At 38.4% G+C, this 70,072-nt stretch overlaps 2 protein-coding genes, 1 long non-coding RNA gene and 2 pseudogenes across 3 annotated transcripts; 1 reads left to right on the top strand and 4 right to left on the bottom strand.

The window, feature by feature from the left end:
- Window positions 1–2,667: 2,667 nt before the first annotated feature.
- Window positions 2,668–4,020, top strand: LOC139784239 (uncharacterized protein F54H12.2-like). The gene is made up of 2 exons (XM_071723407.1): window positions 2,668–3,614; window positions 3,684–4,020. Exons 1-2 carry the CDS (start codon window positions 2,668–2,670, stop codon window positions 4,018–4,020), a joined length of 1,284 nt encoding a protein of 427 aa, XP_071579508.1.
- Window positions 4,021–19,919: 15,899 nt separating this feature from the next.
- Window positions 19,920–38,063, bottom strand: LOC139784242 (uncharacterized). Its single transcript, XR_011721508.1, has 5 exons — window positions 37,901–38,063; window positions 21,996–22,058; window positions 21,815–21,932; window positions 21,684–21,728; window positions 19,920–21,608 (listed from the first exon to the last, which is right to left on the bottom strand). It is a non-coding gene; the product is annotated as an uncharacterized lncRNA (long non-coding RNA).
- Window positions 29,727–30,576, bottom strand: LOC139784237 (uncharacterized). The gene is made up of 2 exons (XM_071723405.1): window positions 30,477–30,576; window positions 29,727–30,346 (listed from the first exon to the last, which is right to left on the bottom strand). Exons 1-2 carry the CDS (start codon window positions 30,574–30,576, stop codon window positions 29,727–29,729), a joined length of 720 nt encoding a protein of 239 aa, XP_071579506.1.
- A 775-nt stretch (window positions 38,064–38,838) lies between the features above and the next one.
- LOC139784243 (uncharacterized) lies at window positions 38,839–40,713 on the bottom strand (annotated as a pseudogene).
- An 11,167-nt stretch (window positions 40,714–51,880) lies between these two features.
- LOC139784238 (serine/threonine-protein phosphatase 6 catalytic subunit-like) lies at window positions 51,881–53,559 on the bottom strand (annotated as a pseudogene).
- Window positions 53,560–70,072: the final 16,513 nt, after the last annotated feature.

Here is a 70,072-nt window from a genome sequence, read left to right as displayed (position 1 = left end):
ACTGGCTATTCGGCAACGGATAATCTGACTCGCGCCGCTAAACCGAATTTCTCTCCCGTAACGAAGTCACGCGCTGGCTCGAAACGCAAGACGCTTACACGTTGCATCGTCCATCGCGCAGAAAATTTCCACGGTTGCAATACACCGTGACGAATATCGACGATCTGTGGGAGGCCGATTTGATCGAGCTCCGAAATCTCAAAAGTTACAACGACGGATATTCGTATCTTCTGGTGATTATAGACGTGCTTAGTAAATATGCCTGAGTAGAACCGCTACGAGACAAAACGAGTAATCACGTGACGACGGCTTTCCAGCGCGTGCTCTCGAAAAGTGACGGGCGCGTACCGGTATACCTACAAACGGACAAAGGTAAAGAATTTATCGGGCGTCCGTTGCAAAAGTTTCTGGAAGAAAACGACATTCGTTTTCGCGTAGCCCGTAATCCGGATATCAAAGCTGCCGTCGTCGAGCGCTTCAACAGAACGTTGAAGGAACGAATGTGGTGCTATTTTACGCATAAAAATACGCGGCGCTACATCGATGTTTTGCAGGATATCGTAAGCGCTTACAATCACACCCGTCATTCCTCCATTAGAATGCAGCCGGCTGTCGTTACGAGAGAAAACGCTCGTGTCGCGCGCGAAAATATAATTCGACGATGGAGGACGAGCGAAAAGATGAAACGCGCACGAAAAGCTAAATACAGTGTCGGAGACCTCGTTCGCGTCAGTAGAACAAAAGCTACCTTCGAGAAAGGATACGAAGCGAGGTGGAGTGAAGAGATATTTCGAATTCACCGCGTTCTCGAGTGGCGAAAACCACGCGTGTACGAATTGAGCGGATTTAGCGGATGAAGTCATAGACGGTATTTTTTACTAGCAGGAATTAGCTAGGGTAGAGAAAAACTTGCAGGAAGAAGAGTTTATCGTCGATCGCGTGATAAAGACCAGGGGACACGGCGCTAATAAACAGGTGTTAGTTAGCTGGCGCGGTTAACCCAGCAAGTTCGACTCTTGGATCCCCGCTTCGAATTTAACTTCTCTTCTTCAAGATGAGGGACGACCAATTTCTCATGGTTCTTCCGAGCAATAGCAGCATGCGCTATTTCCCAGAAAATAGAACCTCGTCATTCGTTACGGAATTACCTCAAACTGTACACTTACATCACGGTGAATGGGAAGTGGCGCTTAGCGAGATTCAATTTCCCAGTACTCTTTTACACTTGCGCTATAAGGAAAATGAAATCTTCTTCTACGATACTAAACCGGAAGAAGAAAAAGAGAAAGTACAGGTGGCGAAAAAAAGCACATTTTGGTTCGGACTTTACAAAAATACCAGAGAATTTATCTCGGCGATTAATGAAGCATGCAAACAAGCTGACTCGCACTTTTATTTAGATCAACAAGAGAAGACTGGAGGAAAAACCCACATCAGCATTACTTGTAACGCAAGTGAATGCAATCTAATACATCATATGTGCCTTTCCGATACTCTTCTACAAATACTCGGTTTAGGTCATGTTCTTCTCGATAATCCCGAATACTATGGCGAATTTTCTGTCAGACGCTACGCAATTTATCCTTTTTCCAACCAAGCGTTTACTGCAAAATATATTAAACTTGGCCATATTAGCGAAAATAGAGGTGCGCGCGAAACAGCTTTCTATAGTCGTGAACCTTGTAGTTTGCAGCGCGGTATTCCAGATAAAATGTTCGTTTATTGCGATATTTGCGAGCCTTATGTAACAGGTGACGCGCAAACACCTCTTCTCCGAATAGTGCCGGTCGAGACATACCGCTATAATCACGTGGACGCTTACGGAACAAATCAGGTGAAACATTTCTCCCCGCTGCATTATATTCCATTACGCAAAACAAATTTCCGCACGATTGAAATAGATATAAAAGATCAACTCGGAAAAAATATACCATTCGAATCCGGGACGCTGACGGTGACATTGCACTTTAGACGTTTCCAGTAACAACGCGGTGTGTTGTCGTCGAAAAAAAAATAAAAACTAAATTCAGAGCCATGGACTACGAATATTACGATTCACATCAGAGTGGACGAGGCAGAGGAATTCCACGAGTTTTCGTCGGAGCACCCTATCAACGAGGTCACGGAATCGGTAGTTTTCTCGGAGGATTATTCAGAAAGGTGCTGCCTTACCTAAGTAGAGGCGCGCGAGCGGTCGGTAAAGAAGCTTTACGCGCGGGTATCAATGTGATAGAAGATGTCGAAAATAATACACCGTTGAAGGAGGCGCTCAAAACTCGCTTCAAAGAATCAAGTGGAAATCTTAAAAGAAAAGCCTAGGAGAAGATAAGCGGCATGATGAAGGGATCGGGATATAAAGTATCCGCAAAAAATCATACGTTTCAGTTTCCCTTTGGCAACCACGTCAGTCGCGTCGCAGTTCGTAAGCGTCGTCGTCAAACAGACAAAAGAAAATCGTCAAAGAGCAAGCAGAGGAAGAGAATAACGATCAAAAAATCATCGAAGAAGAAGTAGAAGACTCGTGCTGTAAACAGAAAGTTATCTACCGCTACGAGACAACGTCGTCGTCGAGTCAGCGTCAAGAAACGCAGCGTATCCGACATATTCTCTTAATCGTCGCGCGCGCACACGAAGCAAGAATTCAAGGAGCGGAGGAGGAGGATAAGCATGTTTTTTTTTTACACGCACTCAAGCGAGTGTTTAAAAAGCGAACTCAATTTCTTCTCATTGCCGCCCACTCAAACTAGTATCAAGAGCTCGCAATGGATCTATTACAAGCCCATAACTTCCCTCGGGGACGACGCGCCTATAGAATTCGTCATACCCGGTCACGGAGAAGACTACCTGGACCTCACGCACACCATGTTGAGCCTTCGCATACGCGTAGAAACTTCTCCCCTAGCAGGCGGTGGTGGCGACGACCGAACACCCGCACCAGGCGGAATTGTGTCCAAAGTAGGCCCTGTAAATTATTTACTACACTCCATGTTCAATCAAATCGACGTATATTTCAATCAAAAGCTCGTCTTGCCCCCAAACAACGCCTACGCGTACCGCGCGTACATAGAGGCGTTGTTAAATTATTCTTCACCCGCAAAAACTTCCCATCTGACCTCTTGTCTGTGGGACATGGATACCCCCGGACTCATGGACGCACTCGTAGTTTCAGAAACACCAAATCCGGCTCTCGTGAGACGCGCTCGTTACATTCACGAGGGACACGCGCTAGATCTCATAGGTCATCTTCATTGCGACGTTTTCAATCAAGATAAGTTTTTAATTAACGGTGTGGAGGTTAGAATGAGACTTGTTCGTTCGAAAGATTCGTTTTGCCTTATGAAAAATACTTCGACGTCGAAAATACGCATTCTAGACGCCAGTCTGCTCGTGAGAAGGGCAAAAATAAGCCCAGGCGTTTTACTCGCGCATGCGAGAATGTTGAGCAAAACTACCGCCAAATATCCCCTTACGAGAGTCGAAGTTAAAACATTTACGATTCACGCTGGTCTCGTAGGAGAATCGATAGACAATGTAATACTCGGTCAACTGCCGAAACGAATAATAGTCGGTTTTGTCGATAACAGAGCGTTCAACGGAGATAGAAAATTAAACCCGTTTAATTTCAAAAACTACGGTATAAATTTCTTTTCGCTGTACGCTGATGGTATACAAATTCCCAGTAGACTGCTACAGCCGAGCTTCTCGAAAGACGAGCCACTCTACGTCGAAGCTTATCACTCTCTCTTTTCGGGAACCGGCATACACTTTTTGAACGAGGGTAATTCTATAAGCAGAGAAGATTACGCCGAAGGATTTACACTTTTTGCCTTTGATCTTACACCCGACTTATCCGCCAATTGCGCCGGCCATTGGAATCTTGTGAAACATGGCAGTTTACGATTAGAAGTGCGATTTGAAAAAGCACTTACCGCGACCGTTAATTGTATCGTTTACGCCGAGTTCGACAATGTTCTAGAAATTGACTCCTCTCGACAAATCATCGTCGACTTTGCCGGATAAATGACAAATGTCGACAAATAATATTTCACATACTTTATTTTTCACCCCCCCACCACTACATATTTTACCCATCGTCATTTTTTTGCGTAAAATCCTGCAAAAAGAGAGAGATTCAGTTTCACTCGAGCCACGAACGTCGACGCTTCGCTTGAAAAAATAGAGAGTACATTTTAAACTATGGATCTGGCCATCGATATACAAGGTTTCCGTGATGTCAACGGAAAGTTTATTCCGAAAGAAGTCGCAGTTGTCGCGATTAACGCGGCAATCACCGGACACTGGATTATGTCGCCGCCCTTTTCATTTGACGATCTACCCGAAAAGACAAAACGAGAGAATAACTGGCTTTCGCGAAATTATCATGGAATCGAGTGGTTCGATGGTGAAACCGATCTCAAATGTTTCACGCTACATCTGCGAGAAATTACGCGACAAGTGCGCTACATCTACTGCAGAGGCGTGGAAAAGGCTCGTTACTTGAGTCAACTACTTTCCAGAAACATATATAATCTGGAAGAAATTTCTCCACCGTTCAAAAGTTTACCGGAGGCCCGAGAGTACAGACAACGCTGCACACATCACGGATTTCGTGTTTCGACTACGGACAAAATTGCTTGTGCGTTACGTAACGCTTTTAAATTGAAACGCTGGATAGTCTTGCGAACCAACAGCGAATGCATCAGCAGCAGCAGCAGCAGCAGCAGCAGCAGCAGCAGCAGCAGCAGCAGCAGTAGTAGCAGCAACAGCATCGACTCGAGCTACGATACTAATCTCTCTTACGTAAATTTGGTCACAAGCGACGACGACGACGACGACGACGAAGGTGAAAAACCGACGGTGACATCGCTATAAAAATAAAACAGTGGCAAAAAAAAAATAACGAGACAGAAGAGAAAGAGAAGGAAGGAGAAGTAGCAAAAGCCTATTATTCAATAGAGGGCGTAAGAAAAGAATACAACTTCAATAACTTGCCGATACGCCCGTCACCAACCAAGAACACTAGTGCGACAACTCCAAAAGAGGTAAACTCCGAAATTATACAAATAATTCCTCTCGTGCGAACACCACCTCGCTGTGTAGAAAATGAACTCGCTAGAAATCTTACAAGCGTTGCATCATCTCAGTGTCAGATATGCGGGCGTCTATCCTGCCGACAGACTGCCGAGGATGTGGACGAGGTCGACAGCCATCGTCGCTAATACGGACGATCACGATCGGCCTGGCCAACATTGGGTCGCTTTTTACGTCGACGTGCAAGGAGCAGGAACGTATTTCGATAGCTACGGACTACCGCCTTTAGACTCCAGATTCCTCTTACGCCTTCGTCGGAATTCCACTACATATCGATGGAACACCGTAACACTACAAGGAACACTCTCTCAAACTTGCGGCCAATACTGCTGTGTATTTTTATATTTTATGTGTAGCGGTTATAATCTTTGTCAGTTTCTTAATCTGTTTAACGACAATAACGAGCGCAATGATCGTTTGATTGTAAAATTATTTCGTAAAATTTTTCTTCATAATAAAAGCGCATGCGTAAAACCTCACGTTGAATGTTGCCACCCTTATAGAAAAATACACTCAACCCATAGAAAAACCCTTAAAGTTGGGTGTAATTTCGGACCGCCAATAGAACGTTAACCATTTAAATGATGGTTAACCTTCTATTGGCGGTCCGAAATCACACCCAACTTTAAGGGTTTTTCTATGGGTTGAGTGTATTTTTCTATAAGGGCATGTTCAGGCATGTACTTTTAAGAATAATTAAAAATACTTATTCTCACGTATCAATGTATTATTTTATGTAATAAACATTGTTTGTATCTTCAACCCCTCCCGTCTATTTATTCATTCCCTTTTCTTTTGCGTTAAAATAGTTGCATCACTGGCATACATATAAAAAATATACAGAATTCTGGAAAAAGATTTGGACAAACCTTCCTGAACGTCACGTCGTCTTCGTAGACTCAAGTAACAGACAGAGAAGAATAGAAATATAAGTAATAAAGGCTCAAAAGATTAAAAATCAGTTGGAGTATATAGAGCACAGAGCCGTAACAAAGTGTTGACGTTAATAATTCTATATTTGAGTTAAAAATCTACAGACATTTTGGTCCATTATAGGACCACCTTCAGTGTCGAAATACAAAATTAATCAATCGATTAAAAAATTATCGCATAGTTGAAATCGCTGTATTGTGAGTGGACCACACTGTACAACTATAATAAAATTTTTTTTATTTTATGTTAACGATAGAAATATTAACTAAACTCGACCAAATAATGTGCTACATTATGGGCAATTTTTTTATCAGCGAGGGCAGGAAGGGCAATGTTATTAGAGTGCGCGCCAAGGGTCGCAAGTGCAATGTAGATATAACATTAATGCAAGACACAGACGTTTCCGGAGATATATCCGGAGCCCTTGAAAAGTACAAACCAAACATAAATAATTACATATTAAAAACCGAATAAAGAAGTAGTTTACTTGTTCAATTTAAATTGATGTCTTCCACGTACGTCTGTCTTCCACATAGTTAATTTATTCCACCGTTTCACACTATGCATATTTCAATAAAAACCAAATAAAAAAAGTTTTCTTGTTCCATTTAAATATATGTCTATCATAATAAATAATTATTTTTTTCAGCTAGTATACGCTAAAGCGATGTTTCCTTGCCAAGATACATTGTCCGTCAAATCTACATACACTGCTAATGCTAGAGCAATGTTTCCTTGCTAAGATACATTATCTGCGATGACATATTTTTATAATATATATGAAATCAATTTCGAAAAATGACATCTGATAAATTTTTATCACACGATATTTTATATGTATGGAATAAAACACAAAACTAATTAAATTATAATTATATCGAACTGGAACACTCGGATCGGATATTAGAGGAAAATCGACTTTGTAAAATTTAACAAAAGCATTCGCTGTAAAAGAGTTAGAGCCATATATGTGACATATGTAATTGTTGTTCATTAAACTAAATTTTAATTGGACTTGGTTAGTGGAGCGAGTGTGTTGTGCATGCGTGTGAGAGTTGCGGATAAATTAGGCGAAAGTTTAGAGGGAAACAGGAGTCGAGGTAGGCGTTAAACCGGTAGAAAGGTAGGAAGAAGATCTTAAATTTAGGATAGGATAATAGAAGTAGCAGGGAAATATTAATTAGTGAAGGAAAAGAGCGCTAAATGTTGTAGAGAGAGGGAGAGGTTAGGTGAGAGAAGGCGGGAAAATAACGCGGTGCGTTCCAAAAGGGAGTGAGATTTGCGTCACGCATAGAGTAGGTAGCGTCACTAGACGGAACAGTCTAGGCATAGAGGCAGCGGTTAAGGAGATCGACTAGAAGGTGAGCGTGAACGTGGGACGTACATACAGGATGGAGGGAGAAGCAGACGAGAGCGAGAAAGCAGCAACGAGTAAAGAAATTTTTGCCACACCAAAAGAAGAAAAAAGAGGAAAAGGAAGACTTACAAAGGATGAGTTAAGAATGAGAGAAAGATTGAGCTCGGTCAGCATACTGGAGTTTATGACGAGTGATAACAGCACGGCATGCGAGTTAGCGAAAGCTGAGAGGAAAAGAGAGGAAAACGAACAACGTGCGAAGGAAATTTTCAAGAGAGATAACAAGACTGTGAGAACGCCACCAGGAATGGGCAAATCGAAGGAAGGAGTCGGCGTTGTAGGTGAGAAGAGAGAAGAGGTAGTTCCGTCAGCAACAAAGAAGGATGAAGAGGACGGTACGCTAATAGCAATCTTGAGAGAGATTAGAGACGAGATGAGGGACATGAGGGACGAGATGAGAGAGATGAGAGAGAGGATGAACGTCTTAGAAGAGGGTTGGAGGAAAAAAGAAGAAAAGGTAGCGGAAAGGATGGATAAGATAGAAGAGAGACTATCGATGATCGAACGAAGGAGTGAAAACACAACGGATGAGGCGACCGGCGGCAAAATGGAGGCGATTGTGGAAAAGGTGGCGGAGATGGTTAGGAAGAGAGAAAGAAATATGAAGGAAAGGAAGGAAAAGAAAAATAATCTAGTGATCAAAGGATTACATAAAGAAAAAAACAAGAGCTTAATGGACACAGCGGAGACGTTTCTTGAGAGGGAGTTCGGTGCAAAAGCGGGAGTAAAGAAGATGCGGTCAACAGGCAGGGTAGGAAGAGAGATAGTAATAGTTGAAATGGACTGCTGGGAATCGAAGGACAACATCATGAAGGAGAAGAAGAAGCTGGGAAGTAAGAAAATTTTCATTGATCACGACCTGACCTTTGAGGACAGAGAAGTGCAAAGACGGATAAAAGAAAGGGCATGAAAAGAGAAAACAGAAGGAAAATTGGTGAAAATAGGTTATAGGAAGCTAGAGGTGCAAGGTAGGAAGTACGTATGAAGCGAGGTAGAAAATAAGCTAATAGAAAAGGAAAATTTTTAGATGGCTGCCAAGTTAGGAGAAGAGTACCAGCAAGTGGCATTCAAGAGGACAACAGGCGAACAACACGAAAGGAGGTCGGAAAAGCGAAGCAACAGAAGAATGAAAATAGGCGAAAGATAATTTTTTGGAATGTTGCGGGTATTGAGAGGCAGGACAAAGATTTCTGGAATTACATAGTAGGTTTCGATTTTATAGGGCTATGTGAAACATGGTTAGAGGAAAAGGGATGGGATAGAATTAAGGGTAGACTGCCGGAAACGCACAACTGGAAAAACATTAACGCGGTAAGGGAAAGGAAGAAGGGTAGGGCGAAGGGAGGTTTACTAATAGGTATTAGAAAAGACTGGGTGGTGGAAGTGGAGAATTATGAAAGTGTATTGATTACAGAAAGAATTGCGCGAACGAGAATAGTAAAAGAGGATAAAGGTCTAAATATTTTTACAGTATATAATGTAGGAGCAAAGAAAAATGTTGAAGAGATAATGGCGAAAATAATAGAGCAATGCGAAGGATGCGAAGGAGAGGATATTATTATAGGAGGCGATTTTAATATTAGAATAGGAAACTTAGGAGGTTGTAGGGACGAGGAGTGTGACTTTGAAAAGGAGAGTAAAGATAAAATCATAGGAGATGGGGGTAGAAGTTTTGTGGACATAATAAATGAAAAAGGATGGTATTTTTTGAATGGATGTACAGAGGGGGATTGGGATGGGGAATATACGTATGTGGGTGCGAGAGGGTGCTCGGTAATTGATTATGCAATTGTAAACGATAGTGCGCAAGAGCGAGTGTTGGAATTTAGAATAGGGGACAGGGTGGACTCGGATCATTTGCCTCTGACCTTGTTACTGGAGGAAGAGGAGAATACGAGACAAATGGAGGGGTGGACAGAAGAGGAAGAAGAGGAACAGAATATGTCAAAGAAGATCATATGTTGGAACGAAGAGGCAAGGAAATTATACAGGGAGAGGACGGAGGCATGGAATGTAAACGAGGACCAGGAAATAGAGTCGGTGGATAGGAAATGGGAGAAAATCAAAAACTGGATCCTTGGAGCCTTAGTTTATAAGGAAATCAAGATAAAGAAAAGAAGGAAAATAGGGCACAAAGATTGGTGGGATAGGAGTTGTACCAGAAAGAAGAGGGAGGTGAAAAGACAGTACAGAAGATGGAGAAGTGGAAAGGGAAGTAAGGAAGACTATCTGGAAGGTAAGAAAGGCCTGAAGGGGTGGTTAGAGAAGAAAAGGATGGAGAAGAGAGAGAGGGAAGAAGAGGAATTAAGAAAACTGAAGGATGAAAAGAAAATTTGGAATTACATAAACAGTCGAAGAAAGAAGAAAGAATGGAAAGAGAATAATATTCCGAAAGAGAACTGGAGAAGTTACTTCATGGAGTTGTTAGGTGGGTCCGAGATGGAGGGAAGGGATGAGGCGATGGAGGTGCGTGACATGGGAACAGAAGAAAGAAATGAGGAACAGGTTCAAGATATAGAAATGGAGTTGCAAGAAGAGGAGATAGTGAGGGCAGTCAGGAACATGAAGTTAGGCAAAGCTGCAGGTGTCGATGGAATCCCAATGGAAGCATGGCTGTATGGTGGCACAGCGGTGAGAAGGGCTCTAACTGATCTGTTGAAGCTCATTTGGAAGGAAGGTAAAATTCCGACCGAATGGCGAACAAGTATAGTTGTCCCCCTATATAAAAGGGGGGATAAGGAGAGAACAGACAACTATGGGGGGATCTCTCTGCTGTGCACTGCATACAAGGTATATGCGGAAATTCTAAGGAACAGATTGGAGGAAATAATGGAGATGAAAGGGATGATACCTGACAGCCAAGCCGGCTTTAGGAAAGGGAGGTCTACGATGGATAACATATTTATCTTGAACCATATAGTGCAAAGGGAAAAAAAGAAAGGTATGGCAATTGGGAAAGACAAGATTTTCGCAATATTTGTGGATCTAAGGGCAGCGTTCGACAACGTTGACAGAGGAATTTTATGGAAGATAATGGAAGAGAAAGGAGTAGATCGCAGTTTAATAAACAGGATAAAAGAAATTTACAAAGAGACGGAGGTGACAATACGAACGAGGGATGGGTTCACAAGGTGCTTCAAGACGAAGAAAGGTGTAAGGGGGGGGGGGGGCAGGGCTGTGTGATGAGTTCCGCCCTGTTCAATTTATACAATGCGGACATTGATAAAGTTTTAGAAAAGCGTGGTATAGGAGGAGTGGAGCTTGGAGGAGTGAGAGTGTGGTCATTAGCATACGCGGATGATATGGTTTTGGTAGCGAAAAATAGAGAGGCTTTACTAGATATGATGAGCATGTTAAAAAGATTTTTAAAAGAAAGGAAACTAGAATTAAATACAGAAAAAACTAAAGTGTTGGTATTTAATAGTAAAGGTAAAAGAGGCAGAATGACGTGGAAATGGGGCGAAAAAATAATAGAGGAAGTAGAAATGTTTAAATATCTGGGTTTCACGTTTAATAGGAAAGGTAATTATATCGATCATATAAAAGAGCTGAAAAGAAAAGGAAGGATCGCTGCAAATAGGGTCTGGGGTTTAGGAGAAAGATTATGTAAAGATGATTTTAGTAGGAGATGGACGCTTTTTAAGTACCTAGTGAAAAGTGTGATGGAATACGGAGCAGAGATATGGGGGTGGAGTGAAAAAAAGGAGTTGGAGAAAGTCATGTTGGATTATGTAAGATGGATATTTAGACTAGATTTTTGCACACCGAGGTATGTAATACTAAGGGAACTAGGATTAGAGAAACTTAAAATCTGTTGGGGTATAAGAGCCATGAGGTTCGAGAAAAGAAGCAGAGGGAAAAAAGATGGAAGTTTAGTAAAGGCATGTTGGGATGAAAAGGACACAAGGGATAAAAAGAAAAAGGATTTATATAATTTGGAACGAGAAAGGTTTTATAATAACAATGGTTGGAGCTCTGAAGTAATAAAAGAATTAAATTATGAAGGTAAAAATACTGAAGGCTTAGTAAGAATAAGGGAACAGGATATTCAAGGGCAAATAATAAACAGTAAAATAGTAGAGGCAAGGTATAATACAAGGTACAAAGTGATAGAGGCGAGCAACAAAACACCGAGTTATTTATTAAAAGCGAACTTGGATAAAGTAAAAACAGGAGACGAGATTAGAGCGATGGTAAAATTAAGGTGCGGCAATTTCGAGGACGCAGATAAATACTGGCTTGACGAAGAAGATACGAAGTGTAGATTCTGCAAGTCAGGTAGGGACAATTTAGAGCATTATATAAGCGAGTGCAACATCACAAGTATATGGTTTGAGAATTTAGGTAGGAATAACGAAGAACGATTAGAGAATATATGCGATGACAAATTTAGAATGGAAAAAGGAAAGGTGCTAAATAGATTATGGAAAAGGAGAGAGGAATACTACAAAAAAGATAACGGTTGTAAATAATAATAATGTAAATAATGTATTGCGGCTTGTTTGTAAAGAAGAATGTTGTTTGGTGTGTGGATGGATGTGTGAGTTAAGTGGAATTGTAAACCAAGTCCTTTCTTGGCGTATAGCTGAAATAAACACACATATAATAAAACTAAATTTTAATTAAATTCGATGAAAAAAGATACGCCGACTTCGGTACCAATTAAATTGAAATAACCTGCGAGACTTTTGAATTTCAAACTTTTTAATGGACGTGATAAACAACTGCGAATTTTATCCACACCCCCCAAGCCATTTTTTAATAAATGCTTGTTTTTATTAAATAATGTTTCAAAACAGAGTTTGCGTATACAAATACACGCAGATCTGTGTAGATCTATCAGATAGGTTTGCATGCGCGCTCGCGTAGTTGTTCGTAAATAATGTTAATCGCCATAATGCATATGGAATAGGAACTGTTATATTGTAAATAAACGCATAATTAACTGCTATATATTATTGTTAAATTATAGTATTCACTGTCGGACATGAAAGCTTTTGCGATTATTTGTGTAACGAATAAATTAATATAAATTATGAGTAAGATATCGCTTTATCAGATGTTATTTTACAAATAAAATTGTCTGTCCGTAATGTAAGTTACATATATTTCGTTATAATAATTCGTACAAGATTCTTGCCAAACACATAATAAAAGAGATATATTATAAGACAAAAACAATTATTAGTAATATTTTCTAAAATTTTTTATTTTTTTCACAGTCACGCAATCCCGACATTTATCAAAATCAGTATTAAATCACCAAATTGTCTTATTACAATTTTTAAACCGTTTAATCACGCAGATAAAGATATTATTGCATCGTTAAAATATTTATGCGACATTTTGTAGCGCGTTGTACATCGTCGTAATAATCATAGCATGAACAATGTCTGTCGCAATCGCATTCATAGTCACGTCATATTTATTTTTATTAAAATCTAATTCTAGATGTAAGTATTTTTTTCTGATTTCTATTGTCTATAAGAAAAAAAAGTTTCATTTTCATGTTATTTTAAATTTAAAAATTCGCTCATTTTTGTATATATTTTAGAATAATTTAATAATAATTTAACAACATTAGAACAAAATATTCAGGTTCTTATTTTAATTTTGTTAACAGTATATTTATAGTTAAATGACTGTTGAGCTGTATTTCGTATTCTCTCTCTCTCTCTCTCTCTCTCTCTCTCTCTCTCTCTCTCTCTCTCTGTATGTGTACTTGTGCGAGTGTAGCCTCGAGCACAATAGCACACTAAATTAACAAATAATGAATCTATGTACTTGCGCGAGTATAGCCTCAAGCACACTAGCATAGCAAATTAACAAATAATAAAAGACAAGTTCGAGATTAAATACTTGTTAAATTCCTTTATAGTTCATCCATTTTAGGGTAGCGGATTCACGAAGTTTTATATTCATTTTTAATATAATCATAATAATGTCGATACGATATATTTGATTTTTCTGACATTTTTCATAAATCCGTTACTTCATTGAGAATTTTTTAATCGCATTTTAATTAAATATCTATTAAAACTGTATACTATATATACATAATTATACATTTTTTAAATCTTTACATATACATATAAAAATAAACTTTTATAAAGTTTTAAATTAATTTTTTTCTCTAATTATTATTAAATTTAAATTTTCGGAATAAAACGATTTGAATAAACGAAAGGGGAGAAACGACTAATTTGACTCAAATATTAATACTTACCGGAGTTACTCCGCCCCCGCGCCAGTTAGTTATTACCTGATACCTCTTTTGCTTTCCTCCATTGCTCTCGGGTTTTTATAGTTTTTTCTTTGCCTCTGACAGAATATCCAAACTCCTTCACTTCACTTATACTCGCATCACGATGCGCAACAGCGGAATTGTAGTAGGACTGATCTGTTAAACATACAATATTCAAATAAAAATAATGTTCAAAATAAATATATCGAAAAATAATTTTTGCACGCAAATATCTTGTTCCTAACTTCGACAAATTTTTCAGAAAAGAATAACGTCTTGATAAAAATGTTTTCTCAGATATCAATTTATATAAAATTTGGTAAGAAAAAATCCAATAATATAATTTAAATTATTATAAATCTTAAATATTTAAAAATATTTCATAGGTATATTTGTTAATATTAAATATGTTGTAAAATATTTTACTAAATATTTTTAAAACATTAAAATACAATCTAAAATATTTTATATTTATTAAACAATATACTACGTGCAATACATTATTGTATTATACAGTGATCTAAAATGTACTATTGTGCAAATAAACAACTATTTTCATCAATAACAAATAATAAAATAAGTTACGAAATGTTATTTTCAGCGATTCGCTGTCACATCTGGCTATCTTTCTGGCCTTCTCCTCCGCTCTTCTCTTTCTATTGCTATTTCTTCGTGGCATTTAGGCAAAATTTGTTCGCAATAAATTGTCGCTCAAAATTAAGCGCGATTATAAATTACTGGACTACAACGATCGTGCGGCTATGTCATACTTCGTGTGACTCCCGATATTAATCACAACGCATACTTAATCGTGTCGCGATAGCAGAAAAATTATAGGTGCGTATGAAATTACGGCACGTTCGATATTTCACAAATAAAATGCAAATGCAAATGAAATGCATTTCTATGGGTGCATTCCGTTTCACGCATGATCCGCATGATGCATCATTTAGCCTTGTTTAACATTCGGCGAACAATAAACGGAATGCACCCATATTCTATTTGTACATTTCTATTTTATATCATAAAAAGGTAAAAATAGTGATTACAGACAAGTCGAGATAGTTTTTTTTCTTAAATGCGTTTTATTTTATAAGTAAAATTTATGAGTAAAAAATTGATATTATTATAAGATATTATTACATTAATAAAAAAGTTTTAAACATGTATTTTTATATAACAATGTTATAAAAATTAGTTTGTAATAAATTACAATAAAATAAATGTACAATTTAATAATTATTATAGACCTATTTTATTATTAATGCCTTAAAACACAATAAAAATGTGTTTTTTTTGCAAGATTAATGAAGTAGTTCCCCTCGCCCGACACAGTTCAAATTACCTGACAAAAATCTTATACTTTCGAAAATTTTGCTGTAACATTAAACTTACTATAAATAAACGAAATTGGTTAGGAACACGTTGTAATAAACATTTGGCATTATAACTCAGCGTAAACAAAGTTCAGCTATCTTTAAGGTAGTTCTCCGGTCCTTGTACTAGAGAAAATCGATTTTCTCTAGATTTTCTTGAAACTGTGAATATACGTTAATTTAGATGTGCTTTATGCGTGGTATAAACTTCAGTACCTCTTGCGGTATAAAAAGTCAAGATACTGAGCCTCCAAAGTTTCAATTTTTACCAAAATTTAGTAAAAGTTGAAACTTTGAGGCTCAGTATCTTGATTTTTTATACCGCAAGAGGTACTGAAGTTTATACCACGCATAAAGCACATCTAAATTAACGTATATTCACAGTTTCAAGAAAATCTAGAGAAAATCGATTTTCTCTAGTACAAGGACCGGAGAACTACCTTAAAGATAGCTGAACTTTGTTTACGCTGAGTTATAATGCCAAATGTTTATTACAACGTGTTCCTAACCAATTTCGTTTATTTATAGTAAGTTTAATGTCACAGCAAAATTTTCGAAGGTATAAGATTTTTGTCAGGTAATTTGAACTGTGTCGGGCGAGGGGAACTACTTCATTAATCTTGCAAAAAAAACACATTTTTATTGTGTTTTAAGGCATTAATAATAAAATAGTCTATAATAATTATTAAATTGTACATTTATTTTATTGTAATTTATTACAAACTAATTTTTATAACATTGTTATATAAAAATACATGTTTAAAACTTTTTTTATTAATGTAATAATATCTTATAACAATATAAATTTTTTACTCATAAATTTTACTTATAAAATAAAACGCATTTAAGAAAAAAAAACCATCTCGACTTGTCTGTAATCACTATTTTTACCTTTTTATGGCATAAAATAGAAATGTACAAACAGAATATGGGTGCATTCCGTTTGTTGTTCGCCGAATGTTAAACAAGGCCAAATGATGCATCATGCGCATCATGCGTGAAACGGAATGCACCCATAGAAATGCATTTCATTTGCATTTGCATTTTATTTGTGAAATATCGAACGTGCCGTAATTTCATACGCACCTATAATTTTTCTGCTATCGCGACACGATTAAAGGATAGAGTTATCCGACACCGAAAGATAGAGTTATCCGACGGTGAAGAAATTAGAGTGGTTTAAAATACCTGAACTTCCTCATTTATACCTTTTATTACGATTATTATTTATTATTTTACTATATGCTTACATCTTTTATTACAATTATTATTTATTATTTTACGTTTTAACGAATAAACGTATTAAATATTCTAGCCATCGACATATAGTATGGACTGCGCGATCCCTATATGAAAGCCTTCAAAAAGTGTCCGGTAGAGTTGACCTCTACCTCGTTCCCTCTTTGTCTGTACGCACTGGATAGAAAAAGACAGCTTGACCCCTACCAGTCGCTATCTCTTTTCTTCCACCGTTTGAGTCGCCGGTCATATTTTTCTATACCTGTGCGCAGTCCATACTATATATCGATGATTCTAGCTATAGATACTCGGCGCGGTACTCACAGCATTTAAAAATATTATATTTTTACAATTGCCTGCGTGATACATCTTCAGCCGAACAAGTTTTACAAAAAAAAAACAACACATTTTAACAGATAATGAAGATACGATTAGTGTTTAAATAAGCTTTAAATAAAAAAAAGCGCAATATGTACGACCACCGAATCAAGAGATACATAGTTAGTGTCTCGCGCTAAGTACATTGTTAGAAATTTTGTGTTAAATATAACATAAATCACATGTCCCAAACAGTCCACTCAAATTTTTGTGTTAATTTAAAATAATATGGATGTGTTAAATGGGTAACACCGATACTATGTTAAAATATTTCAACAGAAAGGAAATGTAAATGTGTATGTACAATTAATATAACTTTTATATTGAAGTTAAAATTATAACATAAAATCAACACTCTTTTTCTGTAAATTTTAACACATTTAATAAATACGTTCAAATTGTGTTACTTTAACATATTTTTTAAATTATTTTAATAATTTTACATTTTTAATTTGTAAAGTTCAATTAACATAGCAGGCATGTGTTAAATCAACACATGTATGTGTTGATTATTTTACACAAAAATTTTAACAAGGACCCTTTTTAACAAAACTACAAAAATTTTCCAACAGTGATATACGCGCAGCGCAAGACCGCCTCGTGTATTCTTACGCGATAGTTAAATTTGTAATAAATGATAAATGTGAAGTTAATATAGGTTGTACATACCAATTAAATTAGTCGCGACACCATCTGTTCCGGAGTTGATCCGTCCAATGTCCACAATGCTTTGCAAATAAAACGTATTATTAAAACCCGTGATATATACACATAAGACACAATATATCTAGCATTTGCCTTTATGTAAAAAGTGGAAAATTCCTACTGGGATTATTGGGAACTGGGAATAGAGGCGCACGTTACGTGCGGCACGTATACGGCGACGGAGTGGCGTGCACGTGGAAATGGCGCGATAGTGTCCGCCTGGGGGGTTAGTTAGGGGCCCCAAGTCGGCAAATTCTTTTGTGCCCCTCCGTTTCCTTTTGTTCGCGTGCAAACGAGAAAGGACAAAGGAGCACCTTTTTTCTACCTGCGCCTCTACCCCCTTCCCCAACACTCGGTCTACGATTCTAAGAGCATTGCGAGCGCAAAATGAAACGTACCCTATGACTATGGGTGCACGATGCGTTTTTGCCTGCTGAATTGCTATATAGCTAGATTTACGTTGAGGGCAGCTGGAAATGCTGCTGGCCGTATTGCTAGCTTGGCTTCAGAATTTCAAATAATGCGATAATTTTCGTGCTAGTTGAACAGCTGAAAGTAGCGCGCATATATTCTTTAATTTTAAACATATTTATTAATGTAATTTGGCGTACGTACAAGCATAATTTCTCTTTATAGACCTCTATCAGAATTGAAATAGCTTCCTTCGTCCATTTTTCTTTCCATTACTTTTGCAACACGTGGTGGACCGGTAGACGTTACATGTTTCCCCCCAGTTAAACCCTTAAGCAACTAAACGACGCGACGTGTGAAAAGAAATTTTGCTCACGCGATCTAAGGCTGCGTCCTAATTGGCTCTCACAATAAGCAAACACAAAACCATGCAAGAAAAATAGCATTTTCTAATTTATCACTGAAATCTAGCCAAGCAGCATGACTAGCGGATACTACACAATTTCCAGCTTATTGTTAGCAATCAGGAAGATCGTCAGCACAGGCGCGCGCAAGCATTCCAACAGACAAAATCGTACCGCGTGTCGTAGGTTGAAGATGGTGAAAATGTGAAGAACGTTCTTCTACCACGTGGTTAATTTTACACGCTAAAAATGGCGCGCGGCCTCACATGTCCTCTTAACATTTCGCGTTTATGCGTTTTTTACATTTTAACAATAAATGTGCTGTACGCCTGTTTTAAAGGTCGTTATTATGCGTTATAATGCAAGTTAAATATGCATGATAAAATTGTAAATAGATATACACGATATTTGCAATATCTGAAAATGTAATCGTCTTTTTATCGATTTTTCACGGGATATACTTGAGGCCGATTGCATCTTGTGAAATACGCATATTCTAATAGATCGTCAATGTATGAACGCAAAATCTATATTTACACGACAATTAGAAATCGGAATATTATAAGGAATAAATGCAGGGTTAACATAAATTTTACTTACCAATTAAACGAATTGCAACGCCACTTGTCTCAGAATCGATCCATCTTGTGTCCCAGCCCTTGTGTTCCGTTAATATTAACGACGAAACATTCGAGAATGTCGGTCTTGACGCGCGATATTTATTAATCAAATAACGATTAATAAAGACACACTTACAATTGATTAATCAGAAATACGGAATTCAACATTGCACGTGCAGACAATCAATTACGCGAAAACATATTACGTAAAATTATATTATTAATGAATAATCAATGTATTATTGTTTTATTTGATTCTCCGATTTGCGATAATTCTCATTCCGAAATATTTATTTATTTATTACTTTATTTACAATAATACTTTTTTAACTTATATCGATGCAACACTAGTAATCGACTATGCGTTGTAAGTATAGCGCGCGTACTGAAATCTTTGAACTTGACCCGTCGAAGAACTGCTGAGAAGTGCCGCCGTATGCCGAGAGTCCTCTCCTTTTATAGGGTCCAAAAGGGTTCTATAGATTTTTCTGGAAAATTCTGGTTGGTTCTATAGATGACTCGTCCTAAGGGTACCTATACATTCCTCAGGCTCAGGTAGGTACATAGACGATGGTCACAACATTTTATGTTCCCAACTATAATATTAACTTTTTACAAATTATATAAACTTTTAGACGAAAACCAAGACATTTCAAAGTTTCTTCAAAGTTTTTATTTTTATTGCTTTGAGCATTAGTTGCCTAAATTGTTTTAGAAACGCAGCAGAAATATGAGAATTTTTCTAATTAAAACAGAAAAAACCTGAATTAATTACTTGCCAATTAACATTGGCATTATAAACTTACCAAATTATAAAGTTTTTAGTCATTTAATTTATAATTAAAATATCGTGAGTAATGCGCTGCAATCACAAGACTCTTTTCTAAATGCGAAGCTGAAAATTATAAGTTATTTAATGGCCAAATTTAGTGATATAAGATTTATTTAAATCATAGTATTATGGAATTAATAATCGTTAAATTTTGCCATTAAATATATAAATTATTTAATGGCGAAATTTAGAGATTATTAATTCCATAATACTATTTAAATAAATCTTATATCGCGCTTTAAATGTATATAATTTACCTGAACATAATCTAATCTAAAACAATCACATTTCAAATGAGTGTACAAAATAAGAGTGTAAAAAAAAAACAGAAAATCATCGATGTGAAATTATTTTATATAATGTTAAAAGTTTCCTGAATGTAAAAGTTCAATGCTAGCCTTGACATATGTTTTTTCGTCGAATAAATAGTTTGATAAAAAGTACAATACACTCAGTCGAGAAACATGAGAACAATTAATAGCTTGGCTAGTTTACTTAATTAATTCATTAACTATTCGCCATATTATAAAGTGATTCGTCTTAGTTTTCGTCTAAAAGTTTGTAATTTGTAAAAAATTATATGGTCTATTTCGCGAATTGATTTTTCACTTGACATTATTTTATTCAACGCAAATGCCAGATAGATATATTAAAGTTGTTACGTACGGAAATTTTATACTAAAATTTCGGACGACACGTTGAAAATTTTGAACGCTTAGACGACGCGCGTTAGCTCGGAATTCCGAGCGAACGCTCAGGTCAATGTAAATGTTTAGTTTATCCTACGGTTATCAGCCGTTGACAAGCTGAGGCCCAGATGTGGCCCAAAACTACGCTTCTAGAAGCTTCTAGAAAACCTCCCCCCTTGAGACGCGTAGCAAGTGGTGAGAATCTCGCGCGGGGGGTTCTGGCCATTTCGGGTATAAAAAGGGCGGAAAACGCCGCGGAGCCGGCGGAGCATCACATCGTTTTTGGCTTCAGCTTAGTTAGTTCCTTATGTAGTTTTAGACTCTGACTCTGTTACTCGACTTAAATCATTTTTCTAACTCTTATTCAATTCCAGACAGTCACTTTCGACATTCGACTGTACGTTCAAGTCCGAGCATTCACGCACAACTCAGTTGTACTAAGATTTTAAGAATAAAGGTAAGATAAGTCTGAAAAAGAGAATAAGCTTGAAATCTGGGATCTGACCTCGTATTAAAATTCTTAATCAATCACTTCTGAGATTCGACTCGCAGTTTTCGCTGACAAAGAGCGTGGCGATATGTCTTGGGCGTTGACAAAGAGTATGGCGAACTGGTACCTTCGCTGCCGAAAGGCGTGGCGATTACGGGGTTGATTCTTAGAAATTGCAACAATCGTTATTAATTCCCGAAATTGAATTTGGCCTTTACGCTGACGAAGAGTGTGGCGCATTGGCTTTGAGCGCTGACGAAGAGTGTGGCGAGCTTAAAATTCATTTTCGAGAACGCGGGCTGAATGACGAAAAAGGGAGGTAGACGAGTTCAAATCAAACGAATTAGGTTCCAGATCAAACAAGCTGTTACTTCTAATCGAGATCCTCTCCCCCTCCTCCAGAAATTACAACAACTAGAAAACGCACCTCCATTTAAACCTATTCCTGTCGATTTCGACATTGATTATCCTAATTACAGTCAGATAGACAAAAGTGATGATCCTTGTTACGAAAGTTATAAACTCAGATACCTTTTCGGTCCCGAATAATAATAATAATATAATAATAATAATTTTCACACGACTTGTCCAAATCCCTGGTAAATTGCTTAAATGCATTGACCAAAAAACGGACGCACAACAGACAGAACGCGACAATAATGAATATACTAACCTCCGGCGGGCAAAAGACCAGGGATGTCTACCCGTGTAACTGCATTTCTGTATGGTGTATGCTGTCAATATGTAAGCGCCCCGTGCCCGGGGACGTCTATCACCCACTGAAAAAAATTAATTTATAAAAATTATTTTTTTAAATTACACACACACACACACACACACACACACACACATACCTTTGGCGAGAGCGTGGCGGGTCCGTCATCGGAATATCGGAAAATCTATAAAAATATATTAAATATGAATTACTTATCATTATTATATATAATTATATTTTTAAAAATAAAATATTATTTAAAAAACTCACCGTCAACATGCCGAAACGTATGCATTTTGGCTGGGTTCTCCGTGTCAGCCGCAAATTTAACGAAATTCTTGTATTCGTCGACCGTCCTTTCATCAAGGTTCCTCTCGTTCACATCATGCTGTAAAAAATTAAACAAAATGTATTATTAAAAAAAACGCGCACACACACACAAATCACGTACCTCCGAAATGAAGTGCATGTACGCCTCTTGAAAGGAAAGGTCCCCCTCGCGTACGACATCAGGCTGTAACAGATTAATTAATAAATTATTTAATAAATTATTTAATATTGTTACGTTTAACCCCAGGATTAGGATAAGAAAAACTGGGAAGCAAAGGAGAGGCTAACCAGAGGGGTGGGGGTAAGGAAGGACGCAATCAGACGCTTAAGGAGGTTCTACAGGTACTCTCTAGTCAGTCGAGAGATGAAGAGAAAATCTTCAAATTCATCAATTCTAAGTATTTATAAAATATTTTCATGAATTTTGATGATGTTAGAGCTTATATCATACCCGTATTAGTCGAAGCGAGGAATAATTAAAAATATCGTGTAAGTGCTCCTTTGACTCGGCTTCTTATACATGCGAGAAAATGTGAAAACGTCACGAACTTGAGTCTCGCTGTTCTGCTCATATGAGCGTGGTCCTTTTCTAGTCAGTGACTGCGTTTACTTTTATAAATTTACAATGACTCCTCCAAGCCCGACCAATTCATGGAGAAATAAGGATAGAGTCTTACGTGGTGTCAAAAGAGGAAAATTCGCTAAAAAGAAAGGTGTTCTTCGAATGGAAAATGCCCAAAAATCATTGACAGATAAAAGGTTATGTGAGGTGCAGTCGCTGCGACGTTGTTAAATCTCCCTTGTTATTCGAAGCACGCTACGTGAACTGTGATATGGCCTGTTTCAATAGCCAATATCACAAAATTTTACACGATAACCCTTGTTTTTCTCGATATTTCTGAAAAGCTTAGATTAAGATCTATAAGAGCTCCGTTTTTTGAATCTCTGGTAGGCCGCCTTCATATAATTAATATCTTGTTTCCTGTCTCCGGGAACCCTTTTGCCATAAGAGCTCATGTTAAAACTGTGATTTCAAAATTCATTTTTGCAAATTTTTACACGATAACCGATGCTAAAATTTTTTTAGCACTTTTCTCGCATCTCACTTTATACGTCCATGAAGTTTTTTTCCAATTTTTAGATACATCCATTATCTGTAGAACCTCCTTAACGCACTTTCAATGGCTCAGGAAGGGTCAACGTCTGTAGGGACGCTAGGACGCCTTCCGTGAGCGGTGCGATCGTCGGTCCTCTTTTAAGTCAGGGAATTTAATCCCTTTAACTTAGGATCGGACCTCGTGCGATTTTGAGAGGTGGAAGGGATTTGAGAGCGAGGTCTTATTTAAAATAAACAAACATTGAATTTAATCTTACAAACAAATTAAACATTTATTACAAATAAAATAATATTTGTTGCTGACATCGAGTGGGAGAATCAGACATTGAGATGAGCGCAAGCGGAGTGTATGTCATTTGTGTGTGTGAGTGTATGGTTACCGCGGGTGTTACATTAGTGCGGAGGTGATCGGGCAGGATTTTTTAAAGGGGAAACCTATTTAATGCATATCCTGCCCGCTATTATTACAATTAATTTTAGAACTGAGGTTACATGAGTTTAGCTAAATATGTGTACGGTGTATTTGTGTAAGTTAATTAAGGTAAAACATATAAAATTTAAAATAAATAAACTTTATACTATAACCGTTAGTCTAAGGTTATCACCTCGGGATCGACTATTTCTTCGAGGGTGACTGTGGAACGGAATATCTCTTTCAGGATGTAAACGGGAATTAAATATGGGAATTTATGTTGCGGGAATTAAGCGGGGATAGTTGTTTCGTGGGGATCTACTGTTTCTATGAGGGAACGGAGTCCGACCAGGTCGAACTCGTAGGGACCGAGGGTAAAACAATCAGGAGGAAGAGGACCGGTGCATTGGCGGAAATAAGCTGATGGGTTCAAGAAGAAATGGTAGGAAGGGAGCTCTCGGATGGGCTCCTCGGAAACCGCGGAATATGAGGGGGACGGAGTTCTCAGAGACTCCACGTCCTCGTCCAGACAATCCTGGCTCCGCGGGGGAGGGAAATGCGGTACCTCTTCGATAAATTCCACGGTCGAGGTACCCGAGACCGCTCGAGAGGAGAGCTCCTCGCGAGCGACCGGGGAATACGATCGCTCGTATTCGGGACTTAGGTGGGAGGAAGGTGCGGGGGAGGGAGAATCGGGAAGTTCCCCGGGGCGAACCGGGAAATACGAAGGTTCCAGGAAAGGCGAGGAATCGGGGGTGTCAGGAATTACCCGATAGGAAAGAGGACGCGAGGGCGAATTAAGAGGAGGGGGCGACGGTGGTTCCTCCGGTTGAGCGAGTAGAGGCGGCGAAGTGGCGAGTCGCCCGGGAAAAAAAAATTATATATAACTATAGAAAAACATATAAAATTATGCATAATTATATATAAATATGTATTCTTTTATATAATTTAATATAATTATATCTAGATTCTTATATAAAATTTTATATAATTTTATATAATTATATATAAGTATATATATTTATATATATTTATATATAAGCATACATAATTTTGTATAAATCAGAAAATTTCAACATATATATTTATATATTATTATATATAAATATATATTAAAATATGTAATTATATAAAATATATATTATTCTATATAATTATATAAAATTATATCTGATTCCTCACGTAAAATTATATATAATTTTATATAATTATATATATTAATATATTTTTATATAAATAAATATAGAATTTTTCTAAATAAGTAAATCCTAAAATATATAAATTTATATAATTATATATAACTAGCTTGATACACCCGCGTGCTTTGCTACGGTATGCGAAGGATTCTATAATTCACCCCCGAATTTAGATTTGCCCCTTTAGGGGTTGATTAGGGCAAAATCTTGAATTATGTTTTTAAACACTTGTATGCGGGTAACCTTTGTAAGCAAAAACCAAGTCGATATCTCATCAGGCCCAAGCAGGGAGAAAGTCGTGAAAACACATCTTACCCCTATTCACCCTCTTAGGGGTCGAATTTCTAAAAATCCCTTCTTAGTGGGTGCTTACGTCATGAGAGGAATACACTCTCCAAATTTCATGTTTCTAGGTTCAGGGGTTTCGGCTGGGCGTTGATGAGTCAGTCGGTCAGGACATTTGTCTTTATATATGTAGATAGATATATAATTATATATAATTTTATGTGTCAAAGATATAGAAATAATGTACATGCAGTTAAGAAAGATGCATGCGCGCGGTAGCTGTCTTTCCGTGATAGTTTGCAACGACGCCACTAGGCGGCGCATAATGGTAAGACTAACTCGTAAGTAAATTTCAGTTGGGGGCTAATATAAGCAGGCCTCCTGCGAAGCAAAATCATGACATCCGCGAGACATATATCTTTGTCAGCAATACAACGCAAGACTCACCCAACACTGTCTTGATTCTTGATGCAAAATAATGCAAAAATTATATATAATTTTATATAATAATATATAATCCTTTTTGAAAGTAAACCTTAATATAAAGTTATATATAATTATATAAAATTATATAAAAATTTGTAGAATTATATATTTTTATATATAATCAGATAAAATTATATCGTGCCAATTTTCATATATAATTATATATAATTATATATGATCATTTATATACAATTATATATGATTATATATAATTTTTTTTTCACGGGCGCGGAGGACCGGCGTTCTCCCGTTCGTGTCGGAGGAACTCTAATATTTGTTTCTTTAGTTCCCATCGCGCCTGCTTGTTCCGACGATTCCGCTTCCGCTTGAAGATCGTGCGGAGATTTCGGTTTCGAGGAGGTGGAACTTTCGGGTCCACTAAAATGATTTTATTTATGCAGTGGTCGATCTTCTTCGGACCCGCTCGAAAGCATCCAAAATAAAAAATCGTGGAGTTCGCAGGACGTAACAATATATTACATACAAAATCATATAACTTAAATGTACTCAGCCTTATATGTACGGGTACCTCGAATGTTGACTCGTTAAAGAGGTATCTCATTCTCGGAGGTATCTGTTCGTATGGAGTAAATTCAAATTCTACTTGCATTTGCACCCTCGATTGAGGTACCTCCGCAACCTTCAACCGACCAACTTTTATGCACTAAAAAATAAAAACAAAAAATTATTACACAAATTAATACACAAATTTTATTAATGCACAGCATAAAATGCTTACCCTGACACATGGAAACGTAATTTTTATCTTCATCCTTGCACTGTCACTTGAAAGTTCACTGTTCGAACTTGACTGCACCATGAGGCTATATTCTCAAGTTGCTCGCTTTCTTGCTTGAGCATACTATGATTTTAACGCTCTTCTTCATCGTTTTCTTCTATCACTTTTTCTCTTTTCTCTATCATTTCTTCCTCTTCTACTTCTACGTCACAGAGACGTGACATCCCTTAGATGTTGAGTCTCAATTGTAAGCTATTTGCTTATCTCGAGCTCTTCAAAGGATGTGACAATTGTAGGTCATAAATTATAGCAGTCTGTCATCGGCGCTCAATTCTATAACATTTGTATGGTTCTTTCATGAATAATTATCGGCCGGATGTACCTCCACAGAAAAAAAAACAAAGAATTTGTCCGTCCCTGTTTTTCACCATCATGTTGAGAGATACCCCCACCACCATAGTATATCTACACATCGGATGAAGCAATCTCAAAATCTCAGGTACTTGCACTCGTGCGTTCGTGCGTAAAAGTCTCGTGCTGCGCGCGTACTTGACATGAAACACTACCGTGTCTCTTGATATTTTGTGTCATCAAGTTTATTTTGTACTAAATCACATCAAAATGGCCGATCATTTTGATGACATAGTGGCTGATGATGAAGAACACGCGCTGTCTGAGGAAGAACAAGAAGAAGAAGAACACGCGCTGTCGGACGACAGCAATTATGAAAGTGCAGATAGAGACGATGACTGCAGAGAAGTCGCTTATAGAACTGTATATCGTCCCGAAATTTTGGCGTTGAGTGGACGCACAAAGTGTTGTGCCATTTACTTATACTATACAGACGGTTCAGGTTCACACAAGGATTGTGGTTCATGCATGATTGCATACGCGGACGCTGAATCTGACCCCGTATATGTCGTTCGAAGGCATATAACCAAACCGTACGACGCAATACGCGGTCCTTTCTGCGGAAATTGCAGAGAGCCACTGTACACGATATTTCCATGCAATATATGTCCTATTTGCACGAAATAGTTGGTAGGAGTCCGACATAACCGCCCGCCCCGCCCCGGGGGTGGGGGTATCCAATTCAGGATTTCCCCCCGTAAAAAAAAAAAGATACTCTCGACCCAGTGGACCCAAGTGATCTTGCAACCTTGAAAGAGTCTCTTCCTGCGTTCAACTCTATAGTTTAAGTTACGTAAATTTTTTGTTTATTAAATTATTATAATAATTAAATTAAAAATTTTTTATCTCTTGAAATGTATAATAAAATACCCTAAAAGTTTGAAAAAAATCCGTCGCATTGATTATTAAAAAAAAATTCCAAAAGTTACCTTACTTTTTAGCGTGTTACACGAGACTCCCCCCTTAACGAGAGAAGCCTCCCATTACTTTTCGTTTTCGCGTTATCCGAAGCAAATTCGGACATCTAGCGTTACAAAAGGTTTTCAGCATTTTGCAACCTTGCAAGAAGCGATTGCCGGAGCGAGCGCAGAAGAAAAGGTAAACGGACCGAGTGGAAATCCGCCGCGTTCCAAAAATAATTATGCATACTCGTCGCAACCGCGTGATAACCGACCGATAATACAATGTCAAAAATGCGGAAAATACGGACAAATCACGGACGTACCAAGTGTTCCGCCATATATTTTTACTATACTACGGGTAGATCATATGTCGTGTGTTCTTCGTGCATGATATCCATAGACATTAATGATGGGCACATGTATGCTGTTCGGAAGCATTTAATTGAGTCACTCTCGTATATCTCTGCATCTTCGATTCGGAGTGCCCCCCCCCCCCCCCCGTTGCTTCAGTACATAGCCAACAACGATGCAGAATATACGCAATGTTATATATGCGCGATACCCTCTTAATGGAGTAAGTGGACGTGTTCAAAACGTGTATAGTGCTCAGTGCCCGTTATTAAATAATATTTTGCATTGGCTTTTAGTGGCTAGTAGGCGATCTCACTATGGAGCAGCGTATGCATTTCAGGAAGGAGATGGGAATCGCGTTTCCACCTCGGGTAAGTGCAATTACGCGTCGCGTCATTTATATGTATAAGTTTATACCCCTTGATTTTCATGCATGCGTTACCCCGCGTCCGTTATTTATTATTATTATTATTTCCCGCATAAAAACCACCATCTGTCTATAATTAATTTTGTTAAAAAATCTAAATTTTTTTATATTTTTTATCAGGTATGGCTTAGAGAAGTGCAGATTAAGGGGATTCCTCAATTTTCACGCACGCCAGCTGATGAAGCAGCAGCGGAGGTTTGCGCAACACCTTCACGATCTGATATGGTACGAAACCCCCGAGGATCGGGAGGCGGCGGAAATATATTCGGGCCCCTATAATATTTTTGACCTGACCCGACTCTTCGTCCTTCGACCGTACAATGACGTCGAACCGGAGGAGAGTTGGGGGTAAAGTTTAAACTGTAAAATTCATACATTTTCTATTTTTTTAAATGTTTTCCAATTATTTAGAAAAAAGTATTTTCCCTTTCTGTTCTTCTTCTTTACTCATATTCTCTCAATTCAATTTGAAAGGTTCAACAGTCTTATCCTGTGTTACGTGCGAGCAAAATTTAACTCAGTCTTAAAATAGCCAGGAATGTTAAAAGAGAGATATCGATATTGATTAATTATCCGATTTCTGATGGGGAAACGGTTCTCAGACCGCGGTTCGCAGGGCATAGATTTACACCTAGAGATAAGACCTTCTTCCTCTTTTAGGATACAAAGACAAAGAAGTGGTGAGAAGCTCGCGCGGGGGGTTCTCGCCACTTGAGTATAAATAGGCGCGAAAAATCATCGTACACGGAGTTATTTTCCTGTGCTCATAAGCTAATCTACCGACATTTTTGAACGAGCAAGTAGGTATACTATGTGAGTTCTAGGTGGCCAGTTTGTGGTGGGGGGATGACGTCACCGGCGTGGTGGGGGATGACGTCATCGGCGTGGAGGGGAGATGACGTCATTGGCGTGGAGGGGGATGACGGCGTGTTTGCATCATTAATTAAATATATTAATTTATAGGTTATAAATAATTAAATTAATTAAATTAGGTTATAATTTTTATAACCTAACTCAATTAATTTAATTATTTATAACCTATAAATTAATATAATTTTTAAACCTAATTTAATTAATATAATTAATTATTTATAACAATTTAATTAATATAATAATTTAATTTAAAAAAATTTGCATGACAAACTATAGAGTTGAACGCAGGAAGAGATGGCGTCAAAGACCTTTTTTTCTGGGTCTACGTTCAACAAAAAAATCAACAAAAAAAAACATATTTTATGTGACTTAAACTATAGAGTCCCATAGTGGGGAAATGAGAGTGGAAGACAGGAACGGACAAGTTCATACGTGTCGTGATGCGATTATTCTATTTTAGATAAAAGTTTTTATCAATATTTTAATAATTTTATTAATTCTTTTATAATAAATCGTATATAATTAAAAAGGACATTATCGCAACAAAATATAATTTAAACATAGAGGAGGCTAATGTTAGATGAAAACGGAAGAGATAGATTGAAAAATAATTTTGCTACTATTTATGTTAATATTCAATTTTTATTCGTTATTTACATTTTTGCTTTATATACAATGTTATCTAAGGCGAAAGCAACTAGTTTGCAATCTATAAGTGAACTTCCATCGGACACCTCACTAAGTACTTTTCTCGCTTGACATTTATCCGTGATACGATTTTGTCGCAAGACTGTTACAAAATGGTTATAATTATTACTAACATGTTGTATATTTTGACATAAATTGAAATATACATGTTCGACACATTGTTCGATTTCAAACAAAAATAATATAGTTGCTGGTATCATGTATAAGCATGTATCGCGCAACGTAAGTTTTACAATATTAGCGTCACGCATTTTAACAAGTTCTATAATTAGATCTCGAATAGACAGCGATGAACCGACAGTCGACTGCATAAGTTGTTCGATATCCATGCGTCTTTCGATGATCGTTGTCCACGTTACATGAGGAAGCACGATCTGATTTCCCCGATTGTCACCAAGAATCAATTCCACAAAAGATGTAGATCCCACATTGATTCCGATATCCAAATACTTGTAAGCCGTGACTGTCAGGGCAAATCGTCTGCCCAAGATACGAGGCGTATAACGAGGTTCCGATTTATTGAAACTGTAAAAAAAATAAAGTAAATAAATTAATAAAATTAGAAAAAATAAATTTGAAAAAATTTATCCAAAGTAATACTTACGTTTTGCGCTCGTCCGATGAAACTTCACGAGGCTTAGGCGTATAACGAGGTTCCGATTTTTCACGAGGATACGGTACGTAATAATTCATACTTGTGCTGCTTCCCTCGAAGCCACAAAGTCCCTTATCGGGAATATCGCGAGTGAACATCCACTTCTCAGAATTATTTACGTCTTCACTGCGACCAGCCATTGTTCTTATTTTTCCGTAAGAGGTATACTTTTTCACTGAAGTTGTCGCTTTGAACGATGAGACTCAATTGATTTTGACTTCGTAACACTAGTTAAAACGTTAACTCCGTTTGCAACGTTTTAGAATATTGGACGGCGTGCGCAGATGAAAAATTATAAGGGAAGGGATAATTCCCCTTTCTTCAACATTTTCAAGCACCAATGTCAGCGCTGCTTACGTAGAAGTTATAAAAAAATTCATACAAATGACTAAGAAGTGGAAAATGAACCAAGTATACGCGACAACACCCTGCCTTCAAAATTATGATGTGGTGGGGGAAATTAGGAGAGGGAAACCACTAACAGCTAATGGGAATGGGGAAAAGAAAATAAAGCATTGTAAAATTATATATAATTTATTTTTTTAAAAGATCCCAATTCTTCTGGCGTCGCGACCACCACTTAAATAATTTTAATACATTTTGTAATGCGCAATTCTTAACATGTTTTCCGCATCGCATAGTGTTAGTAACATCTAGATTATTTAAAGATTTGACATCTTCGTAATCTGCATCCAAAGTCTCGATGATCAGCTTTTCTTTCGCATAATTCTCAAGTAGATCCACCAGCCATTCCTGTTTCTGGCATCCCTTGACGTACACGAGAGTCGGTATCTCGTCATCCTCTTCTGTACCAAGCACGGCTGACGTAATTAGACGTTTTACCATACCGTACGGCACGTTTCCCTCATCCCATGGTAATCCATGGTGATTTGCATTCAACCAGGAAGCACATGACTTGTCAGATTTTGTGAGAAGACTCCACGGCATGGGGCACGTAAAGATGTAATGCTCCAGAACGGTCCCGTTTCTCAGCACCGCTGCCTCCTTTACGACAAATTTCATCCCGACGATGAATCCTTGCAGATCGACAAACGTTGGCACGATCATGATGCAACAAAGGAACGATCCGTATCGCACTACATATGTCGCTCTTATATCGGAATATTTGTCAACATGGCGATTTACATGAGTTTGCGCACTACATTAGACAGCGGGCAGTATTCGATTATGCGATCATGCAAGATGAGACAATAGGCGGTAGTATTTGCAGGTACATTTTCTTTACAGTCAAATTCTATTCGCACATCCACGGTGGCGCTCTTGACAGACTCGTTTTGTCGTGAGCAATCGATGACAACAAAAGGTCCATCCATCAGGAATGTATACAAGCTGCAAAGCGTATCACTGGAATCGTATCCGTAATAAGTTTTACGAAAACGCGCGTACATATCAAAAAGAAGGGCGTATCGATTTTTAGTAAAATCTAGGTTCAAGTCATCGTACGGATAAAATTCGGAGTTTAGATAAAGCTTGACATTGGTCAAATTACAGTCATCGAATACGCTAACATTTTGAGACATGATATTCTTGCGGCCGGTCTGCAGCGCAAAAATAACGTATCGCAGCTTCTCTAGCTGAGTCGCAGTTTTGACAGCCCACGAATGCTTGGTCGTGCTCTGCAAGAGGGGATACTCGTACAGATCCCACGAACAAAAACTGACACTAAGATATTGCCCGCTCCCCAAGGCCCGTAACAAGGATAGTTTATTAACCTCGTTTAACGTAACGTGAGGCATTCGCCACTGTACTTTAAACAGTTCGATTTCCGGCTTCCTTGCCGGATCTCCTACAATGCAATTGTTGTCGCTACGCGCACGTATCAAAATTAATTCGTGACGGGCATTAACAACGACGCGTTTGTAATCTTCACAAAAGCCCAGCAACATCTTGAGCGGTACGCAAAAGTTGAAGTATCCTTCCGGTATGCTCGATGAAACGTCCCATCCGGCATTCCGCATGAGTTGAGAATCATTATACGATAGCGATACGTAGTTCTTGATGGTACTTGTTATTCCAACGTTTCTGTTGCGATCAATCTCCACACCGTTGAGCTCGTATCGAATCTCGTCGAACATGAACGCTGCACAATTATTTACAAGCGTTGCCTGAGACTCGTCCTCGTCATTCCTTCTCTTTATTACCAATCGTCCTTCGACGTAGAGAAAGCTTTCACACGGCAACGTGTATAAATCTTGCTGTTGTATGGGTATTCTTATCTCATCGTTGTGTCCAAACGTCGTATTGGCGTACGGATTGTACGTGTGAGTCTCAATCTTGACGACACTATCGTCAAAGATCGGTTCACCTCCAATGTTTAAGATATTAGCCATTTCGTACGACGAAACCCAATGATTTCAAAAATTCAACGTTCGACGCAGTGAGTTTCTTCTTTGGCGATCGGATTGTCTCTCTAATTTTGTTACTCGTCTGTCGCACCTTCTCCACTTCGTTCAGTACGAGCATCTCACGGTTTACCACAGTCGTCGTCTTCGCACATGCAGTCTAACGGTGATCTCTTCTCCGCGAAAATCAATCAATCGACCGTCCTGATCCACGACGCGAATCGTTAGATCAGTAATGCTCCGTACGATGATCGGAAGGTAAATGATCTGCGCCGGCGTTTCCGATATCTTATATCCTGGTGGCACATTCGGCGAAAACTCATGTATCGTGTGCACATACTTGTCGTTGCTGTATGCACCCGCGGTCACGTTACACTCTATGCGAATGATGTTTACACTGATGATATTTATCGACACGTCCGATTCGTATCATTGTCGCGGCTCCAGCACGCGATTCGCTGAAAATCCCAGCAACGATCCAATGTTGTTCGGTTTGATGAAATTTATCCGATAAGCACATTTGATCTCACTCTTCATCGTATTGTTGTTGGCTCGAATGATCAACGGATATTCTTCATCTTCGCCGACATGTTTCTTTCTCGCAATATTATTATTATTATTGGATTGGTCCAATTGTAAAATTGATTGTTTCAAATACGTGTCTATGTCACGCAATTCGTACGATCCTTCGGGAACGGTAATCTCCTTATCGTCAAAGTAGAATTTATTGTTCAAAGAATTTACGTTCGGTATCGTGTAATAGGTTTCGAAATCTGTCAGACCGAGCTCGTAATCGCCATCGCTCAAATACACGGTGGGAAAGTAGCTTACCGCGAGGATGCTACTCTTGCCGGTGAGCGTAAATGTCAGTGACATGTTTGAATGAATACTGAGTTCAAACAATGCAACGCCAGTCTTTAAATTGATCGTCAACCGTCTGTAGAAAGCGCAGACACAGTTGTCCACAATTGCTCTGATCGTATCGTTGATAAGGTGTGCGATTGTACTCGATTTGCGTCACGTTGTTCTTTAGATACAGCACCAATTCTCTCGGCGGTCGAAGATTACTATAACTGTCGAAATATATGGCTCAATCACCCCTCTTTGCGTATGCCACCCAGTGAGTACCCGGTCCCTCAGCGTTATCCAAATTCACGATGCCACTCTCGTTTCGACGCACTCCATCCATCGGTAAAGTAGTACGCATAAAAATACCTCTAAAATATGGAATGTGCATACGCTTTGCAAGTTGTTGCAGTTGTACGTTGGTAGTTACACCTTTCGGAATTTTTAACGTTTCCTTGACATTTTTTTTTGCGAGATAAAGCCCGTGACCTTCCACGGCGCGATTGTGACGTTTAAGTTCTTCCAGCTGACGCCGCGCGACTTTGTTATCGTTCACAGCCTTCGCGACTCCCGCCGCTCCACCGACCAACGAACCGAGAACTCCCAACAACGGTAGAATGGGCAAGATACCACCGCGTTTTGCCGCTGGAAGTATCCGTTTTTTCGAATCCTCTCTCTTCTTCATCTTTGTCTTCGCCTTCACCTTCGCCTTCATTTTTAAACCCATTCCGAGCTTCCGCTTAGCCTTCATGGTCGCCCAGACGGCTGTAGCTGCAGCTTTCTCGCAGAGAGTCGAGTCTTTCGCGACGGCACGTCCTAGCGCTCTCTCGGCGAGTATCTTGTCGGCCGCGTGTCTCTCGGTGAGATCGTTGCTGCGAGAATAAGCTATGTCGTGTTTGCGACACGCTGCGTCCAATGGATTAATACCTTGATCACCTCTTGCCAATCGTTTTTTTAAATGAGTGCCCGGACCACAAAACTGATAACCGGGGATATGTAATTCGAATGGAAATGCGTTTATCGCGCGATTTAATAAGCCTTTGCCTATTTTCGTTGGCATTCGCCGCAATCCTTTATCAATGGCGCGGGACCGTCGATGTGCGTTCGCTGCCACGGTTGATTGTAATGCTCGTAACAGCGACGATATGTCTGAACCTCTGAATCTGTCTTTATATGTTCCGGAAGCTTGTCCCACACGTAGTGGATGTGATCACCACACATTCGCAGCAGAACAGGTTTCGGCACAAATTGTAGCAGTTCAACACTCAAATCGCGGATATCGGAAGGTCTCGACAGCAGGACGAACATCTTTGCTACTGAGCGATTCGCGGTTCCGCGCACCTATAAATAGGCGTTCGGCCGGAAGCTCCAGTCGACAGTCTGAAAAATGAAATTCGTGCGACAACCGTTGACGATTCGCGTGACGAATTGCGACGACAGGTTACGGTCGATGGGGAGCAATGCGGAGAAGCGCAGGCACGGTGCGATGCTACCGACTACTATACGCGCGATCATTTGCGGCCTTTCGAATTGCGGTAAAACCAACGTTCTGATAAGCTTGCTGGAAAGTCCGCACGGTGTACGTTTCGAGAACGTATATGTGTACTCGAAATCGTTGCAGCAACCGAAATATCGATACTTGGAGAATGTATTAACGTCGATAGAAGAGATTGGCTACTTTACGTTTTCCAACAACAGTGACGTCATTCCGCCGAGCGATGCGCGTCCAAACTCAATCTTCGTCTTCGATGACGTTGCGTGCGATAAGCAAGATGCTGTGAGAGAGTACTTCTCAATGGGTAGGCACTCGAGCGTCGACTGCTTCTATCTCTGTCAAACGTACGCGAGAATACCTAAACATCTGATACGTGACAACGCGAACCTACTGATCCTGTTCAAACAGGATGGTACCAATCTGAAACACGTGTACAACGATCACGTAAATACCGACATGTCGTACGATGAATGTTGTGCGTTGTGCCACGATTGTTGGCAACGCAAATACGGGTTCGTAGTGATAGACAAGGACAGCGCGCTTTCGAACGGTCGATACAGAAAAGAATTTAACGTGTTCGCGATACCGCAAAAGCGGTCAGTCGTTGTCGATACCTCGTCGAGTTAAAACGTGAGATTAACACTCTGCTTTTTTCCCGCGATGGCCACGATCGACAGGAGCGAGAATATTCGCGAGCGCGAGAAGATTGTGAAAGAGATTGCGAAAACGAGTGATTCGATTCGTAAGAAACTTCGCGCTTTGAAGACCGGTAAGATCGTGAAGGACATTGAGTTGGACGCATACTTTAAGCCTCTCATCGGACCGTTGCAAAAGATCGCAGACAACTCGATCTCGATGAAGAAAGAGGAGCCGACGGAGAGCGACGCTGACGTGGGGATAGAAACGTTACCCTTTCAGCAGCGCAAGAAAGAGGAGAAGGAGGAGGAGGAGGAGGAGGAGGGGGAGGAGAATGAGGAGGATGAGGAGGATAAGGAGGATTGGGAGGATGCGACGTCGAAAAAGAGGAAGCGATCAGAATCCTGGTTGAATCTCTCATCGACACCGCATAAATCTGATCAATCGAAACGATCGAAAGTACTACCGATAACCTCCACACCGTCCACGACGGCGAGAACCGTGCAAGATACAATTCCCCAATTCCTCGCAAGCGCGAATGTTTTTGAAACCACGGACGACTCGATCGCGACATCCATACGAAAGCAGTTGGAAACGTCGAAGGGACGAGAAACGTTTCTACAAGCGTTGCAAGATCACTTGGGTCCACTGGGCCGAGAGTACATCGGGGCTTTTCTGAGCGCCGATCGAAGTATAGACCCCGTATACGGCGTTTATTTCGGCAAGGACGGAATGATGCTTGGTAATAAAAGTTTTGACGTGAACGAGGAGGATAGAATAATTATCGATGGTATACGATATATCGGCACACCCGGTCTTTATGAGTTGATCTTCAAGAGAATGCCCGATGACGAGATCTACACTGAGGGAGATATGAAAAAGTACAAGAGTCTGCTGTTGGAAACGAGTGCTCATAAATTCAAGCACGATCCTCGCGAGCGAGTAAAGAGCAACAGGGGACACAAGTATACACAGATAATCGCATCGTTGTTTCCTAGCGAATCCAGGAAGAAAAAATCTGGAAAGGGATTATGCATGCCTCACGCGATGACGCTAACCAATAATAAGATCGACTACGTGCACTGGGACGACCCCAACGAGCTGGTGGATCGTCTCCGATTGCTCGACGCTTCGCGCCAAGCGGGTCACAACGGTCACGACAACGAGATCCTGTCGATCATCGAGGAACTTCGCGAGGCTGGGCTTATTATAAATTAAACCGTGCGTCGGCGAACCATTCAATCACCATTGAAATGCCGATCAACAAGTTTGGCATATCGCTCGGACGAGGCGAGACGCAACCGAACTATCAACGCAATGGATTAGTCAGAAATTACGTGCGGGATAACGCTCTTTGTATGGTTGCCGCCAACTTTGATGCAAAATCGCGCAAGATTCGACGCGTGGCGCAACCGGAAGCTGATGATGATGCGGTTAACAAACTATACGTGGATCAGTGCTTTAAAATGTCGAGCAATCGACAGAAAGAGTCAGACGTGAAGCTGGCTGCGTTCGAGAAGGATCTGCAAGCGTTACGGATTGCGATACACGAGCTTCGGCAGTTGACCACCGCTGAGTCAAAAACGAACAACAACAACAACAACAACAACAATGGATAGCAACAAATGGAACGGCTATGAACGATTAACGGACGACGATGAACGGCAACGACGAACGGTTCAGGAACGGCTCAGGAATAGTTATCAAGCGGCTAACGAACGACTCAGAAACAGCTATGAACAACTAGCGAATGGCTATAAACGGCTAGCGAATGGCTATAAACGACTAGTGGACAAAGAACGGCCGGCAGACAAAGAACGGCTATTGAAGGACAATGAACGGAAATAAACGGCTATTGAATTGTTTAAAAAAAGTTTGAGATATAAATCATAATATAATTTCTTTGTGCATATTATTACGCACCGCTAAAAAAAAACATGACATCCGATGAACGTAAAAATATCGAGAAGCGCAACGACTCGTCGAAAAACTGCATGCTCCGGCGAGAAGAAATTTTCCACGAAGACACGTCTTAGTTCGGGGATACGACGACCTGTGGCAGGCTGACATTGTCGAGATGCGCCCATACTCACGTTTCAACAAAGGTTACCATTATATACTCACCGTCATCGATGTGCTGAGCAAGTATGCGTGGGCTGTACCGCTCAAGAGTAAAGGTGGAAGCGAGACGGCTGAAGTTATCGCCAAGATAATTCGAGAGAGAGCGGGAGATGTCCGAAAAACTTACAGACCGATATGGAGAAGGAATTTTACAACACCGACGTGCAACGTCTCCTGAAAAAACACAACATCAATCATTATTCCACATATTCGGTGTTGAAGGCGTGGGTCGTCGAGCGATTCAATCGCACGTTAAAGAATAACATGTGGAAGATGTTTACGTTCAACGGAACTTACAAGTGGATCGACGAACTACCGCGTCTCGTCGCGGAGTACAACGCGCGCAAGCATCGAACGATCGGCATGCGGCCCGTCGACGTTACTCCTGCAATCGCTAAAAGACTCTTAACCACGGTGTACAGCGCGATCAAGATCGCAGGTTTGACAAAGTTCAAAGTAGGCGATCGGGTACGCATTACCAAGCACAAGACAGTCTTCGAGAAGGGTTACACGCCAAATTGGAGCACCGAGGTGTTTAAGATCGTTAATCCCTTGATAATAAAATGCGCGTCATAGCCCGACAGATTGTGGAATATTACTGGGATGAAGTGAGAATCCTTATAATTCAGATTGCATGTCGAATGTGCGGGACCTCGGTACCTACCGGTTAAATGACAGTGATCGCGTACCCGCGTGTCGTCTGGCGCGAACGGTTTCTCGCACACGTGACATTGCGTCGCACTGTTAAATTTTTTCCACTCGTCTCGCGTGAAATCCGCCATGGGTACATTGTCGGACAAGATGTTCTTTACGCGATGCGCCAATCCTTTGAGTTCCTCGGCGAACCACGCGACGCAGTCATTATCGCGACGAAATCGATACGCGAATAATGATTCGTCGTACGAGCACCGTACGTAATACCCGACGCTAAATACCTCATGGTGTTGGTATATGCCGGACGTTTCTGGATCCGCTTCCGTCTTTTTCAGGGCGCACTCGAGGTCCGCGTACACAATGAATGGGACTCGTTCTTTCCTGTCGTAGTTATTGAATTGCAGCCACTTGTCGTTATCACTCGGTAACTTGATCGCGCAGTCGTTCATCTCCTGACAGTCGATGGTGTGGGCTTCCAATTTCTCGCTGGAGCTGAAGTAGTGCAAACATTTGTAAATAATAAAATTTTTTATATCTTTTACGTAAAAATTATTTTTATTATTTATTAAGATGTATACTCACCGATCGCAAAAGTATTTCCTACCATGATGCCTGCTCAATTGCGAGCTCACGAGGCGGGATAGATTTTTTATCCATGCGAAATGTCCCACGTTGTCGTCTCGCGGGTCCTGCATGTACAGCAGATTTACGTGCTTTTCTCTCTTCCGGTCGGTAAGCCGTATCGGGAGAACGTTTGGCGTCTTCTCTCCCTCGACAGTATATACGTTGATCGACGCGTTGTTGTGATTTTCAAAATTTTTAATTTGACTCAAAGTCATTGGAAACTCAATATCTTTTAAATTTAATACTTTTGTGTAATGAGGGTACAAGGATTTCCGATATGTATGATCCTTGACGGGATACAGCGCGGCGACTACTGACCACGCGAAGCACGCATTGTCCGTTGATTGCACGTTGATTACCGCTTTCTTTGATTTAATTTCTTGCGATAAATCGATGTAACACCCCGCGCGCAATGGATTGTATTTGTTCACATTCACCGTTAAATTGAGTATACGCGACAACACGCCCATCCGCTATCACGTTTCTGGAATTCATCCAGCAATGCTAAAGTGGGCTCGATAACGTGCAACTCATACCACTCGCGCAGATCGGACATACGAAAGAGTTCACGGTTTCTCGTAGCGATACTTTTATTTGCATGTTTGTCACCCGCAACAAACTCGCCGTTGAACATTGTGTTTATCTTTACACTGTTATGTTGTTGTATGGCGTTCCGCACATGATTGAATACAATGTCTCTCGCATCCTTGAGAAATTTTCGCGGTTCAATGTGATCGGTATTAATTACCGCACCAGTCAATATGCGACTTTCGAAAGCCGTATCTATCTCGCGCCATCTGAGTCCTGTCTCACTCGCACTGTATCCGGCACCCACAGGCACGAAACGTTGACGTACCGAATCTTTTATACTTTCGATTCTCGCGATTTGAGCCACCAACGACTGTCGATTGCCGATTGATAATACATCGCCGTTTAATCGAGGCCGTTTATTTCGGCTTTCTTCTTCCAACACTTCAATAAATTGGTTGCATCGTTGCTCCCACGCGGCAAAATCTTCGATCGAATTCAGTCGATCGGATTGCTCCTGCAACTCTTGCTCCATGTTCTCAAAGATTCCAAAGATTCCAAAGACTGCTCGCTCGCTCGCTCGCTCGCTCGATTGCTTGAGAATACTATAATTTTAACACTATTTTCCATCGTTTTATACCTTTCTTCTATCGCTTTTTCTCTTTTCTTAATCATTTCTTCTTCTTCTACTTTTACGTCACAGAAATGCGACATTCCTTAGACCCTTTGGGTACCAGTTGTAAGCTATTTGCTTATCTCGAACTCTTCAAAGAATGTGACAATTGTAGGTCATAAATTATAGCTACCTGCCATCGACGCTCAATTCTATAACATTTGTATGGCTCTTTCATGAATAATTTTTGGCCGGGTATACCTCCACGGGGAAAAAACAAAGAATTTGTTCGTCCCTGTTTTTTACCATCATTTTAAGAAATATCCCCACCAATCAAAGTATATCTACACATCAGGTGAACCAAATCTAAAAAATCTTGGATACTTGCTCTCGTGCATTCGTGCGTAAAGGTCTCGTGCTGCGTGTGTACTTGGTGCGAAACACTATCGTGTCTTTGATATTTTTGTGTCATCAAGTTCATTTTTATAATATAATACATTAAAATGGCTGATCATTTTGACGACATTGTGGCTGATGGAGAAGAAGAACACGCGCTGCCGGGTGAAGAAGAAGAAGAACACGCGCTGTCAAACGACAGCGCGTACGAAAGTGCGGATAGTGATGATGACTGCAGAGAAGTCGTTTTTAGAGCCCTGTATCGTCCCGAAATTTTGGCGCGGAATGGGCGCACAAAGTATTGCGCCATTTATTTATATTATACAGCCGGTTCGGGTTCAGGACACAAGGATTGTGCTTTATGCATGAATTCATACGCGGACGCTGAAGCCGATCCAGTATATGTCGTTCGAAGGCATATAAGCAGAGCATTCAACGCAATACGCCATCGTACCTGCGGAAATTGCAGACAGCCGCTGTATACAATATATCCATGCAATATATATCCTATTTGCACGAAATAGGATATATGTTGCATGGAAACGTGAAGCCTGATGAAATATCAACGTAAGTATTACTTTTTAAAATTATTATTATTTTTTTTTTTAAATAAACCATTAATCTATTTTATTTTTCTACAGTTTCAGAAGGCTGGTGGATCGTGGGAGTTATAAAAAATTATAACCTAATTTAATTAATTTAATTATTTATAACCTATAAATTAATATATTTAATTAATGATGCAAACACGCCGTCATCCCCCTCCACGCCAATAACGTCATCCCCCTCCATGCCAATGACGTCATCCCCCCTCCATGCCGATGACGTCATCCCCCCTCCACAAAGTAATCCAGAACGCCCATAGTATACCTACTAAAGTCATTGGAAACTCAATGCCTTGTAAATTTAATACCGTTGTGTAATGTGGGTACGAGGATTCCCGATATGTATGGTCCTTGACAGGATACAGTGCGGCGACCACTGACCACGCGAAACACGCATTGTCCATCGATTGCACGTTGATCACCGCTTTTTTTGATTTAATTTCTTGCGGTAAATTGATGTAACATCCCGCGCGCAAAGGATTGTATTTGTTCACGTTCACTGTCAAATTGAGTATACGCGACAACACACACCCCCACCCACTGTCGCGTTCTTGAAATTCCTGTAGGGATGATAAAGTAGGCTCGATAACGTGTCGCTTGTACCACTCGTACAAATCGGACGCACGAAAGAGTTTACAGTTTCTCGTGTTGACACTTTTGTTCGCACGTTTGTCACCCGTCACAAACTCGCCGTTGAACACAATGACGTGCCGCACACGATCGAGCACGATGTCTCTAGCATCTTCGAGAAATTGTCGCGGTTCGAAGTGATTGATATTTATCACCGCTCCGGTCAATACACGACTTTCGAACGCGGTATCGATCTCTCGCCAAACGAGTCTTTCCGCGTTATCGTCGTCACTACTAGTGCCCGCCGCGTACTCACCGCCGATATGTACGAACCGTCTCTGTAATAGAGTCTTCGCACCTTCGAGTCGCGCGATTCTTGCCACTAAAGATTGTCTGTGTCCCGGATTGTCTGTTTCGCGGATTAAGAGCCGCGGACGTTTGGAACGACATTCTTCTTCGAGCTGCTCAATAAACTCCTCGCATCGCTGTGCCCATACAAAATATTCGCTCAAAGTAGCGATTTGGTCGAATCGTTCCAACAGGTCGCGTTCGGTTTGCTCGAATTGCTCCATGTTTTTATACTGTCTTGTTTCACGCACTATTTTTTAGATCACGTCACATTCTTCGATGGAGCACTTGCACGTAACTCGATCACACGCTGAACAATATCGTTTGCAATGTTGAACGCAATAGTGCGTAAGCATGAAACGATGAAGACTGAAGAATGGGATACCAAAGTCCCAATTCTTACTAAATTCATAAAATTCACGTACAGCAGTTCTATGAAGCATCAATGAACGGATACGATTATTGATACGGTCAGGGTACATATACCTACGTACCGAATTGTTAATCACTGTCAATTCAACGTACTAGGTGCGCAACTAAGTTTCCGGGTTTTTTTGATCAATAAAAAATGGAAAATTTCAAGAGAAATACAAAAAATGGTTTATTCAAAGTATCGTCCCTCGCTAGCTATACATTTTCGCCATCTCTCTGGCAATACATGAATACCGCGACAATAAAACGACGCGTCTTTGGACCGAAACCATTCATCCAACCAATTTTGCACTTCTTCGAAATTGGTCAAGTGTAGCCCAGCCAAGCCATGCGCCATCGACCGGAACAAGTGATAATCGGAAGGCGCCAGGTCTAGCGAATACGGCGGGTGCGGTAGCAGATCCCATTTCAGCGTTTTGATGGTGTCCTGGACGATGGAACTGCGATGGCACGGAGCGTTGTCGTGCTGCAATATCACTCGTTCGTGTCTCGTGTCTCATTCTGGCCGTTTTTCGAGCAATGTATGGTTTAAATTGATCAGTTGTTGTCGGTAGCGATGCCCATTGACAGTTTCGCCCGGTTTCAGCAGCTCATAGTACACGATTCCTTTCTGGTCCAACCAAACGCAGAGCATTGTCTTCTTTCCAAAACGATTTGGCCGTGCCGTCGATGTTGATTCTTCACCAGGTAAAAGCCACGATTTTTTGCGTTTGGGATTCTCTAAATATATCCACTTCTCATCGCCAGTAACAATTCGATGAAGAAAACTCTTTCTTTCATGCCGCAAAAGCAAAATTTCGGAAGTGGCTCTTCGATTTTCCATCTGTCTCTCAGTCAACTCATGCGGCACCCATTTTCCTTCCTTTTGAATTTTTCCCATGGCATGTAAACGTTTGGAAATACCTTGGTGAGTCATGTTTAATGCCTCCGCAAGTTGATCTTGTGTTTGCGTATCATCTTCATCCAATAACGCTTGCAGATCGGCGTCCTCAATTGTTTTTGGTCTTCCGGAGCGCTCCTTGTCCTCAGTGTCGAAATCGCCACTTCTGAAGCGTTTAAACCAATCTTCACAGGTAGTTTTCGATGGTGCATGTTCGCCGTAGGCCTCCTCAAGCAAACGACGTGCTTCAGCTGCATTTTTTTTTAAGTTAAAGCAGAAAAGCAAAGCTTCCCGAAAATGCTGTTTATTTGGCACAAAACTCGACATCTCCGTTGTTAAAAAAAATATTTTTGCGTTGCGATATGTGTTTATATAACGACTGGTTATTGTTAACAGATGTCCAAGCTATAACTTTAGACAACTTCAGACATGTAAGTCGAGTACATGTGTTATTGGTGCCATCTATGTGTGAAACCCGGAAACTTAGTTGCGCACCTAGTATTTCCCAATACCTGCATGAATCTTAATGTATGTTGCTTCACAATTATGGAGCTTTTTATAAATTTTAGACGCCCAATAGCGATAGTCAACAATAGGCTTAATATAATACGGCACAACGTCAACACGGCGAGCTGCACGTGATTCTTCCTCGCTAACGCACTCGTCCCGCAACCGTCGATACACTTTTCGTTTCGCGTTAGATCTCCAGTTATAAGGAAGATCGTCGTTAATAACGACTCCTTGTCTAACGATGCGGTGACCGGTTCCACGTATACCTAGTTCGCGATCGCGAAGAAACTGTACCGGTGATATTAGTCGCACATCCCTCAATTTTACTCCTTGTTGTTCTTCACGCAAAGCATCGGTGACATCTCCCATTATATACTCATCCTCAGAGTCTGGTAACTCTGAGCTCTCGTCACTTGTTCCTTCCATGTTGCGCACATAATCAGTACAAAATTACTTTTTCAAAATAGGTAAAAAAAAGGCGCCAAGTACACGCGTGGTTGTTACCTCGAAAAAAACCAAGTGGTAGTATCATTAATTTTAAATTAAAAAATAAATCAAATCTATTCTAACCTAGGTGGTAGTAGCTTTAATTTTTCTTAACAAAATTATTATATTACAAAATTGTTACTTTATTCAATCCAAGTGATATCTACCTCAAAAAAACTTAAATAACAAGTGGTATCTATTTAAAAAAAATATGTGAAATCTTTTAATACTGCGCCAATTACAAAGAGAGAATATATATATAGGTATATGTATATATACATATATACCTTAACAAAATTATTATTATATCACAAAATTGCGTACCAAACTCAATCCAAGTGATACGTACCAACCTAAGTGGTAGTAGCCTTATTTCTCCTTAACAAAATTATATCACAAAATTGCGTTACCAAACTCAACCTAAGTGATATGTTATTTCAAAAAAATATATGAAATCTTTAAATTACGCCAACTACAAAGAGTATATATATATTGCTTTGAAAAATAATTGTAGTGCAACTACTCTTAAAAAATAAAACAAAATTGTGTTACCTAACTTAACCCAAGTGGTATGTATCTTTGTATTCCTAATAAGGGTCTTTCTATCAACCCAAGTGGTAGTAGTTTTAATTCTTCTTGATAAAATTATAATATTACAAAGAATCATTTTAATCACAAAAAATTAAAGAGGTAACATTATAAAATAAAAATATTTAATTAAAATAAAATAAATAAATTTTTCTTGTAAAAAACTTGGCGCTGCTTTTTTAAGGTGTATCCAGACAAACTTGCATAGGTGCATAAGCATATGCATAAAGAGATGGATTGGTCTATTTCCTTTTGCACATATATATAAACTAATCAATTTCTTACGCTTATGTTTATGCGCTATGCAAATTTGTCTGGATTGACTTTAAAAAAGCAGCGCCAAGTTTTTTACAAGAAAAATTTATTTATTTTATTTTAATTAAATATTTTTATTTTATAATGTTACCTCTTTAATTTTTTGTGATTAAAATGATTCTTTGTAATATTATAATTTTATCAAGAAAAATTAAAACTACTACCACTTGGGTTGATAGAAAGACCCTTATTAGGAATACAAAGATACATACCACTTGGGTTAAGTTAGGTAACACAATTTTGTTTTATTTTTTAAGAGTAGTTGCACTACAATTATTTTTCAAAGCAATATATATATTCTCTTTGTAGTTGGCGTAATTTAAAGATTTCATATATTTTTTTGAAATAACATATCACTTAGGTTGAGTTAGGTGACGCAATTTTGTGATATAATTTTGTTAAGGAGAAATAAGGCTACTACCACTTAGGTTGGTACGTATCACTTGGATTGAGTTTGGTACGCAATTTTGTGATATAATAATAATAATTTTGTTAAGGTATATATGTATATATATACCTATATATATATATTCTCTCTTTGTAATTGGCGCAGTATTAAAAGATTTCACATATTTTTTTTAAATAGATACCACTTGTTATTTAAGTTTTTTTGAGGTAGATATCACTTGGATTGAATAAAGTAATAATTTTGTAATATAATAATTTTGTTAAGAAAAATTAAAGCTACTACCACCTAAGTTAGAATAGATTTTATTTATTTTTTAATTTAAAATTAATGATACTACCACTTGATTTTTTTCGAGGTAACAACCACGCGTGTACTTGGCGCCTTTTTTACCTTTTTTGAAAAAGGTAATTTTGTACTGATATCATGCATTTTGTAGTGTTACGCATCCTCTTCTAACTAGTCTTATAAAGAGTATATCTTACAAACAGTATGTACAGATTGTAAAGCTAAAGGTGTTACAGACTATTATTTCTAAGAAAGTAGATTTTTTTAAATAACATGTAGACATGATACAAATAAAACAAATTTATTCTTTATGTTTTTTGTACTTTTAAGTACTCTGCATTTAAAAATAATTTACATTATTTTCATCCATTTGTATCATGTCTATTTGTTATTTTAAAAAATTTGGCAATTATACCGTTCAATAAAGCAAAGTTTCAGCTTTAAGAATCTGTTTTTTGAATTGCAATACGATGATTTTTAAGGAAGTTATGAGCAATCAAAGTCAAAATGCTCATTTCTTATTCAATCCACGATAAAAACTTTCAAAAGTAGATATTTCAAGCTTTAAAATCCTTTTTTTAAATTTAAATTTTGTTCATTTTTAACAAAGTTACAGCTGCTTGAATTTTGCCTATTTTTAAAGATAAATTTAGTGTTCTTTTAAAATACCTGACACATTGAAGATAATGAAAGTGCTTCTAGCATGCTCGGATTTTAGATTTCGAATATGCAACAAAATCAATATGTAAGTATTTCTTCAGAAAAATGCATCAACATTGGTTAGCGCTTAAACCTTAAATTTTCTTTTCCTGCGTTAAAAACTAAAGCTACGATTTATTTAAACATTATTGGTGCAATAACTAGGTAAAACATCAATTTAAACATACATGTGTAGTTTAGACAGGATATAAATCCAGGTCAGAATTACAAATTTCTTGAATGTACCAGCATTTAATTATACAGTAAATAATATATTTATTTACAGTTACAATAGATTATACATATTAAATAAAACTTGATTTGGTAAGTATGAAGTAAATAACAACAATATAATAGTTTTATTAAATGTTTATTTAGCAATTATGTTTTCATGTATGTATAAGAAACGTAGCATATTCACATATTCACTTTGTATGTGTGTGTTCATATGTGTATGGTCAGAGGTACGAATATATAATACTGACGGGTTATATTACTGCTTAAAAATACGGCTTAAAAATAATTATGTTACTGTCTCGGTCTTCTGCCTCGTCTACCCCAATGGTAGTTAGCTGACGACATCTTTCTTCTTGTCGTCGTATCCCCGCGGCTCTGCCTCTTGGTCTTCGAACTGTAAATATGCTCATGTACCATAGCGTTTGGTCCAAAGCGTTTGGTCTGCACTATGCGATCGTGTTCTTCTCTATTTTAAAAAAGGTAATTTTGTACGGATATCACGCCTTTTTGTAGTATTCCCTTATAGAAAAATACACTCAACCCATAGAAAAACCCTTAAAGTTGGGTGTGATTTCGGACCGAAATCACACCCAACTTTAAGGGTTTTTCTATGGGTTGAGTGTATTTTTCTATAAGGGTTACGCATTTTATAAACAGTATGTACAGGGTGTTATTTCGAGGTATAATACTACCACTTTGTTTTTTTTCGAGTATTATTGACAATGCGATCAAGTGCGATATTTTGCGCATTTTTATTACAGACGTTCTTCATTACATTAACATAACAAAGTCTATACTTTCAAGGTACATGATGATCGTTTTAAAATGGTGTCTACCTGTGAGATCTTTAAGGATTATGCGTAGTGTTCAAGCTCCCGCACGGAGCACATTAAGCTAAATTAGTCTTCGTTATTTTATTTTTATCTTGCAAATTGTCTTTATTTGTTCTCTCTCTCTCGCGAGCTTACCGATTATTAATATCGAGTCGCCGCAAGCGCTTGGACACTTCGATAAGATTAAAGCGATCACAGACAGAGGCATTCCGGTAAACGAAACGCCGCGAACACCCCAATAGATACAGACGCTAATACTTCTTTTCATTTTTTTTAAAGGATTTCTAATGATATCCGTACCGCACGTAGGGCGTTCCCGTCGTTGCGAAACCGTTTCACGACTCGGAGGCTGCAAATGTAGCGAGTCGAGTTTGTAACGCAAGCTCCGTGTCCCAATTCGTTCTAGATGCGCTCTTCTCTACCTAATGTAATACATTACTCGCGTAAAGTATCGCGCAATTGTAATTGTACGTTATAATAAATATAGTACAAATAGAGAATATACCGCGCGCGCGTGATGTAAAATTGTAAGAGTAGACCTAAAAGGTAGTAAAATCGTAAAACGTAAATATCGTAGAAAAGTTTCGCGAAAAAGCATTAAGGCTCGTTCCAAAACAATAGCGGAAGGCTTATGAAATAGAATAAAAAGAAAAGATGATAAAAAATTTCCTCATACACATTCTCCGTTAAGCTCTGATATTTGTATGATTCTTCGTCCTTATGTTAGTTCGTCTATCGATTATCTGTCAGTAAGAAAGCATTTATACTTCTAGTAGACCGTCGTGTTATAGTTCTGAAGGCACTGTTCAAAAGTTTATTACATTTCTTGGAATAACGGGTCTTCGCAAAACACCTCTTCGACTGGTGCGACAAGGAGAGTCGTTATAAACATCGACATGACCATTGCACACGCCTCCTTCGATCTATATCACAAAATTCAAAATAGAGTAGTCTCAACTTGACAGCCTGTGCCACAATGCCAATGCCGTATTTGTCGGGTCTGTGATCGGTTAGGAATTATCGTGAGCTAGCAAAAATCGATGGTCAGAATTCAGGCTTATGATACGCAATGGCCGGTGCATTTCCATTAATTATGTCATATCAATATCGTATCATTATATTACACAAACGCTTATTAATTTAGAGGCACATTGCTAAGGGTCTCGGTTTTTTTCTTTTCAAGTTGCTCCCTACATTAATGAACTTATGACAATTAGCTAATTACGATTATTCAATACGACAGCGATTTGGCATACGATATTGGAAATTGTACAAAGATTCGGAGGATGCAATAGTATTTGAAAATAATGCTTTGTACATATATATATATATGTATCCCAGAAGAATTACATGTTGATTAAGCCGAACGATCAAAGAACAAGGAACGAGCCGGTCGGACCAGTCAGATAAGCTTAGCTAGATCAGTGTCGGAATCAATATGAATAACAGGTTGACCATCAGAAGACCTAACACATATTTGACCATTCCTTACCCAGACATACTTATACGACCTCTCTTTAGCAACACTCTTAGCCCGTTGTAACATGTCGTAAGTGCTCTTGGATAACAACTCGTTTACATAAATGTAACGATCTGAGTTACCACCGCATACGTCCTTACATTTGAGAACACCCTTTGCCCGCTTTTTTGAAATAACCATATCGCGCACGGCACTCGAGGCCAAGGTAACAACGACTGAGCCGGAAGATGCAGCAACAGTGGAAGTCGCCGACAGTGCCTTCTTAACAGTTCTGACACCGAGAATATGGCAAGACAAGTCAGGAACGTCCAATGCCTTTAGCACATTCCTGGCAAGCTCAGATGGAGCAACAGATAACGCCAATGGTAAACCCGAAATGATTAACTCATTTTCCCCATGAGTTCCCTGAAATGACTGAGCAGATTTTAAGTCGTGAATTTCGCGAATAAGTTCAGCGTTATCCTGCTCCAATTTGGCAATGCGCTGACTATTCTGACTAACGGTGTCAGCAAGCCGATTCAAGTGATTAAGTTTATCACTTAGTTCTTTGTTAGTACGTTGCTGACCGTCCATAAAAGCGGAAAACTTCGCAATCAATCCACGCAAAAGATCATTGGTAGAGTCATGTATAGTGTCATGCATAGTGTCATGCGTAGTGGAATGCATACGTGCACCGCCAAGCGAGGCATCAACAATGTTAGATACTTTAGTAAATGGCATATTTAAAAATTGTAATTCACAACAAGCACTAGCGGACTTCGTACCTACGTAAGCTTTGATACAACCCGGATGAAATGCTCTATGACACTCAGCACATGAAACAGATTCACCAGCAATCCGTTTAGTACACTTAACACACGTACGCTGCATGTGTTATCTACAATCGCTTAATCACTTAAAAGTAGAGTTCTGTAGTATCGATCCGCGATCAGAGTGTTCCGTATAGATCACAAGAAATATCGCAGAGTCAGCCGTCATTTAGATAGCACGTGTTCAGAAAATAGCATGTAGATAGGGAAGATCGGCAACGATAGGCGCATGCGCAGCTGAGATCAACGTCTTCCACAGGAACAGCCAAGAATTAGGTTAGAACAAGCGATGATATTTGCCACAGAAATGCTTCTAATTAGGTAGCAAGCACCAGAAAGATAATGATAGCACGTGACAAGCAACAAAAAACCTGCTAATACCTGCAACAAAATGGCCCGAAGGCGGCTTACGGCAGAAAATAGATTCGCTTAAAGCAGGAGCAAAGAGAATAGACAAGCAATGATACTCACACAGAGAGAGAGAGAGAGAGAGAGAGAGAGAGAGAGAGAGAGAGAGAGAGAGAGAGAGAGAGAGAGAGAGGGAGAGGGGGAGAGAGAGAGGGAGGGAGAGGGAGAGGGAGAGGGAGGGAGAGAGAGGGAGAGAGACTATTTGCGTGTCTTATTACATATGTCCTCCGGGGCGAAGCCCGGGTAACCAGCTAGTATATATATATATATATATATGTATATATATATATATAGATGAGAGAAGTGTGTGTGTGACGAACGAACGGTGGATATCTTTCTTGAAAAGAACATCAATGTGTGTCAAGGTAGTTTAAAGACAATATTTGAGCTCGGAATTTCTTAAAATTAAGCGTAAAAAATGCCATGTGCATAAAAATAATAAGACAACTCTCTACAGATGCTATAACAATCCCGCTATCGGATTTCCTTACCTAAGCAGGAAAACTTTGGCTACTGCTACACGCTATTTGTACTTCAGCGAAAAAGAGCCGAATTTACGATTCTTGCTAAGAACACCGATTGCGCATTTAGAAGAAAAAAGAACGGTACGCAGCACACACAGTACCTAAACCAGCAACAGATCATTTATATGTTCAGGAAGACCTTAACAGTACTATATATGTTCACGCTTTAATAAATCTGAATTCTACGCACAACGATTGTAATGTCAGAGAAGCATTCACTGTACTCAGAGAGTGTACTTTTTGCCGGAATGTTTAAACGTGATATTTCTTTTCTTTTCTTTTCTTTTTATATTCACACACAGCACTGGACTATTTGCGTTATTCGCGCTCATAAATTATTTAAAAGCTCTTAGTCTTTTGAACATTAAAGTCCAGAATGCTGCTCTGAGATATGAATGCTCTACAGAATGTACATAGTAGACAGCAAAAGCGTCTAGACCACAGAATGTTCACATTTGCTCTAATGCAAAATATCGTTTTCTTTTTTTTCTCGAGCTACAAAATCAGGCTGATGCAATGGCCAGCAATGGTAGATACTATGTAGATATATAAAAGTTAGCTTTACAACACACACACACACACACACACACACACACACACACACACACACACACACACACACAAATCTAAAGAACATTCCCTGAATAAGATTAATCACACGACAATTCAGTCCTCTCTATAAGTATCGTACTTTGATCGTAGAACGCATCAAATAATTTCTTTTAAGGGAATCAAAATTTTCTAGAGTAATATGTATAATCAGTGATATATTCTCATGAATGTGTGGGTCCGTCATGGTACCAGCCTGGATCCGGCCAATCAAATCATGTGATTCCGTAGAGTCTAGACACAGACATTTCTCTTCCGAATCCGTACAGATGAGCCACTAAGATAGATCACAAAAAGTACAGAGTGGGCGTTAGAGGTGGGATTACTCTCTCGGAATCAGGCACTGCCTGGAACAGCACCGGTGATCTCTGATCCACTGTCGTGAACTGCATGATACTAGCTATGTTACCACATCGATAACAATAATTTGGGGCCGACCACACTGTAACGAGTTTGCCATTAAACATGTACCTATAACCTGCATGATAAAAATATGCGTCATCAATACATACTTCCGAGATTTAAAAAATCTGCGACAGAAATATTTGAGCAAAGACATACCTTCCTGAACTAATTGGTGCGCCCTACAGATGAGTTTAAGATCATTCACTTCCATGAACATGTAAGTCACTTTGCTGCCAAACAGCCAGCCTGTACCACGCGGACTTACTGTCCATGTTTCTACATCTTCTGGATGGGACAGACCAAATCACAGAAAGCACCTGTAATATGGCAATTAAGCAACGATATTTTATTATTATTGTACAATAACAGTAAATATCCAGTCATGTAACTTTTATTATTATGTAACTTTTGCAATGACATATCACTTTATACAATTAATACCTTTGTGTGGAATCTCTTGATTCCTTTCAATCGTTCTAATTTGATCTAGTGTTCTAATAGCTGGAGACAATCCACCGTGTACACAAAGAACCTGTTCATCAATTAACTAAAACAGAATTTTATTCGAGCGTAATCAAAAGTGAAGTTACAATTTTAGAAAATCTTTTATACAAATACTCACGGCAGCAACTGTGAGCAAGTCAAATACCCTACAACAGTACTTCCACGCATTAGCATTGCCGTACTTGTTTTGGCATTCATCTAGAACAGAAAATGAAGAGACCAATGAAATCAAAGCTTTATTATACACAAATGTAAAAAAAGCCCAGAAAAGAAAGTATCGTTGCGCACTTACCGTAAAATCCATAAACGTGCGTGATTTGTCTAGATTCGTGATTACCGCGTAGTAACGTTATCCTGTCGGACCATTTAGCTTTAAGTGTGGGCAGACGAGTAAACGTTTCTAAGCTATAGTAGCCCCGATCGACAAAATCTCCCAGGAATATGTAATTTGTATCTGGCACGGGGCCACCGTTACGAAACAGTTCCTCTAAATCATAGAACTGTAACAGCACAAAAACATGAACAATCTGATGTATATTAATATCACGATTGTGTACAAATAACTATACAGCTACAGAATATTAAAATCGAAAAGTTGTGAGGCAATAGATAATGGAAGACTAATATTGTTGCGACGCTAATTCGGAAGATTAAAATCCGCTAAAACTTTACGTCGATCCCGTAGCGGTGAGCAAGGATGCTCCGACTTTGAAGTTAGTACAACATTCATCGCACGATACTGTTATAATTGCAAATCGGAAACGTACCTCGAGTCCAGCTCTTCTGCGATCAACGAAGTCGGGATCGAACGTGTCAGTCGTCACTTTCTGCCAACGTAGAGAACCTTCTTTTCCGGCAGCGGTGGTAACACGATGTAGGGATACGAAATCTCCAGATAAGCACGAAGCAATTCAAATTCAGTGTATCGCCGGCACGATTACGGTGTTACTGCCGTTTCGCGTACGCGCGTATGCGCGCGTTGTCGCACCTTACCTCGCGACAGCGTGCGGCTCGTGCAAACGTTAACGCGCGGCCGCAATCGCGCGGCAGAAACGCCTCGTGTGAACAGGCTCCTTGATCTCAGTATCAGCTCCCTGCCGTCAATATATATAGGTTAACCTGTATGTAAACACTCACGTAAACGTAGTAAAGTAAACAGTAAAATAAGTAACAGTAATATATAGAATAAGATAATTATAGGATAATTACATAAAACAATTACCTTGAATTAATCGTCGCGTCGCGTAAAGAGTCACGGTCGGTCTCGCTCCGCGTGTACTACCGTATCTCTCGAGATAGGTTAACTGATGTGTGACAGCGCGCTAATCGCACTATCTGCACTGGCGCAGTACACACACGTATACATATGTGCGTATCGAAACTGGCGATACTAGCACCGCCCTGGTGTCGAAAAAGTGAAAAGGACGCGACTCCAGCCAATGAAATGATGGCATGGCATGATGAGAGCGGTCGACGTATCTTACAAAGTATCTTAATATAAAATTTTCACATTTGGACTTTTTGTCGCAATATATCTCCGCTCGTAGGGCACGTAGCGGAATATTATAAGAGAACCCCCCCCCCCCTAATTCGACCCCAAGCTATCGATCAAGCCTACTTAGAACTTGATCCGTTCACTCGTTATCGAGATCTCAACATCTCGAGTACTCGCAACTCGTCGCGTCGCGTAAAAGAGTCACGGTCGGTCTCGCTCCACGTGTACTTGGCGCGAGACACCACCGTGTCTCTTGATGTTCCACTCGCGATAATGTTTTTTCACTTCGTGCAAATTGGGCACATGTTGCACGGAACTTTCATGTACAATGATTTTCGGCACTTTGAGCAGGCGCGGTAATGCATCATACCGCCTAAATCAACGAAGTGTTTTCTAACAGCGTACATGTGCCCGATATCAAGGTCCGATACAGCTCTCATGCACGAACGACATAGTGCAAGTGCACCACCCGTTGAATAATAAAAATATATTACGCACTCTTTCCTACGTAAATTTAGTGCAACGATTTCCGAACGCGACACTATTTTATCAATGATTTCTATATGATCATCGTCTTCATCGCTGAAGTAATCACTGTCCGATGACATTTTTGCTCACTATTATAAAAAACGTTTACGTCGCGAAAGCTAATGTTTTTCTCACTTCGTGCAAATCGGGCACATGTTGCACGGCAATATTTGGTACAATGGAGTATTGCAATTTTTGCAAAATCGACCATTTATTACATCATACGGCTCGGTTACATGCTTTCGAATAGCATACATGTGCTCAGATTCAGTGTCTGCAATAGCAATCATACACGAAGCACACGCGATATATGAACCGTCAATATAATAGAAGTAAATGGCGCAACACTTCGTACGTCCATTTAGCGCTAAAATTTCCGGACGCGACACTATTTTATTGATAACTTCTCTACGGTTATCGTTTTCATCGCTGTTATAAGTGCTGTCCGCGGTGACATCGGATGATCCTCGTCGGATGAATCTACATCCATATCAAAATTATTGTCTATCTCCATATTTTTTTCATGCTTACTGTTACGAAAAAAAACTTTTTTCCCTATATTACCGCCCCACTTGACACAAAAACCTTCACCCTCGAATATGAACGTTCGCGTCGCGAAAGCTAGCCGAAGACTGATCAATCTTCCTGGCGACGATGTATAATTTCCGTTAGAAAAAATATAGTTTATACATTCTAACAGCCTGAGATCGGCGCTCGCTGTTACAATATGCCGCGCCACCCCGCGCACAGCCGGGATATTCCGCGCCGCGACGGTTAAATCGTCATCGACAGCGTCTCTTCCTAGAAGAATACATGAAGAAAAATCCGCGACGGTTAAATCGTCATCGACAGCGTCTCTTTCTAGAAGAATACATAAAGAAAAATCCGCGACGGTTAAATCGTCAACGACACCGTCTCTTTCTAGAAGAGTACATAAAGAAAAATCCGCGACGGTTAAATCGTCAACGACACCGTCTCTTCCTAGAAGAATACACGATGAAAGCACCGCGACGGTTAAATCGTCAACGACACCGTCTCTTCCTAGAAGAATACACGATGAAAGCACCGCGACGGTTAATTCGTCAACAACGGGAAAACGTGTCCCCGACACGCTCGCTGGCCGCCCTGGCAAACCCCCTCCCCCTCCCCCTCACCCTCGAGTTTATAAATGTTTATAAATGTTTATAAATGTTTATAAATGTTTATATAAAATGTTTTTAAATATAAATCATGACTTAATTTCTTCACACGCATTTCCATTGAGGAGCGAGTGCCGATGCTCCGGCGAACGTCGACGCTCGCCCTTATCGTCGTTGCATAAACTGTTATTATATCTCTTTTCTCTCTGGCGACTTTTTACCCGCCTCCACTATAGCCGTCGTTGAATTTAGTCTCGTCGTGGCCGTGAGCGTGCTTAAACGTGTTTCGTCAGGACATTTTTTGTGTGATTTGTTTAACGAGTTATTTTTTGTGTGATTTTTTTACGATTTATTTTTTGTGATGTCTCCGCGAATACCTTACGAAGGCGCGAAAGATATACAGAAGAGCGAAATTCAGGGGGGGCTGGAGCTCGATGGCGCCCCCGAGACAGCTCAGGTGGACACGCCACCCGGCATCGGACGCGGGCGGGCGCTTTTGAACGCGATTCGACCACCAGCCATCGGACGCGGGCGGGCTTATTTTTACGCCGAAGCCCTTGCGCAGGGCCGCGCGTATGTTCCAACGGAGGAGGACGAGAGATTAGCGGACGAACTGGCGATCGGTGTAAATCGAGTTCTACAAATCACTGGTCCTCCTCCCGTCAACCGCCGCCCTGGGCGCCAAAATCCGAGGAAGGCTCTGTTGGCAGCAATGAGACCAATGGAGGGCCGCGGCCATGGGACCCCCCCTCGTCAAGATTAAGGTATTTTTCTTTTTTTTTTGTTTTTTTATCTAAAAATTAATAACGTGGGAGCGGGAGAACGACAACGCGAGCGGGAACGCATGTTTATAAACGTTTATAATACGTGTCCCGACACGCTCGCTGGCCGCCCTGACAAACCCCCCTCCTCTGCCACCCTCGCCATCGAGTTTATTCAATGTTTATAAATGTTTATAAACATTTATAAAACGTTTATAAATGTTTATAGAACGTGCCCCGACGCGCCGGCCGCCCTCCCCTACCCCCTCGCCTTCGAGTCACCCCCACCCCGCCCCCACTCCCCTCGCCATTGAGTTCCCCCACCCCGCTCCCCCTCGCCCTCGAGACCCCCGCCCCCCCGCTCCCCCCTCGCCGTTGAGTCCCCCCGCCCCCCGCTCCCCCCTCGGAGCACCATGCCTAGATCTGTCTAAATAACACCTACTCACCGACGCTCCCGGAATAGTTCGTTACGTATGGAAAATTTTATCCTAAAAATTTTGCAAATTAGTTTAATTTTAGCAAATATGTCAAAATCGGACGATTCAAAGTACATTAATACTTGAATGTCGAATTCTCTTGTAACTCCGCAAAACCGGAAAATGTAATTACATTGTAAGAAAAAGAGAAAAGACGGTTCTGACGAAAATGGACCAGGCCCTTCGAAATAAACGTGAAACGAAGATGTTCATGGTATGTAATCTCGACGTGAAATACGAAAGAAATCCAAAAAAAGCTGCCTAAAGAAGAAGCAAAAAAAATAGACCTTTTTCGAGTACCTATTCCCTTTACTTAAATGATTGAATATATAAAGAAATCTTACAAATTAAACATTATCAAGAACATTCCAAACAGATGGACCTTGGACATAGAAATTTTGAAAAAGGTAACAAATGATGCAGTCATATTACCGACATTGGTCAAAGGTTGCGGTCGTGATAATCGATCGGCGATTGCGGGATGGAAAACTTCCAAATCCTATGCGGCATTGCCGCCATCATTCTCGCTCTCTATTATTACTTAACGTCGAACTTCGACTTTTGGAAATCACGCGGCGTCCGTGGTCCACGACCGATACCGGGATTCGGCAACTTAAAAGATGTTATGCTTGGAAAAGTAATCTTGAGTGATTATTCAATGAAATTGTACCACGATTACAAAGACGTTGATTGGGATATTTAATGGGAGGACACCCATCCTTATCGTAAAGGATCCAGATTTAATTAAGGATATATCCTCATCAAAGACTTCCCCATGTTCGCCGACAGAGAACTCTTCACTGTTCACGAAAAGGCCGAGCCGCTGTCGCAACATCTTTTCAATCTGGAATCAAAGATTAAAAATCTGCTTACAGCAGATCTTGCAATGACTATCAAAGGATGGAATCCAAATATAAAGGTTATTGTAAATAAACAAGTGCATTTTTATAACAGCAAATTGTAAAATGTGATTTCCCATTTCGATCTAATGAGCCATAATTCGATTTTAGCAAATATATGTCAAAATCAGACGATTCAAAGTATATAAATACTTGAATGTCGAATTCTTATAACTCCAAAAATCTAAAAATTTATAGATCTCAAAATTTAGAAAACATAATTTTATTTTACAGTCCGTAATTGCACATTGTCTATCATATACATAAGACGTAAAGACAAATAGATTCCCGATTCAAACACTTCTCACGTGTCAAGTAAAATATATCATCAATTGGGCAATTAGAACTACTGCATTTCTCGATTCAACCATCAAGAAAATCGCGTTATTATATTCAGATATCACGGTATTTGTTACGACTGAGTAAGTGATATTGAAAATAGTAATTTGTCCGGTTAAATTCCTTATAAAGACAACAGTAGACAATGTCTCTTATGACACAGTTACTATGGACTGCCATTTTCGGGATTTTAATCTCAGATTCAGACATCAGAGCGGAAAATGTGACATTAAAATTAACTAATAATACTGATATGAACAACAATACAAGATTCAATGATGAAAATATGATATTAACAAACGGGCTATTGATTCACTCAACCTTCATGAATTGGTATTATTATTATGCTATGTCAAAATCAGAATTACGAATATGAGATTTGTTCGTAGTCCAGATTCAACAAGAATCTCTTCGTTTGGATACTTTGGATAATTTCATTATGAAACCTCTTATGCCGGAAACCAGCACTACTTGTAAAATTAATTCGTTGTTATCCTTTTCATGTTACATCAAAGCCCCCGATATATTACGTATGTTGCAACATATATTGGATTACGACATTTTTTGAAATGGTATCAAGATAAAAATTGTTATGTAAAAAATTGTTATGTAAAAAATTGTAACAACTAAAACAAAATTAAGGAAATATTAATAACGAAATCGCTATAAATTCAAATATCGACAGCAAACATCCAAATCCGCGACAGCGAAAATGAAGAGATGCTGAGAGTTCGAAGGTTGACATAGGTCAAGCCATACCTGCAGCGACAGCAAAATCGCCACAAATTTAAATGCCAACGCCGATCGACCAAATCGATACCGATGAGTTGAACTGGCGGTATCCACAAGTTACTGAAATGAAATTTAAGAATGAAATTTATATTTAAAGAAGCCCGGAGATTTGAGAGTTTGATGGATCATCCCTAATAAGGGGGAGAAATAGAAAAGAGAAAGGGAAAAAAACAGGACTCACTATTTGCTGGTTTAATTTTTACTCGACTGTGTCCCGAAATTTCTGAGGCCCCGTGGCTTCGTGATGGCTTTTGTCGGCACTTGTTAACACTTAGGCTTGCGGAAGTAATGTGCACAATTTAAGTTTGACACGTGGTTCAAGTTTAAGCATAGCTCGGAACTCAGCGTGACTGATAGTGACGGTAAAATGGTATTGATGATAGTTCTGCGATGTCGCGGTTTACGTAGGAAACTTCAAGGGGTGGATTTTGTCGTGGGATGTGTCAGGTTTTCTGTTTTGAGGGTTTATTGATAAGATATTTTCATCCAGATTTTAGTTTTCGAGATTGTTCATTGGTGGTGAAATATCCGATACGTGAGAGGAAAGAAAGGGGGTGAACTTTGCTCGGACGTGGGAGGCAATCAAGGGGTAAGGAAGGTAATTCCTCAGGTTTGAAGGATTGACTCTGTCAGATGATGGAGGAGGAGATGGAGTTGCGGGTCGCAGGGAATCCGAATTTGCGTGAGAAATTTCGTTTTCTAATAATTATTTTCGACACGCCCGCCTATTCCGACGATTCCGCACGTGCTTGGCGGCTGATTTCTTTCGTTTATAACTGAGAATGTGCGGATCCACTAAAATTTATTTGATTTTTGTAAATCATTTAATTATTGATAACCGCGCTGGAAGTCAACTTGACCAAGTTTCTCGATTGCTTGTGGACGATTTTATGGATTTGTTTATTTATCGTAATAAGAAATGCTACGGGTCTGAACGCTGACGTTAATCAGCTAACCCGAAGTAGCGGGAATGGAAGTGATACGGGTCTGGACGCTGACGTTAATCAGCTAACCCGAAGTAGCGGGAATGGAAGTGATACGGGTCTGGACGCTGACGTTAATCAGCTAACCCGAAGTACCGATGGTGAAAATGTAGATTGAAAGACTTAAAAGGTTAAATTGTGAAGGGTAGGAATACGTCCAGGAAATCGAGAGTTTGAAGAGAAGACTTCCGTTCAAATAAAAAAAGAATTAAAAAAAATAATCTAACTTATTTGTACTTGATACGAAGCTGTGTTTCGTACGGTTTGGATTAAAGTAAATTCGTTAAGGCCCTGCACCCTAGTAGAGTCTTCGTCGGAACTTGGTAGGTTTGGTCTTGCGGTGATGATACACACAGAACTTAACAAAGCACACGCTAATGAACTTAAACTGCACGCAATAAACGTTTGATTCGGTACTGGACTCGCAAAAACCTGAAGAAAAGACTGGTAGTCAGTAAACGAAAAATACTGACTGGAACTGGATTTGGAGCTGAACTGACGAAAAGTCGCGGATTATATGTATAAGAAACTTTAAGAGGTAAATTTTGTTGAGGGATGTGTTTAGTTTTTCTGTACAGTTTTTCTGTTCTGAGGGTTTTTGTTTGTAGAATAATGGTAATGGTTTTTACCCAAAATGTACATTTAAGTTTTTGAAATTATTTATTGGTGAGCAATGTCGGAGCGTCATCGCCTATTGTATAATTTTGATTTGGCGAAAAACTGAGTGAGTCATTGGAAAAAAGCTTGCGCCCTCAAAATTTGACGGTGGGAGCTTTTTGACAAAACTCGCCAATAAACAGCCGTAAAAATCACTGTACTTAGTTCGTCAAGAGATAGGCGAAAACTCAAATTTACATCCTGGGTGAAAAAACATCCTACCAACTAAAATCGTCAGAATAGCAACTGACACATCCTACGATGAAATCCACCCCTTAAACTTTCCTACATAAACCTTGACATCGCGGGATTCGCTTTCTTGAGCTTTAGACTCTTCTCAGCTTTAGTCAACCTCGGTATTTTTAAATCGTAATCTTTTCTGCTGCTGGAGTTCCGATTCCGAGTTAATTTCTGTGCGCGAAATCTAACACAGGACGCGGCTACATCCACATCATGAAGGGCCCGCTATCTGATTCGCAAATTCCAAAGATATCAAGGAAGTCATCAAGTAGCGAGTTCTATTTATTTCTTTTTCTTTTTATCTCTTTATTTAAAGGTAGTCTATCGACTGTAGGATCCCCGAGAGTTCATTAAATACGGGTTTATTTCGAGGATTTACGTCAACGTTTGAGTTCGTGACGTTCTCGTTTTCGCCATCACGGGTTTTGGGTCGATAGGCGTAGGCATTGAGATCGTTGGCGTTATCGCGGGTCTGGCTGACTTATCGGCCTGTGACTCCCGGATTTTTTGCAAGTCCTTAAGTAAAAAATATGTTTTTGTGTAAAACTTAACCGATCTCTTTTTATGCTGGGAGCAATAAAGCAATAAATTTTCTGAGATGCGATAATAAATTCCTTTAGTTATATGATGGAATATAACATTACTAGGAATTTTCAATAAAGAATTTTTTGTAAACCCTTAAGTAAAAGAATATGTTTTCGTCGCTGTCGCGAATTCGACCGGTTCGCTGTCACCTTGCAAGTACATTGGAAAGTGCACAATTTGTTCATCAGTGTTGCGTGTATATAGAAAGAATTATTTACTGGAGCATCTGGAACGACATCGAGAAGTAATAGATGCAATACAAAGAGAAATAACAAGTAGTTGGGTATTGAAACATTTAACAGTCAACCCGAGAGATCGTAAAACAACTTGCAAACATTGTCAGTTTTCTACTAAAACAGTTAATGGAATAAATTTCTTTAAAAGTTATCTGGATAACTGCTATCGCAAACTGCTATCAGAATTAGATGCAACGATACAACAACCTGTAGCTGAAGAAAATTATGCATCTTCAAGTTCCCATCATGATAATAGACATAGGCAAACTTCTGGAAATCAAGGAGATCAGCAGAGATCCGCACCGTGTACTTCTACTTCTACATCAATGAGTGACGACAATTTTTATGGGATTATGCAACATCGAAGTGAAACAGAAACATTCGAACAGATGAAACTGCCTGAACAAGAAACAGGAATAGCAGATTGTACTAATAATTAAAGGAACGAAAACCGGAGGATTCAAAATTATTACAATGAATGACTCAATAACAAGTTATATGGGAAATGCTATACCTAGATGTAAAAAAGACGATATAGAAACTCATGTTTATAAATTTATCGGAACCGATTTGTTATAGTCGCAGAAATATTACTTGTGATAATTATAATCAGTTCATCTCTGTGCCTCTAATGCAAAACATGAAAAAGGACTTTTCACTTAGTATGGTAAGGACTGTTAAGCAGTCCCTAAGAGGGATACCGCGAAATATGCTAAACTTTACTACGTCTAATAAGTCATATTTTCTATATAAGAATAATATGACATTACTTTTATATTCGAAACAAAATAAAAGATTTTTAGTATTGTCTTCTTTACATAAACGAGAAAACGTAGTTGCTCATGGAGAAGAACCAACCATCATAAAATTTTATAATTTGACTAAAGGAGGCACTGATACATTTAACCAAAAATGTTGGGAATACCGTATTGCACGAAGATGTACTGATTGGAAAAGCCTTATTAACTAAAATAGAATGGAACAAAGAGAAAATATTAAATTTTGTTTCAAACTGGACATAACAGTTAGCAAAACGCACGAAATGCTAGAGAAAATGTACAATAGTGATTGTTTGGCTGATTATACCGTTCTTTACTAGTATAATCTATTTCGTAACGGTAGAAAGGATATCTTAAGCGATCCACCAGGGCCGCCAAAAACAAGTCGTTCCCCCGAAAACGTGGAAAAGGTGCTTGAAATCCTTCGATCGGACCGCTATGTGTCCACAAGACTCATCGTGGAGCTCACTGGCATACATATAAAAAGTATATACAGAATTCTGGAAAAAGATTTGGACAAACCTTTTTGAACGTCACGTCGCTTCGTAGACTTAAGTAACGGACAGAGAAGGATAGAAATATAAGTAATATAAAGGCTCAAAAGATTAAAAATCAGTTGGAGTATATAGAGCATATAGCCGTAACAAAGTGTTGACGTTCATAATTCTATATTTGAGTTAAAAATCTACAGACATTTCGGTCCATTATAGGACCATCCTCAGTGTCGAAATACAAAATTAGTCAATCGGTTAAAAAATTATCGCATAGTTGAAATCGCTGTATTGTGAGTGGACGACACTGTAAAATTATAATAAAATTTTTTCTATTTTATGTTAACGATAGAAATATTAACTAAACTTGACCAAATAATGTGCTCCATTATAAGCAATTTTTTTAGCGAGGGCAGGGAGGGCAATGTTATTAGAGTGCGCGCCAAGGGTCGCAAGTGCAATGTAGATATTACAACATTCATGCAAGACATTCTCTACAGACAAATAAAAAAAGTTTTCTTGTTCCATTTAAATATATGTCTTTCATAATAAATAATTATTTTTTTCAGCTAGTATACGCTAGAGCGATGTTTCCTTGCCAAGATACATTGTCTGTCAAATCTACATACACTGCTAACGCTAGAGCAACGTTTCCTTGCCAAGATACATTGTCTGTCAAATCTACATACACTGCTAACTCTAGAGCAATATTTCCTTGCCAAGATACATTATCTGTCAAATGTATATACACTGCTAATGCTAGAGCAATGTTTCCTTGCTAAGATACATTATCTGCGATGACATATTTTTATAATATATATAAAATCAATTTCGAAAAATGACATCTGATAAATTTTTATCACACGATATTTTATATGTATGGAATGAAACACAACTAATTAAATTATAATTATATCGAACTGGAACACTCGGATCGGATATTAGAGGAAAATTGACTTGTAAAATTTAACAAAAGCATTCGCTGTAAAAGAGTTAGAGACATATATGTGACATATGTAAATGTTGTTTATTAAACTAAATTTTAATTAAATTCAATGAAAAAAGATACGCCGACTTCGGTACCAATTAAATTGAAATAACCTGCGAGAGTTTTGAATTTCAAACTTTTTAATGGACGTGATAAACAACTGCGAATTTCCCGCGGAAAACAGTTAAATATGAACTTTATATGGACCTTAATAAAATCTCCATTTAAATTTTATTTGATTTAAATTAATGCTGAATAACTGCATTAATATGGCTCATATTTGTTCTATATATAAAACTTAATTAAGAATATAAGAAGAAATGCCGATATACATTTCGATTAAAAATCTCGAGCATATGAATACATGTCGTATATTCTTAATCGACGTGTATACTCGTACGTATGTTTCGTAGTATACAAAGTATATATACGTACTTCTTACAGTATCATTTCATCATCAAAATATTCGTATTTAATTTGGCTTAATAAGGATTTAATTAGCTAATATATTCAATTTAAATATTAATCTTATTGAAACCATATATGAAATTAATAAGTTGTACATTTTATTCAAATTTCATTAAATTTAAATAAAACTTTTATATGTTCTTAATATGTTGAATTCAAATAAGACCTTTATATGTTCTTAATAAGTTCTAAATCTAATTTAAATTTAATTAAATTCAAATAAGACCTTTATACGTTCTTAATGAGGCTTTTAAGGCACAGCGCGCGCGCGCACCTGGGGCTAGATCCTTGAATTTATTCGCAAGAAAAACGTATGCGGAAATTCTGCTCTTATAGAAAAGTTGCAAGTTGATTAACTAAAAACCATGCGATCAACTTGCAACTTTTCTGTAAGAGTAGAATTTGCGTATACCTTTCTCTTGCGAATAAATTCAAGAATCCAGCCCCTGTTGTAGCTTGCCGAAATTTTGCGGTTTCAATCAACAGGCAATGTTTTTCAAACGTTTTGTAATATGTGTTTAAAACTGATTTTCAAATATTTTTCAAACGTTTAAAAAACATTGTCTGCTAATTAGGATAATAATGGGATTAGAGAATATGGTATCAACAGAGAATGAGTTATAAGATAAAAAAAACGTTTATAAATTACAATTATTGTGTTTATATTGGTTTGCTTTAAATCCAGTGGTACAAAAAAAAGATAAGTAAACTTCTGATAAAATTAACGAAATGCGCAACACTTGCGCAGTAATCGAATACATAAAAACAAATATTAATCGCTAGCGACAAAAAAATTGATGCAGTTGCACAAAATATTAATCACCATAAAAACCAAGAATACAATTTGCTAGCTCAAAAGAATAAAAATAGAGACATTTTTTATATACTTAATCAAACTGAACCCTTATGGAAAAATACACTCAACTTTTGGTGTTAACCGTTAAAAAAACACCATAGAAAAACTCTTAAAGTTGGGTGTGATTTCGGACCAATTGAAGGTTAAGGAGGGTGGTTAGTAAAATCACTTTGATAAGAATTAGTTCAAATTTACGGAGAATATTCGTCTATGGGAATCTGTCGTCCATGCCAAAGTTGAAGACAATCGTCTGCATGGTTGTCGAGTAATTAATTATTGAAGTTATACTCTTATCTCTCTCTTATACACGGGCGACACAGCAGAAATCTTACCTAACCTGTAATGTAACTCTCGAATTAAATAATGTAATGTAACTCTCATATTAAAAATGATAAGAATTAAGTGAAAATAAGTGCAAATAATTCTTTACATATTTAGGAAGAACTTTCTCGAAGACTGAAATGATTCGTCTTTATAGTTATCAAGAAATTGTAAAAATAAAATAGGACCACATTTATTATTTCCACATTTCAATGTGGATAATAACGTATTTGGGTTTCAGTTGTACAAACAACTCTTTTTAAACCTTAAGAAACAGCAATTAAATGCATTCCACATATTTATTTGCTAAAATTCGTTTATTTCACGCAACGAAAATCTAACCTATTGCTTTTCCCCTGCCGCGCGCCCCTTCCCCGCACGAAGAGCGAACCAACTTCCTTAACCATCATTTGAAGGTTAATCTTCAATTGGCGGTCCGAAATCACACCCAACTTTAAGGGTTTTTCTTCGGATGATGGTTAACCTTCAAGTGATAGTTAACCTTCAATTAATGATTAATCCTTAAAAATGACGGTATAAACCCTAAAAATATGAACCCTCAAATGAAAGTAACAAATATGGCGTCCCAATGAGAATCTCTTAAGGAGGGTGGTTAGTCAAATCAATTTGATAAGAATTAGTTCAATGGAGAATATTCGTCTATGGGAATCTGTCGTCCATATATGCCAAAGTTGAAGATAATCGTCTGCATGGTTGTCGAGTAATTAATTATTGAAGTTACGGGCGACACAGCAAAAATGTTACCTAACCTGTAATGTAACTCTCGAAAGCATATTAAAAATGATAAGAATTTAGTGAAAATAGGTGCAAATAACTCTTTACATATTTAGGAAAAACTTTCTCGAAGACTGAAATAATTCGTCTTTATAGTTATCAAGAAATTGTAAAAATAAAACAGGACCAGATTTATTATTTCCACATTTCAATGTGGATAATAACGTATTTGGGTTTCAATTGTACAAACAACTCTTTTTAAACCTTAAGAAACAGCAATTAAATGCATTCCACATATTTATTTGCTAAAATTCGTTTATTTCACGCGACGAAAATCTAACCTATATGCTTTCCCCCTGCCGCGCCGCCTGCCTCGCACCGAGAACTAACCAACCTCCTTAAGGACTCCGCTCGCTGAACCAGACTCCTCGCCTCGATCCTCCCTCTCGGACGCTAGCTGCCGCAGCTCTCCCTTTCCTGGCGGTGAGCTCTCCCTGGTGATCCGACTCTCGCTCGGTTAGTCTCCAGAACACGCGCCGCAACGATCAATCCGTCAAGAAAGAAATAACGGACTCGACACGTTCGAAGAAACGCAAGCAAGTGCGGCTATGACACCTAACGAGTGAGGAAGGAGGCGGGGGCTCTTTGAGAGTGGCGACTCGCGCGTCGCGCCATCTAATGTGAAACAATCGGGCGTTGTAAAACGCGAAAAGAATTCGAGCGCAATATCTGAACAAATTATTTAATTTTTAATAAGTCCAATTATTAATATTTATTTTCATAATTGAACTTATTTTTTATTTTGATAAATGTAAATACAATATCTTATTGTATTAATATTTAATATTAATAATTTAATTAGTTGCTTAATTTAACTTCTTGTTTAATAAATGAGCGGATGTAGTATTACTGAAAATGTACCTATTATATAATATTTTAATTTTCAAAATTGTCAAATTACAAACAGGAATTTTGTTGTAACTTTTACAGTTATAAAGTAACTATTTAATGGAAATGGAAGCCTAAAAAAATTAATATTGTAACGCAATTATTATAATGCTCAAATTATAAAATATTTACATTATTCATGTCTGCCAATACAATATAATTTTTTATTCATATTGCATTCTATATAATGGCAATGTTATTATATATTTGACAGGCAAATCAAAATAGCTTTGAATCGATATCGAAATAATGAAATATCGATGTCTTAACAGAAAATACATAATTTGCCTGTTTTTCGACACATATATATTTAAAATGATTAAAAACCCACATAGCATGCATATCAAAAAGATGTCCAGAAGATATCCCGAAGATATCCTATCTCCTAAATATATCTTCGGGATATCTTCTGAACGTCTTTTTGATATGCATGCTATGTGGGAAGCCAATGACCTACATAACTAAAACTGAAATTATAAAATATATGTACGATGTAGACAGTATAAAATAATTAACATAATTAAACATGCAGATTTGTGGTTGATAATGACAAAATTCAATAATAAACCTATAACCTAACAGACTACAACGCAAGACTAACATAACTCGCAGATTTATTAAAATCTTATGAATCACAATTTTTGATTAAATATGAATATATGATGGGTCAATGGGAACACTTTCAATTAAATAAAAATTTAATTTGGGTGTTAATTAAAATTTTATTTGTTTCAAATACAAATAAAATTTGAACTCAGGATGGTTAGATGCTTATTAAATATTAATATGATCCATATATGTGCCTGGACAAGTTAAATCCAATAGCAAGATCTTATATAAATTTAATTTCGATCCATATTTGGAACATATTTAAATTTAATTACTTTTATATTCAATATTTGGTTTTTATTTGAGTTTAATTTTGTTCATATAAATGACTAATATAAACCATATTTAAAACATATTTAACTCTTTTCCGCGGGTTTATCCACATCCCCCAATCCATTTTTTAATAAATGCTTGTTTTTATTAAATAATGTTTCAAAACAGAGTTTGCGTATACAAATACACGCAGATCTGTGTAGATCTATCAGATAGGTTTGCATGCGCGCTCGCGTAGTTGTTCGTAAATAATGTTAATCGCCATAATGCATATGGAATAGGAACTGTTATATGTAAATAAACGCATAATTAACTGCTATATATTATTGTTAAATTATAGTATTCACTGTCGGACATGAAAGCTTTTGCCATTATTTGTGTAACGAATAAATTAATATAAATTATGAGTAAAATATCGCTTTATCAGATGTTATTTTACAAATAAAATTGTCTGTCCGTAATGTAAGTTACATATATTTCGTTATAATAACTCGTACAAGATTCTTGCCAAACACATAATAAAAGAGATATATTATAAGACAAAAACAATTATTAGTAATATTTTCAAAAATTTTTTATTTTTTTTACAGTCACGCAATCCCGACATTTATCAAAATTAGTATTAAATCACCAAATTATCTTATTACAATCTTTTAAACCGTTTAATCACGCAGATAAAGATATTATTGCATCGTTAAAATATTTATGCGACATTTTGTAGCGCGTTGTACATCGTCGTAATAATCATAGCATGAACAATGTCTGTCGCAATCGCATTCATAGTCACGTCATATTTATTTTTATTAAAATCTAATTCGAGATGTGTGTAAGTATTTTTTTCTGATTTCTATTGTCTATAAGAAAAAAAAGTTTCATTTTCATGTTATTTTAAATTTAAAAATTCGCTTATTTTTGTATAGATTTTAGAATAATTTAATAATAATTTAACAACATTAGAACAAAATATTCAGGTTCTTATTTTAATTTTGTTAACAGTATATTTATAGTTAAATGACTGTTGAGCTGTATTTCGTATTCTCTCTCTCTCTCTCTCTCTCTCTCTCTCTCTCTCTCTCTCTCTCTCTCTCTCTCTCTCTCTCTCTCTCTCTCTCTCTCTCTCTCTCTCTCTCTCTCTCTCTCTCTCTCTCTGTATGTGTACTTGTGCGAGTGTAGCCTCGAGCACAATAGCACACTAAATTAACAAATAATGAATCTATGTACTTGCGCGAGTATAGCCTCAAGCACACTAGCATAGCAAATTAACAAATAATAAAAGACAAGTTCGAGATTAAATACTTGTTAAATTCCTTTATAGTTCATCCATTTTAGGGTAGCGGATTCACGAAGTTTTATATTCATTTTTAATATAATCATAATAATGTCGATACGATATATTTGATTTTTCTGACATTTTTCATAAATCCGTTACTTCATTGAGAATTTTTTAATCGCATTTTAATTAAATATCTATTAAAACTGTATACTATATATACATAATTATACATTTTTTAAATCTTTACATATACATATAAAAATAAACTTTTATAAAGTTTTAAATTAATTTTTTTCTCTAATTATTATTAAATTTAAATTTTCGGAATAAAACGATTTGAATAAACGAAAGGGGAGAAACGACTAATTTGACTCAAATATTAATACTTACCGGAGTTACTCCGCCCCCGCGCCAGTTAGTTATTACCTGATACCTCTTTTGCTTTCCTCCATTGCTCTCGGGTTTTTATAGTTTTTTCTTTGCCTCTGACAGAATATCCAAACTCCTTCACTTCACTTATACTCGCATCACGATGCGCAACAGCGGAATTGTA

The sequence above is a fragment of the Temnothorax nylanderi genome, unplaced genomic scaffold (genome assembly GCF_030848795.1).
Source record: "Temnothorax nylanderi isolate EJ_2023f unplaced genomic scaffold, tnyl_v1.0 TNYL_tig0600_pilon, whole genome shotgun sequence".
In the NCBI taxonomy this organism is placed as follows: Eukaryota; Metazoa; Arthropoda; class Insecta; order Hymenoptera; family Formicidae; genus Temnothorax; species Temnothorax nylanderi.
Note: the sequence above shows the minus strand (reverse complement) of the source record. Positions and strands in the feature narration are given on the sequence as shown.

Excerpts from the sequence above, each read along its gene's own strand:
- LOC139784237 (XM_071723405.1), bottom strand. The coding sequence starts at position 30,576 with ATGGCTGGTCGCAGTGAAGACGTAAATAATTCTGAGAAGTGGATGTTC. Across the intron at positions 30,347-30,476 it reads CTTCGAGGGAAGCAGCACAA|TTCTAATTTTATTAATTTAT; the intron begins GTATGAATTATT and ends CAAATTTATTTT.
- LOC139784239 (XM_071723407.1), top strand. The coding sequence starts at position 2,668 with ATGTTTTTTTTTTACACGCACTCAAGCGAGTGTTTAAAAAGCGAACTC. Across the intron at positions 3,615-3,683 it reads GGAGATAGAAAATTAAACCC|ACTGCTACAGCCGAGCTTCT; the intron begins GTTTAATTTCAA and ends AATTCCCAGTAG.